The following is a 72,089-nucleotide window of genomic DNA, read 5'->3' as shown; positions in this document are numbered from 1 at the left end:
TTTTGACACTTTTTTGTTACCATTTTACACAGAGGAAGGCTGGGATCTGCGGGTCCCCTTGTTAAAGGGGCTTCCAGATTCCGATAAGCCCTCCACCCACAGACCCCCACAACCACCAGGCAAGGGTTGTGGGGATGAGGTCCTTGTCCCCATCAACATGGGGACAAGGTGCTTTGGGGAGCTACCCCAAAGCACCCTCCCCATGATAAGGGCATGTGGCCTGGTACGTTCAGGAGGGGGTGCTCCATCATCATCCCCTCTTTTCCTGTGGCCTGCCAGGTTGCGTGCTCGGATAAGGGTCTGGTATGAATTTTTGGGGGACCCCCACGCCTTTTTTTATTATTTTGGCGCAGGGGTTCCCCTTAAAATCCATACCAGACCTGAAGGGTCTGGTATGGATTTTGAGGGGGACGCCCACACCATTTAAAAAAAAAACTTTGGCACGGGGTTCCCCTTAATATCCATACCAGACCTGAAGGGCCTTTGGGGGGACCCCCACGCAATTTAAAAAAAAAAATTTGGTTCGGGGTTCCCCTTAATATTCTTACTAGACCCAAGGGCCTGGTAATGGACTGTAGGGGAATCCCATGCCATTTTTTGCAATGACTTTTATGTGTATTGCCGGGACTGATAATTCATTATAGCCGAGTACTTTTAAATGACTTTTTTTTCCTTTAGAAATGTCATTTTGCTCTCGGACTGTTCTAAAAACGGGAAACATGCGTTACTTTACAGGCATACTATAGACACCCCCCAGGTATGACATTTAAAGGAATATTTCACTTTTATTGTTTCACTTTAAGCATTATTAAAATCACTGCTCCCAAAAAAAGGCCATTTTTAAAACTTTTTTTGCATTAATACATGTCTCCTGGAGCAGGACCCAGGTCCCCAAACACTTTTTATGACAATACCATGCATATAAGCCTTTAAAATGATCACTTTTGATTTCTCCTACAGACTTTTAAAGGGTGTTCCGCTGCTTTCAAATTTGCCCTGAACACCCCAAATTGTTCGCTATTCGGTGAACAGGTGAACACCTGATGTTTGAGTCGAACTTATAGTGGTTGTATAGTTAAATTTTTAACTTTAAAAAAAAAATATCTCCTAAACCTATACGGTTTAGGAGATATTGCTCTTGCAATGAGCCACTGACTGCATCGACGCATGTGCACAGGGGATTCTTGGCTGGAAGCCCGGCAGATGCCGGACCTTGCCGGAAAGAAGTCTCCAGCGCGCATGCGTGGGAGTGACGACATCGCGGCTCCAGCCACTCACAGCGCTGGAGCCGCTATACCTGGAAGACACGCTGAGGCAACAGGTGAGATACCGACGCCTCATTCTAAGGTAAGTATTTCATAATGAGCTAGTATGCAGTGTATACTAGCTCATTATGCCTTTTGCCTTACAGGGGTATAAAAAACAAAAAAGTGTCAGCGGGTTTACTACCGCTTTATGTTCGACTCGACCATTGGGCTCATCCCTATAGATGACGTGCAGGCAATGAAATACTGATAAAAAAACACTGTACCATCTGCAAGTATGTGAATTTTGGGGGCGCTATTGGGGTGCTTAAATAATTTGTGGGGGTGCTTCATCACCCACAAGCACCCACCTGGTGCTGCCCCTGCACCCCATCAGTGCAACCTCATCAGTGCCCATCGGTGCAGCTTATCAGTGCCGCTTCATCAGTGCCCATCTGTGCCGCCTCATCAGTGCCTATTAGTGCACATCAATGCAGCCTTATCAGTGTTCATCAGCACAGCCTCATCAGTGCCCATCAGTGCAGCCTCATTAGTGCAGTCTTATCAATTCACTTCAGTGCAGCCTCATCAGTGTCCACCAGTGCAGCCTTATCAGTGCACTTCAGTGCAGCATCATTAGTGCCCAGCGGTGTAGCCTATCAGTGCCCATCAGTGCAGCTTCATCAGTGAAGAAGAAAAATTACTTATGTGCAAAATGGTATGACAGGAACTAAGAAAAACATTTTATTTTTTTCAAAAATGTTGGTCTTTTTTCATTTGTTAAGCAAAAAATAAAAAGTCCAATGGTAATTACATATCACCAAAAGAAAGCTATATCTGTCTCATAAAAAAGATAAAAATGTCATATTGGTACAATGTTTCATGACTGCGCAATTGTCATTCAAAGTACAACAGCACTGAAAGCTGAAAATTGGCCTGGCCCAGGAAGAGGGTGAAAGTGCCTGGTATTGAAGTAGCTAAAGAATGCATAATTGCTTAGAAGGCCCAAGCATGTGAGCTGATAGCGCTAAGCAAGGGCTTATAGAATCATCCTAATTACATCTTTCTTCCACTGAGGGATAGTGAAAGCAACAAACTGTACACATAATAATACGGAGTCCATACAATAATAGGTAACATTTTGTTACCCATCTATTATATTTAAGATTTAATATTTCAAAGATATGATGTGGGTTAAATGAGAGTTCTTTGACCAAGAGTGAAAGCTTTAACATAATAACAACATTTATTGGTGAGTAGTTGAAAGTCTATCTATTACACAGCCATCTATCTATAGTCTACACCAAGGAAGAAAATATTAGGTTAAAATAAAAGAATACAGAGTATATTCCTCGATAGATCAAATACAAACAGCAAACAGACATATAACAAGCAGGTATACCTTAAGTGCTGGGAGCTGACCTGATATTTACCAGTAGTGATGTGTGTGGGTCCACGTCAGACTCATGACTCCTTTTTTTCCCTGTGTGTACTTTACACTAATATAGGCCCATCTCTCATTGACTTGAACAGGGCCCCCCTGATTGGTGGTACAATTTTACCCCTCTCCTCCCTCCGGGCATATCTCCTCCAAGATTGGACAATTTCCCCTTCCCTTTAATTTAGCATAGCTCAGCTCTTCACTAGCACCTCTTCTCTTGGGAAGATAATTAGTTAGAAGTGAAATTAATTAAAGAGAAGGTCATCACCTTCTCTTGAATGGGGCACTTAACTATGCATGATCATAGCCGGGGCAAATTGTCCATTCCTGAACAAATCAAAGAAATATTGTCAGCATATCAAACACTCTTTGAAGTGGATAAAGGGTTGGTTAACACAGGGGACTACAAGGCCTTTATCTATCCGTCAAGTCTCCACTACAGTATTTAACTCAGATAGTATCTCTTCCTTGCATTTGAATTTACAACGGGTAAATAGCAGAGCATCTCCCATAACACACACAAACCTAACATTCCTGCAGATCAAAAGGAACTGTTGAATGAATTAGGTTCTCAATCTACACACACACACACACACAAATATTCACAGTTGCTAATGGAGATTACTCATAACCTCCTCATAAAGCAACAATTTTTAATATCAATTTTTTTGTCATATAGTTCATATACTAAAGCAAGTTGTATTTTTTTTTTTTTTTTTGCTTTGGTACTTATTGTTCATTGTTTTATTTTGCAAGCATAGTTCACATCAGCTGACAGCTGTTTGGTAAACAGATTGATGTCTATCAAGTTAAACCCTGGTGGAGTACAGTAAGGAACAGGAGAAGCTGTATATAGAAAGAAAAATCAGCAGGTTGCTATGGAAATGTTTCACAGCTGGATTTCTCAATACATTGTGGTTACTGCACTAAATACTTAAATATATAGAAGCATTTTAATCATGGACGTGATTAAGCAAGAGTATCTGTAATTTTTCCCTTTCCTTGGTATTTTATTCAATAATGACGTTTATTAATAAAATCAAAATCCATCATTACAAGGTATACATAGCCATATTATAGCAGAACATTACTTTAAGAGAAATGAAACAGGTAACAGCATCATTACCGAGTAGGATTTACATTTTAATACTTTAACTACAAAATGTAATTTGTAACTAAAAACATATTACTGCAACAATAACCAGCAGTTGTTGAAGTTAATTTACATGTATACAACCGTTTAAAATAAAATACACTCACTGTACACATTCTTGTGATGGTTGTTTGTGTAGTGGGGGCCATAATTACAAAAACAACTTTGATAAAAAAAAGGGTCTGCTCCTTACAATTAGGATAATGAGATAGGAATTTGCTGCTTACAAGAGTTAAAACAAGAAAACTAGGCCATCTGTATTTTGTCAAATTTTGCAGGCCAGCCAATAGCTTCATGGGCTAATCTATAGAGATTTTCCTGGCAAAGAAGAGACGTACTGTAGCATAAGGAATGTCTTCTTAGCACACCCAAGGTCTATATCACCAATTATACCTAGTAGAGACTTTGGACTACATGTATTGGGGATATCAACGTTTTGAAAAATAAAATCAGTAATTTGAGAATAATTTTGTTCCATCCCCAAACCATATGAAAAATAATTCTCTCTGCACCTTGGCACATGTGAAAAAAAGGGTGGTATCATTTTCCCATTTTAAACACGTTTACAGTTGTGAAATAAATTCTGTGAAAATATTGCAATTGAAATAGCATGTAATTTGTGTATTTAACAGTACTTAAACAGGAGTTTAACCTAGAGGGTTTTCCCTTTAGTAAAGTACCATCAAATCTGGTGACCAACTTCAAATGAGAGGGCTGAAGTAACAAATGTTTCAGTGGTTGAAAGGATATATCTCACTGTTACCCGCATACTATATTTGAGATTTAATATCGCTCAGATATGATTTGGGTTAATCGAGAGTTGTTTGACCATGAGTGAAAGCTTTAACACAATAACAAAATTTTATTGGTATATGGTAAAGTAGGCCTAGACTAATACTGTACACAGCAATCTATCTAATTGTGAAGGAAAAGGGTAAAAAATAATGGATTACATGAAGGAATACAGAGTATATTCCTTAAAACTTTAATCTACAAACAGTAGGACAGAAAATACATAAGACCAACATATTTAGATACAATGGAGATTTCCAATATTTACCATTCCCATAGAGGTTCCATTCATGTGACTGCTCTGCCATAGAGTGTGCATTTCCCTCCCATCTAGACTGTGAATATCATTACAGGATGATGCCTCATTGGTTGACATGGCGTGACACTGATTGGTGGGCTTCCCTATTCCTGATTCAGGATTGGCTACATCTCCAATCCCTATACTTTTCATAAGCCCCCTTTAATGCAAATCTTTGGCACCGCCTATTTTGAGTGGGAGACTTAACTTGTAGGTACATGACCTTCAGGAAAGTTAAGTATTGATGACGGTCAACCCTCATTACATATCTAAACATGGGATCCTTTGAAGTGAGTATATGTAGAACAGTGAGGTTTGGGTCCCATTGTTTGTATATACAAGCTTAGGCACCGAATTGTCTGTCTAACAGACACTTCTATGAAGTTATGTTGCATGCCCTCGCATAGATACAAGCTAAATGAAATATATTCATAATTACAATATTTTACAGCTATTAATGGAGATTTCACAAAAACTCAAAAGGCAACATCACAATCCAAATTGGGCCACAGCATCATGCCGCTGCAATTGGCAGGTATACAACACTGCCAACTCTGGCTGCAGTGCAGTAAAGAATTTGAAAAAGTCATCTAACTATAGCTGATGTACATGTTTTAAGCTAAGCCTACATTAGCCCACTGAGGGCCACATGGAATAGATATAAAATATGTGAGTTCAGGGTTACACCACACAAGATTATTTGAAGAGACAGCATAAGTTGTCTGCGGTGAAAGTTTGAGAAATGATTTATAAATGTTCATGGAAGTAGCCAAAATAGTAGTGGCCTCAGAGATGCAGAGAGTTTTCTTGTGAGTAGGTTTGGGTAGGGTTTCAGAGAAGGAGACCACAGCTGCATTTTGTGGCTTTGGCAGCATTATTTAACTGTGGAAGTAGCCACCAATGCACATAATGCACACAGTTGTTATATTTAAGCTTGTCCAGATTCCATGTCCCACACAGCATAGACTCCATATCTCTGAAGTGCAGGATTTTTGGTGTGAAGAGGTCAGGATACAGTTTCTGGGGTCCGAGTTTACATAGGGATCCATGTGCTTGCTGTATAGGTAACAAAGCAGATAACCGATTATCTCCTATTTTAGATTTAATCCAATTTTTAATGAAGATCTCAGGGTTGTGGCCCTCAGAGTATTCTGGAAGACCCATTAAGTAAAGATTAGTTCTGTACAGGCAATTGTCCTGATGCTTCTGAAATATCCAACAATAAGCAGAGAGAGGGTTAACTGTTTTAATCTCACTTATTATTTGCTCAGCATTAGACAATCTGTGCCTCATTTTCTGCATGCCCTGTTTAATCATGGATACATTTTTTCTGACAGAGGCAATCTAGCCATTAGCATAAGGTTTGAAATTGATAGATAGTAATCATAACTTCACTTAGGGTCAATTCTGCATTCTCCTTTGTGAAGCCAACCACCTGCTCCCTCTAACCACTGCTACTAAATTTTAAGGGGTAGGAGATATTGGGTCAGGGGTGCTGCCAATGTGGTACCCACCACCCCATGGTCTTTTTTCAGCTTGTGCTGTGTGCCACATGCTGCTGTGGAGCCACCACCATCTCGCTTGGAGTCCAAGGAAACCTTAGAAGATTTAAACGTTGTCCATTTTTTCACCATGGTGAGGAACTTGTGGGATTTAGGAAGAGCCTTAAGGTGCCAGAGCGGCAGTAACTTACACTGATTTCACAGGATGTGTGTTAAAAATCAGCAATATAGATGGAGCTCTCAGAGAAAGCTCCTTACATCACAGATTAGTACATAAGAAAACATTACTAGTGGTGGGAGAATCAGGAATTGTACAGTATGCTTCTTTGCAAATTGGACAAGTTTCATGGCATACATTTAGACAAATTACAACATTGTCAGTTCACAATTTTCCTGGCTTTTTTATTTGCTAACGATGCAATAAGCGCGAGTTATATATGTACTCCTGGTCTAAATTTGTCCAGTCATTGTGAATATTACACTAAGATAAACTAAACAGAAAAAAAATGTTAATTGACTTACTCATTGTGTTGAATAAGGTAAAGTGCTATGTTTTACCCCAGTAGTGATTCCTCATGGGACTTGTAAGCAGAGAGTTATGTGCTAAATAACATCGGTTTTGTCCCTTATGCCATTTGTACTTAAGCACAGTTTTTCAACTACTGTATAACAAATCCCAGTAATAAGGCTGAATGTTACTGAGCAGAATATAAAATATTCAATATAGTAGTCGATAAACAGCATGGTGGGGGCTCACTCATCTCAAGTAATACAGTAGTAAAGCCTAATAATGCCACAGCAAACAGGCAATGATTTATTTTGCATTGAATATTAGTCCTTTAGAATAAATATGTTTTACACTAAAAGGGTTTTACAATAAAATGTGATTTTATATACATATATTTATGTATAATATATATTTTTTTCAGTATTGTAAACCACTAATTCTAAGACAAGGTTTATCTATGCTGATTGAGGATAATAATCCAGAGGCAAACATTTATGTCAGTAGAACAAAATGAATACAGTATGAGAAACATTGAATTAGATATTTATGGGCAGCACAGTGGTGTAGTGGATAGCACTCTCGCCTAGCAGTAAAAAGGGTCGCTGGTTTGAATCCCAACCATGACACTACCTGCCTGGAGTTTGCATGTTCTCCCTGTGCCTGCGTGGGTTTCCTCCGGGTACTCCGGTTTCCTCCCACACTCTAAAGACATGCTGTTAGGTTAATTGGCTTCTGTCCAAAATTGGCCCTGGTGTATGGGTGTGAGTTGGGGACCTTGGATTGTGGACCCCTTGGGGGTGGGGACCGGTGTGGGTGTGTGTGGAGCACTGCGTAGACTGATGGCGCTACATCATGGGTACCTTAAATATATAAAAGAAAATAATAATATATAGTTAATGGGCATCTTGATGGGACGCAGTATGCGGGAATGGGGGCAATTGTGGGTGCTCACTCAGGTTGAACTGGATGGACTGGTGTCTTTATTCAACCTTACTAACTATGTAACTATGATACAGTAAATAGTACTACTGTAATTAAGAGTACTACATTTCAAACTTACATTGCCAGGCAAACTAGCTAAATTCTGCAGGCTAGTTAGGTAGTACAAAGGTAAATGTCAAGGCAATATCATCCTAAAAAACTACAAACCAGTAATTAAATGTCAGTAAGAAAATGTACATAATGCGTTTGCAGATTCTAACAAGATTACTTAATAGCCTTCTTGACATACAGTATATATATATATAGATATATAGATCTATCTATATATATCTATATATAGATAGATCTATATATATTTATATAGATCTATATATACACAGTGGGGACGGAAAGTATTCAGACCCCCTTACATTTTTCACTCTTTGTTATATTGCAGCCATTTGCTAAAATCATTTAAGTTCATTTTTTTCCTCATTAATATTAGTACACACAGCAATTAGTACACACAGCACCCCATATTGAAAGAAAAACACAGAATTGTTGACATTTTTGCAGATTTATTAAAAAAGAAAAACTGAAATAACACATGGTCCTAAGTATTCAGACTCTTTGCTGTGACACTCATATATTTAACTCAGGTGCTGTCCATTTCTTCTGATCATCCTTGAATTGGTTCTACACCTTCATTTGAGTCCAGCTGTGTTTGATTATACTGATTGGACTTGATTAGGAAAGCCACACACCTGTCTATATAAGACCTTACAGCTCACAGTGCATGTCAGAGCAAATGAGAATCATGAGGTCAAAGGAACTACCTGAAGAGCTCAGAGACAGAATTGTGACAATGCACAGATCTGGCCAAGGTTATAAAAAAATTTCTGCTGCACTTAAGGTTCCTAAGAGCAAAGTGGCCTCCATAATCCTTAAATGGAAGACGTTTGGGACTACCAGAACCCTCCCTGAGCTCCAAAGATGCAGTCGGGAGATGGGAGAAAGTTGTAAAAAGTCAACCATCACTGCAGCCCTCCACCAGTCGGGGCTATATGGCAGAGTGGCCTGACGGAAGCCTCTCCTCAGTACAAGACACATGAAAGACGCATGGAGTTTGCTAAAAAAACACCTGAAGGACTCCAAGATGGTGAGAAATAAGATTCTTTGGTTTGATGAGACCAAGATAGAACTTTTTGGCCTTAATTCTAAGCGGTATGTGTGGAGAAAACCAGGCACTGCTCATCACCTCTCCAACACAGTCCCAACAGTGAAGCAGGGTGGTGGCAGCATCATGCTGTGGGGGTCATGCAGTGAGAGACTTTCCACTCTTTGGTTTTCCATGGTGTCTTTCAAACATTGTTAGCCCTTTTGTGATAGCAATAAAGTTAGATGAAAAAAATAAATAAATAAATACATAAAGTCTAATAAAAAATAATAAAATAAATATAAATGATTTCCTGCCAAGGCCAATTTTCAGCTTTCAGCGCTGTCACTCTTTGAATGAAAATTGCGCGGTCATGCTAAACTATACCCAAATTACATTTTTATTAATTTTTTCACACTAATAGAGCTTTCTTTTGGTGGTATTTAATCACTGCTGGGTTTTTTTATTTTTTTCTAAATAAATGCTGAAAATTTTGAAAAACTGTTGCATAGTTTGTTCTACAATTTTAAAAACAGGTAATTTTTCTCCTTTATTCATGTGCACTGATGAGGCAGCACAGATGGATGGGCACTGATAGGCTGCACTTATAGGCACTGATAGGTGACACTGAAGGGCACTGATAGGTGGCAATAAAAGGTGGCACTGATAGGCACTGATGGGCACTGCTAAGTGATACTGATAAGCAGCACTGATAGGTGGCACTGATGATGCACTGATGGGCACTGATTGGCAGCACTGATAGGTGGCACTGGTGGGCATTGATAGGTGGCACTGGTGGGTTCTGCATTCTGTTTTAGGGATGAGCTTCGAGTTCGAGTCGAACTCATGTTCGACTCAAACATTGGCTGTTCGCCAGTTCGCCGAACAGCGAACAATTTGGGGTGTTCGCGGCAAATTCGAAAGCCGCGGAACATCCTTTAAAAGTCTATGGGAGAAATCAAAAGTGCTCATTTTAAAGGCTTATATGCATGATATTGTCATAAAAAGTGTTTGGGGACCTGGGCCCTGTCCCAGGGAACATGGATCAATGCAAAAAAAAGTTTTTTAAAAACGGCCATTTTTTCGGGAGCAGTGATTTTAATAATGCTTAAAGTGAAACAATAAAAGTGTAATATTCCTTTAAATTTCATACCTGGGGGGTGTCTATAGTATGCCTGTAAAGGGGCGCATGTTTCCCATGTTTAGAACAGTCTGACAGCAAAATGACATTTCAAAGGAAAAAAAGTCATTTAAAACTACTTGCGGCTATTGAATTGCCGGTCCGACAATACACATAAAAGTTCATTGATAAAAACGGCATGGGAATTCCCCACAGGGGAACCCCGCACCAAAATTTAACAAAAAATGATGTGGGGGGTTCCCCTAAATTCCATACCAGGCCCTTCAGGTCTGGTATGGATATTAAGGGGAACCCCGACAAAATTTTTTAAAAAATGGCGTGGGGTCCCCCTCAAAATCTATACCAGACCCTGCAGGTCTGGTATGGATTTTAAGGGGAACCCCGCACCAAAATTTAAAAAAAATGACATGGGGTCCCCCCAAAAATCCATATCAGACCTATATCCGAGCGCACAACCTGGCAGGCCGCAGGAAAAGAGGGAGTTGAGAGAGCGGCCCCCCCTCCTGAACCGTACCAGGCCACATGCCCTCAACATTGGGAGGATGCTTTGGGGTAGCCCCCCAAAGCACCTTGTCCCCATGTTGCTGGGGACAAGGGCCTCATCCCCACAACCCTTGCCCGGTGGTTGTGGGGGTCTGCGGGCGGGGGGCTTATCGGAATCTGGAAGCCCCCTTTAACAAGGGGACCCCCTGATCCCAGGCCTCCCCCCTGTGTGAAATGGTAAGGGGGTACAAAAGTACCCCTATCATTTCACAAAAAAAGTGTCAAAAATGTTACAAATCACAAGAGACAGTTTTTGACAATTCCTTTATTTAAATGCTTCTTCTTTCTTCTATCTTCTATCTTCTATCTTCTATCTTCCTTCAGTTTCTTCCACCATCTTCTTTTTCTTCTGGTTCTTCTTGTTCTTCTGGTTCTTCTTGTTCTTCTGGTTCTTCTGGTTCTTCCTCATGCGCAGAGCAGCCCGAGGAAGGGAAGAAGATGCCGCGGAGGAAGATGCCGGACGAGAACACCAGAGGAAGAACCAGAAAAACTAGAAGAAGAAGAAGATGGAGGAAGAAACCGAAGGAAGAAAGAAGATAGAAGAAAGAAGAAGCATTTAAATAAAGGAATTGTCAAAAACTGTCTCTTGCCTTTTTAACATTTTTGACATTTTTTTGTGAAATGGTAGGGGTACTTTTGTACCCTCTTACCATTTCACACAGGGGGGAGGGCCGGGATCTGGGGGTCCCCTTGTTAAAGGGGGCTTCCAGATTCCAATAGGCCCCCCACCCGCAGACCCCCACAAACACCGGGCAAGGGTTGTGGGGATAAGGCCCTTGTCCCCACAACATGGGGACAAGGTGTTTTGGGGGGCTACCCCAAAGCACCCTCCCAATGTTGAGGGCATGTGACCTGGTACGGTTCAGGGTGGGCGCTCTCTCATCTCCCCCTCTTTTCCTGTGGCCTGCCAGGTTGCGTGCTCGGATAAGGGTCTGGTATGGATTTTTGGGGGGACCCCACACCATTTTTGTTTTTAAATTTTGGTGCGGGGTTCCCCTTAAAAACCATACCAGACCTGAAGGGTCTGGTATAGATTTTGAGGGGGACCCCACGCCATTTTTAAAAAAAAATTTGGCCAAGGTTCCCCTGTGCGGAATTGCCATGCCGTTTTTATCAATTAACTTGTATGTGTATTGTCGGACCGTCAATTCATTAATAGCCGCGAGTAGTTTTAAATGACTTTTTTTTCTTTGAAATGTCATTTTGCTGTCAGACTGTTCTAAACAAGGGAAACATGCGCCCTTTTACAGGCATACTATAGACACCCCCCAGGTACGAAATTTAAAGGGATATTACACTTTAATTGTTTCACTTTAAGCATTATTAAAATCACTGCTCCCGAAAAAATGTCCGTTTTAAAATTTTTTTTTGCATTGATCCATGTCCCCTGGAGCAGGACCCAGGTCCCCAAACACTTTTTATGACAATAACTTGCATATAAGCCTTTAAAATTAGCACTTTTGATTATTCATGTTCGTGTCCCATAGACTTTAACGGTGTTCGCGTGTTCGAACAAATTTTTTGCCTGTTCGCAAGTTCTGGTGCGAACCGAACAGGGCTGTGTTCGGCTCATCCCTATTCTGTTTACATCACATGATCAGCTGTCATTGGCTGACAGCTGATCACTTGGTAATATGATACAAATACATAAAGAAGAGGGGGGGCTCTTCATTTCACTATTAAATGACAGAACTTCAGTTTGTTGTAGAGGCTCCAACATTTTGCATTTGAAGGTGCAGGGCTTATAGAGCATATGTTTATATTGACTTGAGGAGAAGTCAAGGTCCCATATAAATCATTGGCCTAAAATCTGAATGGCCTCCATAGGTACCCAGGGATTGACTCAGAGACTAATATCGATACTTTTAGGCATCATAATGTGTCTATACCTCAGCATTTTTGTTACGAAACAAAATTTTAGGCCAGATCAGGTTCATTTTAAATATACATGAGCAAATGACAAAAATTATTAGGATGAAAGAAAGAAAGACTCATAACAAAAAAAATCTGTCCATCACTAGTATAATTTTCAGAAAAATATAATCTATTCAGTATATTTCTAGCCTGTGATTTTGCATTGGCCAGAGTACACAAAGGTTGTAACTCCCGTCTGGTATTTATCACTCTTTTTCCCCCTGCTGGGCAGACCCCATACTCATCACTCCAGTGACAGTAGTTCAGTAACAGTAGTCCTCAAGACCAGGAATGAAGGCAAGTCTTTATAACAGGAACAATGACAGCGATAAAACCTGAAGAATAAAGAAGAATACAAACGCCACACACAAATATATTTTAAATTAGCCAGTGTATTACAGGGACTCAAGGGTTACCCCTTCATTAGAAATATTATTGTGCATACTGTATATTAATACAAATATGACATAAAATAGAAAGAATATGCAGTTAAAAAGTATGCCATATAATGTGAAGTAAATCATAGGAGAGTAATAAAAATTGATATGCTAAATTATCATTGACATTAGTGAAAAATACAATCATGTAAAAACATAGTGGAATTAATATTAATAAACTTTTGTATAAAAAAATATAGCTGATATGTACCGAAATGTGTGTGACAATAAACCCCTTACGCCGCTACTATCATATATACCTGAGATGTCCCTGAGGAAGACATGTGGCCCTATGTCAACACGCATAGAGGAGGGGCAAGGACGGTGAAGGCACTCGGGCTCTAACGAGCTTTTATCAGCCAGTCGAGAGATAGTGGATGTGTAGCTTTGCGGGATATACATACTGCCGGTTTTGTTTGCTACAGTTTGGTGAGCTGGAAGCATCTATAATATGTGAGTACCCTGTACAGTTTTTAATTAAACAATCGCAAGTTTTAAAAACAATTCAAGTACTATTGGAGTCTTTTTCTTTATACACCTTGATGCTGACTACTGAAGAGGTGATGGTTGGAGGAGTGAAGGAGCCAGCTGATCTGAATTAACCCTATTGAGCCCTGGAGTGGCTCACAAGCGCTTTTTGACCCAGCTTAGTTGAGGAGTCACACTCCCAGAGGTGAGCCTACACCTATTGGGGGGAGCATGTGTGAGGTGATCTAACAGTGGTTGAATGCATTGATATTGTCTTGTGTGATCCATTAATTCATTAAGCCATATATGGGAGATCTGCACTGCACTTATAAATTAACTTTTTAGCACTTAATTATTGCATGGAATTTATTTTAAGTGTATATATTGTATTTTGTTTTGTGCACATGAGCATGCACCATTTATATTGTGAATTGCTGACATAGTGTGGCACCTTGTAATACAATTGTAGTCAATTTGCACATGTTTATGGGTATGTGATTAGTGCTAGTAGTTGGTGTGTATAACCTTTGAATATTTTTTGCTTATATTGGTGAACACGCATGGTAGCTCGCAAGGCTTCTTTTTGGATATCAGATATACCTGCCCCTCTGACAATTGCAAGAATTGCTAACTTACCTTACTGCCCCTAAGTATCTGGAGATAATATTTAACTGAATTCACTTGCCTAGAATATAACTGTTCCAGGCAAAAATAAAATTATCAAAAACCTTCTGCATTGGGGACAATAGCAGTGTTCTGGAAACATTGGCGTAGACTTGAATACAAATTAGACTCTTGTAGGCTGTTCATTTGCAACAATCAAACCTGATTAACAAAATGGCTAAAATCACCTCTGGCAAAAACATACTGTCTGTTCTTTAGTTCAGCATTATTCTAATTCTTAATATAAAGCTGTAAGTAAGAAATCAATAAAGCAAAATCACTACAGCTTATGCACGTTCTGCAGTGGTCCCCATACTGTACCTAAAAGTGCCAGAAATATAACATATTGATTAGAATTAAGTAAAAAATAGTTTTAGGAAAACCCACTGGACCATGTAGTACTGCTGGATGTATACTTTTCGTTTGCTAGGCTCATAAATAGTAATACTGCCTGTCTGCTAGGAAACTTCGGTTCGGTTTGCACCAGAACTTGCGGACAGACAAAAAATTTGTGCGAACATGTGAACACCGTTAAAGTCTATGGAACACGAACGTGAAAACTCAGAAGTGCTCACTTTAAAGACTTATATGCAAGTTATTGCCATAAAAAGTGTTTGGGGACCTGGGTCCTGCCCCAGGGGACATGTATCAATGTAAAAAAAAAGTTTTAAAAACAGACGTTTTTTCAGGAGCAGTGATTTTAATAATGCTTAAAGTGAAACAATAAAAATTAAATATTCTTTTAAATATTGTGCCTGGGGGGATCTCCTTAGTCTGCCTGTAAAGTAGTGCATCTTTGTGATGTGTTTTATTATGCCACAGCAAAATGACATTTCTAAAGGAAAAAATGTCATTTAAAACTGCTTGCGGCTGTAATGTATTGCCAGATCCCGGAAATATAGATAAAAGTCATTGGCGCGAGTCTCCCCCAGTCCATTACCAGGCCCTTTGGGTCTGGTATGAATATTAAGGGGAACCCCTCTCCAAAATGTAAAAAAATAATGGCTTGGGGATCCTCCCAAAATCTATACCAGGCAATTTAGGTCTGGCATGGATATTAAGGGGAACCCCGTGCCAAAATTTTAAAACAAAATGGCATGGGGTCCCCCCCAAAATCCACACCAGGCCTTTCAGGTCTGGTATGGATTTTAAGAGGAACCCCGCACCAAAATTTTTTAAAAAATGGCGTGGGGGTCCCCCCAAAATCAATACCAGACCCTTATCTGAGCACACAATCTGGCAGGCTTCAGGAAAAAAGGGGGGGTGAGAGAGCACCCCCCTCCTGAACAGTACCAGGCCACATGCCCTCAACATGGAGATGGTGCTTTGGGGTTCTCATACCCGCAACCCTTGCCCGGTGGCTGTGGGGGGTCTGTGGGTGGGGGGCTTATCGGAATCTGGAAGCCCCCTTTAACTAGGGGGCCCCCAGATCCCCCCCATATGAATGGGTATCGGGTACATTGTACCCCTACTCATTCTCCAAAAAATTGTCAAAAAAGTAAAAAGGACAGGAGACAGTTTTGGACAAGTCCTTTATTAAAAAAAAGCGTCATGCGATGTCCATTCATCTTCAATCATCTTCAATCTTCAATCCCCGTGACTGCTGTCTTTTTGCTTTGACAGCTCTTATATCAATCCCCGGTGATGTAACCGATTGACCCCTCCCCCTTCTAATGTCACATGACATCAGAGGAGGTGGGGTTACCTGTTTATGTCACCAGGTGGCCCCACTCTCAGCTATATAACAGCTGTCATCGTGAAAAGGCTGCAGTCGTGGGGACATGCAGTCGTGGGGACATAAGTTCCTTGAGCGCTAAAAGCTGTTAGCCATATACGTGGGTGTACAGACCCTGGAGGATTAGAATGGGCTAGAACCCAGTGCAGCTGCCAACTACTAGAAGAATGGATAACAAAAGGCAAAAACAAAGAAGCAGCGCTCTATGGGTAAAGAATAAGTACTTATAGACCTTTGGCTAAGTAAAAAGTAAGTTTATTGCACTTCTGAGAAATAAACAGTAACTGTCAATAATAAAAACTTACAGAGGTTGCAAAGGCAGTCATAAAATCATATAGCCAATATAGATACTTATATAAAAGAATGTTATTAAAAAGAATGGTACCACTATAACATCCGGGTGGGGAAGGGTCAACATCAACTAATCAGCTTGTGGGTTGGACATGGAGAGAGATGTGGTAATCCACGTGGATAACGATAGGAGCCCGGTAATTGGAGGGGGATGGTTGTTTCACAACCGTTTACCTCTAGCTGGTGGTCAGACTCTGCTGGTGTCCAGGATAGAAACCGCAATGGTGGAGGACCCTTATGGAAAGCAGTACACTCTGTAGCTGGTCGCGGGTGTGAACTCTGCTGAGCTGCAGGCAGTGTAGTATGGTGTCCACCACTGAGGAATGGACCAGGAGAGGCGAACAAGCTGGCTGGGGCCGGGCGCACTGGATGACGTCAGTGCCATGCTGGAAACAAAGGGAAACAGGAAGCCCGTCTTTTGTGGTGGACCGTAAGCTCTGGGTTGCCACGGCTTACATGTTTTGCGCGCATGCGCTTTTTCAAAGTCACAGAGTGAGCGACAACAACAGAATTTAAGCACATTGAAGGGGATGGGGAGGGGGTGGAGCTAACAAGCATGAACTGTGATGTTAACCCCTCACTCGACCCTAAAACTTAAGGTAAAAAGTGCAGAATGCATATAAATCTACATAATTCACAAATAAAAATAATAGTAGTAAGCTGATATATACATATATAAAAAAAGTATATAAGAAAACTGAATCAATAAATTGGGTGAGTACAAATGAATAAAAATATTAATCATAATGGCCAACAATTAAAATAAAAATAAAAAAACAAATGTACATGGTAATTATAATCAATAATACAAAAATAATGAATAATTAATTAATGAATACAAAAAAGTGTATATATATATATATATATATATATATATATATATATATATATATATATATACTGTATTTGTGGGAGGAGTCTGAGAGGGCTATTTAAGCTTCCTCCTCTGTCAGGCCAGGGCTCGTCGGCATTACTGGGTGGACGCACGTCACTTCCGGCCTCTTCACAGAGCGACGGTCAGCCGCAGAATGGTGTCGGTTCCTCTCCCAGGGACCACTCAGTCCCCCCACTGTCATCCCTGGGTTCCACCAGCATTGTGGGGGCCGCCCAGTCTGTCCCCCTTACAGTCCCATGCTCCATCCAGCATCATGGGGGGGCCGCCCGCCCGCTTCTCCCGGCGCTCCTGGGGGGGTCAGTCCATCCATCCTCCACCCACCCACTTTCCCCACGGCCCTATATGGTCAGCGTGCAGCCCGCCCGCTGCTCCCAGCGCTCATGCCGGGGGGAGCCGTCCTTCCCCCCACAGCTCCATGTGGCCAGCGTACAGCCCGCCCTCTTCTCCCAGCGCTCATGCAGGGGGGGCATCCTTCTATCCTCCTTCACAGCTCCATGTGGCCAGCGTGCAGCCCGCCCGCTTCTCCTGGCACTCATGCTGGGGGGAGTGGGGGGCGTCCTTCCATCCTCCTCCACAGCTGCATGCAGCCCGCGTTTCTCCTTGCGCTCATGCCAGGGGGAGGGGGGGCATCCTTCCATCCTCCTTCACAGCTGCGTGTGGCCAGCGTGTAGCCCGCCCGCTTCTCCCGGCGCTCATGCTGGGGGGAGCGGGGGGCCTCCTTCCATCGTCCTTCACAGCTGCATGTGGCCAGCATGTGGCCAGCATGCAGCTCGCGCTTTTCCCGGCGCTCATGCCGGGGGGAGGGGGGGTCCTTTTCATTCTCCTTCACAGCTGCATGCAGCCCGCGCTTCTCCCGGCGCTCATGGGGGGGGTGTCGCGTTGTGTCCGTTCATCCATCTTTCACTCACCCACTTCCCCGGTGCTTGGTTTGGCCAGGGTGCCGCCTGCCCCGTTCTCATGGTGTGGGGGGTGTCATCTGTCCATCCTCCACCTTCGCTGGGCTCAATCCCGCATGGTCGGGGGGGCGCCGCTCACTTCTCCCTCATCCCTGTTGTTTCCTGCCAGCGCTGGGGGGCCAGCCTTCCGCTTCTCCTGGGGGAAGCGGGGGGCATCTGTTCATCCATCTTTCACCCACCCACTTGCCACTCACCCGCCAGTTCACCTCCCTGGAACTCACACCGTGCATCATGGAGGAATCGCCTGCACGCTTCCCGGTTCTCATGGGGGGGCGCTCACCCGCCTGCTCACCTCCCGGTACTCATGTGAGGCTTCATGGGGGGGAGATCCCCACACGCCTCCCGGACATCCACCGCTTCAGTCACAAGTGTTTCTATATGACGTTTCAGCCCCAGGATTCTATCATTGCATTACGGCCCCAGGATTTCTGTCATAGCGTTTCGGCCCCAGGTTTCCAACACAGCGTTTCTATCTAGGCATTTAGTGTCAGCGTTTTGCTATCATAGCGCTCCTGGCGTAGCGTTCCTGTCATAGTGTTTTCTGCCTCAGCAGTTCTGTCGCAGCATTCTCCCCCAGCATTTCTGTCAGGGTGTTCCGCCCCAGTATTTCTGTCATGGCGTTTCTGTCCCAGCATTTCTGTCGTCACGTTCGGCTCTGCATTTCTGTCATGGCATTTCTGCCCCAGCGTTTCTGTTGTCATGTTCAGCCCTGCATTTCTGTCAGCATTTATACCTCAGCATTTCTGTCGTAACGTTCAGCATTTCTGTCTTAGCGTTCTGCCCTAGCATTCCTGCCATAGTGTTCTGCCCCAGCATTTCCATCATAAGCGCGCTGCCCTGGCATTTCTGTCTCAGCGTTTTTGTCTTAGCGTTTCTACCCCAGGATTTCTGTCATAGCGTTCTGCCCCAACATTTCTGTCATAGTATTCTGCCCTTGCATTTCTGTCACAGCGTTCTGCCCCAGCATTTCTGTCACAGCGTTCTGCCCCAACATTTCTGTCACAGTATTCTGCCCTTGCATTTCTGTCACAGCGTTCTGCCCCAGCATTTCTGTCACAACGTTCTGCCCCTGCATTTTTGTCACAGCGTTCTGCCCCAGCATTTCTGTCACAACGTTCTGCCCCATCATTTTGGTCACAGTGTTCGGCCCCAGCATTTCGGTCATAGCATTCAGCCCCAACATTTCTGTCACACGTTCTGCCCCAGCGTTTCTGTTATAACGTTCGGCCCCAGCATTTCTGTCATAGCGTTCTGCCCCAGCATTTATGTCATAGCATTCTGCCCCTGCATTTCTGTCATAGCGTTTGGCCCCAGCATTTCTGTCACAATGTTCTGCCCCAGCATTTCTGTCATAGCGTTCTGCCCCAGCATTGCTGTCATAGCGTTCTGCCCCAACATTGCTGTCATAGCGTTCTGCCCCAGCATTGCTGTCATAGCGTTCTGCCCCTGCATTTCTGTCATAGCGTTCTGCCCCAGCATATCTGTCTCAGCGCACAGTCTCGGCATTTCTGTCAAGGCGTTTCTGCCCCAGGTTTTCTGTCACAGCATTTCTGCCCCAGGATTTCTGTCACAGCATTGCTGCCCAAGATTTCTGTCATAGCATTTCTACCAAGGTTTTCTGTCATAGCGTTTCTGCCCAGGATTTCTGTCACAGCGTTCTGCCCAGGATTTCTGTTATAGCGTTTCTGCCCTGGATTTCTGTCATGGCATCCTTCTATCATGATGGCATTCTGCCCCAGCATTTCTGGCTTGGCGTTCAGTCTCAGCTTTTCTATCTTAGTGTTTCTGCCTTAGCGTTCTGTCATAGCGTTTCTGCCCCAGGATTTCTGTCATGGCATTTCTGCCTCTGCATTTCCACCCCAGGATTTCTGTCTTTGTTTTTCTACCTCAGCATTTCTGTCATGGCGTTCTGTCATGGCTTTCTGTCATGGCGTTCTGTCATAGAGTTTTTGCCCCAGGATTTCTGTCATTGCATTTCTGCCCCAGGATTTCAGTCTCAGCATTTGTCAATACGCTCTGCCCAGGGTTTCGGTTCTCATGTTCCTGCCTCAGCTTTCAGTTTCAGCATTTCAGTCGTAGGGTTTTCTGTCAACATTGCTGTCAGTGCGCTTCTGCCCCAAGATTTCTGTCATAGCGTTTCTACCTCAGTGTTCAGTCTCAGCCTTCCTGTCACAGCGTTTCTCAGAGGGGCGTTGTTGTTCAGTCATGGCATACTCCGGTAGCGTTTTTTTATCTTCGTTGTTTGTCATGTCTCATCGTATCTTTGTTCATGTTTGTACCTGGGTCAGTTAGCTAGGGCTCACATGTCAGGATCTGTCACATCTACAGATCCATACGGGCTGAGGTTTCTTTGTTAATGATTGTTGACCACAATCTTCTCGCCCGTATAACATACATCATACGATGCACGTTCATTCACCACACCTGTACGATTACCCACCATGGTCTGTGGGTACTCCAGCCCTGAGTTTTCAGTTAATTACCTGTCTCTGCGGGCAGGTTACTCGGGCTCACTCACTACTTACACGAGGGGGGGTCCGGCATCAGCTTCATTCACGCGCAGTGGTCTTGACATTTCTGCTCAGGTTCTCATACTTGGGTAGGCACAGAGGGGGATTGCTGTTCTCATGTATTGTTGCCTGTCATTTCTCTTGTTCATGTTCTCAGGTTGGGCTGCATTGGCATTCATCATCCCCTTGTTGGTCCTTAAGTGGTAGGTTTGGGCAAACGTCCTCATGATTCTGGATTCTACTCTCGGGCCTGATATCTTGTCTAGGATGTGGCCTGGAAGACTGCTCAGGGACATCAGTCCAGTCATCTTTTCCGTTCCCCAGCCGGTTTCAGGTAGGGGGGTTTCAGTCACTTTGGGTATGACTGTTTCATGCCATAGGACTTATTTCCCCGGTGTGGAGTCTGGCGCTCCTTCCTCGGTTCAGGATTCAGACTCAGTTGCCAGGTCACAGGCTGCAGCACAACCCGTTCGTATCAGGTGGGACCAGTATTCTGTGTCTGCCATGGTTTCTCCATGTTGTCAATGCTTATTGCCATAGGGCTTGGGCCTCATCCACCTACTCCATCACATCCTTCAGGTATTTAGCATTTTGAACTCCTGCCAGTTGTCCTTTGACACTCACCCTGCACTTTCCCATACCAGTATGGGTATGCCTTGGGGGGAGGGTTTCACGGAGCACTTCCCAGGTGTTCGGTTGAAGTTTTGATCTTCTCGGCTATCATTTTGCAGGGGCTCCTCGGGACAGCCATGACTCCCCTTCCCCCACGCATCCTCTCATTCACAGCAGTTCATTTTCATGTCTGGGTCATCTCGGGCTTCAGGCTCTGTACAATCATTCACAGGACATTTAGTTGGGTTCTGGGTAGCTTCACAGGTTCTATAGGGGGTTCTGTCTCATCACCAAGTCAGGAGTCGGGGGTTTCTCCTGTCATAGCGGACACTTATCAGATATATACTGTTGCCATCCGGGCACGCGCTACTCTACTTGATGGATTGTTACCTTCCCTTCTTCACCTAAATTTGTGTCTTTTTTGCCCTCTTTGCAGGCATACTGACCAGTCAGGCCAAGGCACACCTCAGGCCTTGGTACTTAGGAGTATCACTTTCTAACTCGAAGACTCTGACTATAAGTACAAAGGCTGGCCGGAGGCTAGCCTGAATTTGTGGGAGGAGTCTGAGAGGGCTATTTAAGCCTCCTCCTCTGTCAGGCCAGGGCTCGTTGGCGTTCCTGGGTTCCCACCCACCCGTTTCCCCCGATCTTCATACATACTCATAATATTTTTTCTCACATTCAGGGTTTGCCCTCTTTTCAGGCATACTGACCAGTCAGGCCAAGGCACACCTCAGGCCTTGGTGCTTAGGAGTATCACTTTCTAACTCGAAGACTCTGACTACAAATATATATATATATATATATAGAAAGGCCAGTATGGTGGCCTGAAATTATGAGAGGAGCCCGGGGGGTATTTAAGCAGTATTTCAGTGCGCGGTAATACACGGCACTAGGCTGACTCTTCCAGCTCACCTCATGGTCTTCAGTCTGTGCATTCTATTGCAAGTACATTGCGGCTTCTCCGTTCGTGGTCTTCATCGGCGGTTCCCGCTGAGTGTTGCAGGTAGGATTCAAACCTTTTTGGAACATGTGCAATCTTGCGATTCGTTATGCTTCCTATCCTGCATCCATTTTGTTGAAAAAACCTGCCGTCGAGTTGTTGTTGCTCATGTCCCGACATCATTTGGCCCAGGTGTAGTATGTTTGTAGGTTCTTCTGCCTTGTTTGTAATCCCATCTGCAAACATACGGTTGTTGCCCAATATCACTTGACATAGGATTCATTGTCCATGGGGTTGCCGTCTCATCCATTTGGAGATGAGCATGTATTGCTTGTACAGGTTCTGTGGCTGATTGAGGTAGTAATTAGACCCACCTGGTGCCTTTCCTGCACCTTGATTAGCCTGGGGGGTTGGGTGGTTGGTTGTGTTTGGTTTCAGAGCTAGGGGTGGCATACACTTTACAAGCTCCTACCGAATCGTTGGTTATCATGTTCCCCTTCATACACGTCCCTTATCTAAAGTTGGCCCTTGCCTCAGCTTACGGCTTCATAGTTCTTACTATATCATTCGCATGTAATAGTACTTACTACCTAGCTCTGTTCCTCATTCAAGCCCAGTCGCTCCTGCGACGTAACGACTCATGGTAGCCTTCCTATCGCGACCATTCGTATCTAGCTGACTAGGCGATACAAACTATACGAATAGCACGTAAAGCGTAAAGCCACTTAGGAATCAGGTTGCATCACCGTCGCAGGGTTCCGAACCTGCGTCCCACACACCACACCTCCTACTAAACCCCCACTTCACCTACTGACCCCCTACACCTCCTACGGAACACTCATTTCACCTAACTGACGCCCTACACCTCCTACTGGATACCAAGCACTCACCAAACAGCCGATCCAAATCTAGTCGCAGCATGGCTCTATGATTCGGATCCTCGGCAAATTAAGCCCCTTCAACCACCTTCATCGTCAGTCGATCCGAGTCTAGTCATATCATCGGCGCAACGATTTGGATCCGACACACAAGCCCCCTGGTCACCTTACATCCACAGCCGATCCTAGGCTAGTCGCATGATTGGCGCAATGATTCAGATCCTCGGCAATACAAACTTCACCAACCGATCAGAGACCAGTCGCATCACCAGCTCAACTATTCCGATCCTTCACAAAACAAACCCCACCAGTGCTCACAACCCAGCCCGGTTCGAACTGGTCGCATCGCTGATACGAATGCAGTGACACTTAAATCTATTGACTTTTTGGTAATACCCAGTACTACCTTATTTTTGTCCCTTCTCTGTCGCTTTCCCCTTTTAGGTCAGTAGAGCTCCAGTTGGTCCATCCTGCACCAGGTTTGGACAGTATTTCCCTTAGAAAAAAAAACATTCTTGAGGGCTTGCATCTTCACCAGGGGGCAAGCTACTGCCCCGAACAGCTCTTTGCAACCCCCCCTTCTCAAAACAAACTTCCTATGTCACCTTACTACAGGTTCCCATTCAACCCATTTCTCCACTCCAACCAAGACTTCACAACTAGGGCATAAAGTCAGGTGCGTAGCTCAAAGGGATCCCCCCTTTCTCTTAAACACTCTTTTCACTACATATTTTTACTTCACATACACAATTCGACTTGCTTCTGAAGCGTTACTAACTGTCACATACTTCTGTGCACTTCACTCTGTTTTCGAAGCAAGATCCTTCACCACACAGACAAGGTCGCCTAACGTCCAGCTTGCTGGCAGTGCAAGCGTTAGCAGACCGAACATACATCAATTAACTACAGATTGCAACATTCCTACTTAGAATACCAGACTTCAGCTCCCCGCCCCAGTCCGCCCTGGGGGGCTCTGGTTCATTAGCCTGTGCCGGGCACCCGAGCTATCAGTCACCTAACCAGTCACCTCCTAGCTTACCTCGGTTGTCACACATTCTTTCTAAAGTCACACTCAACAGCATTCGCATGCAAACTAGCTGTCACTATGGCTGTCGTTCCTTGTCCTGTTCTTCTTGTTTTCCTTCTGCCTTTCCATCTTATCTATCCAAACACATCTATCCCCTCCTACCTTTGCAACTTACCTTAAACATATGCATTTCCCCTCCTTGCTTTTAGCTGATGCCATGTTGCAGGCCGACAGCGATGACTTCGCCTCCGCCCTGCCGTCACCCTTTGCGTGCTCAGCAAGTGGCAGGTCACAGTCTCACAGAGCTTGGACCATTAAAAAAAAACAAAAAAAAAACAAGCTTACAGCAGAACTGCGTCACAGGAGTATTTCCTACCCTGCCACAGCTAGGAAAGCCAAGCTTTTAGGCTGCTGTTTCTACCGCCAGTGGCAGCCCTACCAGGCACCCAGGCATCACTGCAGTCTATTTTCTTAGTGGCTACTCAGCTGCACTCCTTGGTGACCACACTGTCAACAGCAGTCACCGACATCCAAGCCAGAGTGGGAGCCCTGGAGGTACGCCTAGCTGCGCCCCTACCAGCTCCAGTCTCCACCGTGATTCCCGTGCCTTCACCTACAGGTACACCTAACATCGGTACCACTGTCTTCTCTGTGCACCTTGTCCCAGCAGGGCATCAGGAAGGACATCTTGGATGGAAATGACGTTAACTTAGCATCCCTCCTCATAGCAGTACACGACTTGGCCGAAAACAAGTCATACTCGTGGGGAGACATCTCCATCGTCCTGAAGGCCAAAGACCCTAGACTTAATCGCAAGCTCACTGTCACAGAGTTTTTGATGGCCTTGGGGAAAGTCAGAGATGTGCTATGCAGGGCAACCCCAACAGGAGGGAAGAACCGGACCCGTATCTGCATGCAGTAGTGGATCTAGGTCACAAGTATGCAGGGTGCTCATTCTAATGCCCTGTACACACGATCGGCTTTCCGATGGAAAATGTGCGATCAGAGCTTGTTGTCAGAAATTCCGACCGTGTGTAGGCTCCATCACACATTTTCCCTAGGAATTTCCGACACACAAAGTTTGAGAGCTTGCTATAAAATTTTCTGACAACAAAATCCGTTGTCGGAAATTCCGATCGTGTGTACAGAAATCCTTCGCACAAAGTGCCATGCATGCTCAGAATAAATTAAGAGACGAAAGCTATTGGCTACTGCCCCATTTATAGTCCCAATGTATGTGTTTTACGTCACCGCGTTCAGAACGATCGGTGTTTTCCGACAACTTTGTGCGAACGTGTGTATTCAAGATAAGTTTGAGCCAACATCCGTCGGAAAAAATCCATTGATTTTGTTGTCAGAATGTCCGATCAATGTCCGACCGTGTGTACAGGGCATATGACTGTCACCGCTCATTTTCAACTAAGGCAACAGCCAGACTCGGGATTATCCTTTATCTCGCACCTCTTAGTGTTTCTCTCCCAGGTACAAGACCCTGACTAAATCCTTAAATTAGACGTGCCAGCAATAGCAGATCTGCCCATGTGGGATGAACTTCTCATGAACTGGAATGGCATGTCAATGTTCATTCCATCAGCATCTCCCTCTTCATCTCAGGTAGTCATGGACACCGCAGCCTCCACAGGTCCTCACAGCAATTTTTGGCCATCTTTGGTTTGCAGGGCCATGGCCATCAGAAATCCTCTTGATTCCCGGGTTCAGTTAGTCCTCCTCTTTGTTCGAACTCTACCCCATTGTTGCAGCAGCTCAAGTCTGGGGCAGCAACTGGGCAGGACAAACAGTGACGTTTGCCACAGACAACCAAGCCACAGCTAGTATTATAAATAAAGGCAGGTCCAAGTCGCTGGCCATCATGGCCTACCTGCGCAGTCTGGTGCAACTATCCCCACAGCACCAATTTAATGTCATCTGTGTCTACATCCCAGGCAAATGCAATACTCTGGCCGACGCTCTACCCATTTTACCTTTGCGTCATTCTTTTTGCAGGAACCTGGAACCGACCCGACCATGTCTCTTATCCCACATTGGTCATAGCTAACTTCGGATTGAAACAACACCTTCACAATGCTATCTGCCTTATTAATCTATCATTATCTCACAACACCCTGAAGGCCTACCCTACTGCCTGGAAGATCTAACAGCCTCAAACCTTGGGACAGTATCAGGAGATCTCCATCACATCCTGGCCTTCATATCATGGTGCCACACACAGTTGGCATTGTCACACAATACCATTAGACTCTACTTAACTGGCATCCAGCATTTCATCTCCTTACAAGATCCTACCAAACCATCTTTGTTCGCCTCCCATGCGGTCAAGACCATCCTGCTATTCACAGGCAACAACCCCAAATCAGTAGTAAACGCCTACCCGTGACCAGCGCCATATTCCGAGACATGTCTACCATCCTGTCACGTTCCCCTTTGGGTTAATTTCCAGCCTGGTCATTCAAGCAGCCATCTACCTGGCTTTCTACGGTTTCTTACATCCCAGTGTATTTACAGTCACCAGCCCCAGTTGTAAGATGTTACGTAGATGCCACCTGACATGCCACCAGAGTTACTTCATCCCACACTTCATGGTGTCCAAAACAGTCTGGTCCTTGGGTAGATATCAAACTTTCAGACTCACAATGCCTGGTGCCCCGTGGCCATTCTAGACCAGTTATTAGCTCATCTGTCCGACCTCTCAGAGGACAGACACTATTACTGTTCCCTACTAGCCCTCTAAGTAGCAACCAGTTCACTAGACATGTCAGGATTCTTTTGCGCAACATAGGCCTTGACACAGGCCAATTTTCAGGAAATTCTTTCGCATTGCAGTAGCATCAGCAGCCTCATGAAACGGGGTCCCAGACCATGTCCTCAAGGAAGATGGGCAGGTGGAAATCCACTTGCTTCGCTCGATACATCCCAATCCGCAAGCAGAAAAGTCACGAGCCTTCAGCAAGCTTGCCTTGTAGTATGTCAGTAAACTTAAATAAATAATTACCTCCCTAACCAAGTCTTTTGTGCCCTTCTCTGGGTATACCGTCCAGCAGACCAGGGCTTACTGTCCAGCAGACCAGGGCACACTTCAGTCTACTTGAACAATATCTTGTAAAAAAATTCTCTGGATAAAATTAATACATGATTCCGTTCCATAGTGGTAACAGTGGATTGTCAAAATTGAAAATGTACTTTTGGTGAGAGAGAAAGAAACTGCATGTATAGATACACGTATTTTCATTGATATAATTCCATCACGTGTAGGTATACTTGCATATGGTTATCATCTCTATTAGTGTGATGCTATCAATGTTGCCAAGGGACTCGAAATAGGAAATTAACAAAGCATCCGGTATGGTGTCACATAATACTAAGAATGTCAAGTTCTTCATTGAGGCCCTCAGGCGAGAGGGAACCCAACAAATAAATCCAAAAAGTTTCCCTCTCATTATCGGTAAGTGTAGGGATGGCCTCAATCGCCAAAACCTCCAGGCATCTAAAATCTTTATTGTTGTTGTACCTGGAGGAAGTGTCGTGGGATGCTGTGTTTATCAAAACCCTTTTTAATGAACCTGCGGTGCTCACCTACTCTCGTGCGAAGGGTACGTATCGTGCGACCTACATACAGGAGATTGCATGGGCACCGCAGGACATAGATGACAAATTCAGTCGAACATGTAATAAATTGTTTGATCTGAAAAGAAGTGCCTTTATTGGTGACAATCTTCGAACATTCATAAGAGATGGAATGGCAAGTTAGACAACCTTATTTTCGACATGTAAAAATACCTGTCCTATTGTCAAATAGGCCCTGATATCGAGCTGAGGTCTTTTGTTGGATTTTTCTAATGCCGTGTACACACGGGTGGACTTTTCAGCATCAAACGTCCAACGGTCTTTCCGACGGACTTCCGACGGACTTCTGATGGACTTCCAAACGAACGGACTTCTGAACGGACTTGTCCACGTATGAACGGATTAAAGTCTGTTCTAAAGTCCGTTGAAAGTCCATTCATTTTGAACGTGATGATGTACGACAGGACTAGAAAAGGAAGTCAATCTCACCGCTTTTATCGGCAAAATTGACACCTTGTGAGCGCCGAGCTGGCTCACTCACCAGGAAAGGAAAAATGTTTTTTCCTTTCCCAATGAGTGACAAGCATTGCTGACATAAAGGCCGGGTTCACACGGGTGCGGGGATCCGACTTGGATCCCCGCCAATACCAGGCATTGTGTTTGGTATGAATCTTGAGGGGGAACTCCATGCCAAATTTTAAATTAAAAACCAGCATGGGATCCCCTCCAAGAGCATACCAGGCCCTTAGGTCTGGTATGGATTTTAAGGGGAACCCCTACGCCGAAAAAACGCAGCCCGGTCAGGAAAGGGGGTAAGAATGAGCGAGCGCCCCAGGCTGCATGCCCTCAACATGGGGGGGTGGGTGCTTTGGGGAAGGGGGTGCCCTGCAGCCCCCCACCCCAAAGCACCTTGTCCCCATGTTGATGAGGACAAGGGTCCCTTCCCAACAACCCTGGTCGTTGGTTGTTAGGGTCTGTGAGCGGGGGGCTTATTGGAATCTGGGAGCCCCCTTTAATAAGGGGGCCCCCCAGATCCCAGCCCCCCACCCTATGTGAATGAGTATGGGGTACATCGTACCTCTACCCATTCACCTGGGGGAAAAAGTGTCAATAAAAAAACACACTAGACAGGTTTTTAAAGTAATTTATTAGGCAGCTCCGGGGGTCTCTTCCGACTTTGGGGGTCTCTCCTGCTTCTTCTCCCACTCTCCGGCCTTTTCTCCCACTCTCCGGTTCTTCTCCCACTCTCCGGTTCTTCTGCCGCTCTCCAGTTCTTCTGCCAGGCTCCTCCACTATCTTCTGCTCTTTTGCTGCTCTTTTGCTAGCGGTGGCCTGGTCTTCTCCGTCGTCTTCTTCCCTCTTCTCTTCTTCCGATGTTGACACGATGCTTTCTCTCGCTGTAATGCCATGTGAGCTGTGCGCAACAACTTATATAGGCATGGGGTGTGGTCACCGGGTGATGTCACCCAGTGACCCCACCCCTTAGGACATCACAGTCCCGAGGCATGATGGGACTGTGATGTCATAAGGGGCAGGGTCATCGGGTGACATCACCCAGCGACCCCGCCGGAGAGCGGGAGAAGAACCGGAGAGCGGGAGAAGAAGCAGGAGAGACCCCCAAAGTCAGACAAGACCCCCAAAGCTGCCTAATAAATTACTTTAAAAACCTGTCTAGTGTGTTTTTTTATTGACACTTTTTTCCCCCAGGTGAATGGGTAGGGGTACGATGTACCCCATACTCATTCACATAGGGGGGGACAGGGCGCCCCCTTCCTCAAAGCACCCACCCGCCATGTTGAGGACATGTGGCCTGGTACGGTTCAGGAGGGGTGGCGCTCGCTTGTCCCCACCCCCTTTCCTAACCGTCCGGGCTGCGTGCTCGGAAAAGGGTCTAGTATGGATTTTGGGAGGACCCCCATGCTGTTTTTTCGGGGTAGGGGTTCCCCTTAAAATCTATACCAGACCTAAGGGACATTGTCGCTTCCTTCTTGCTCTCACTGCAATAGGAAAATGTGTTTTTCCTATTGCAGCGAGCGCAAGATGTACAATACCCTGTCGCCAAAAACCAGCGTGATGGGATCACGCTGGAAACATTCTCACGGGCAGGTGCTATAGCTGCCCTTGCATCGTATTTGGTCCGTCGAACCAGCATACAGACAAACAGTTTTCCCGAAAGGAACTGGTTCCGGCGGGAAGATTTGAAACATGTTTTAAATCTAAAGTCCGTCTGATTTTGATTTTCGACCGAAAAGGTCTGTCGGAAGTCCGATGAAGCCCACACACGGTCAGATCGTCCGACAGATTCGTTCCAGCGGACAAGTTCAGTCGAAAAGTCCGCCCGTGTGTACACAGCATTACTTGCTCAGCGCAATAATATTTTTTATGGTGCAAGATTTTCTAAAAGTTATTTGAGGCTTGGGGGGGGAGCAGGGGAGCCAAATGTTGGTCCAGCTTTAAGATGCTATAATGTTTGTAAATCATTTTTGAAATAGCCCTATATTTGGTGTTAAAAGTCAACACAAATCTAGCTGTATTTTCCATTTCTTTGGTAATGTTCTCTTTGTTTTTTAGTTGTTTGTTCATATTCAAAAGGAAAGCATTCAGGACCAGATCTCTATGGTACTCCTTTACTTTAAAATTTCTCTGCATATGTTCACCCTGTATCTTATAGTCTTCCATTTTCGTACAATTTCTTCTTAGTCTATGAAATTGACCATTGGGAATATTTTTCTTCCAGCTTGGGTGATGGCAGCTTTCGAAATTGAGGTATGAATTACCATATGTAGGTTTTTTGTGATTGCTGGTGATGATATTCTGCTGATCATGAGATAAAACCAGATCAAGAAAAACTAGTTCTTTCAGATCTAACACATGTGTGAACGATAAACCCAGTATGTTGTTATTACAACTGTCAACAAAGGAGGAAAACACGTCTGGGCCACCACTCCAAATGAGCAAAACATTGTGAAGCTGTTGGTACTGGCAACAATCGGGCTATCTGGAGGGTCCACCAAGGATTTGTGCACCTTGGGGAGGTGTTAAAAATAGGAGGTGCTGCACACTTTCGGAGGCAAAAACTGCTTCTCTTTCTTGTTTAGCACACTCTCACTACAGGCTGCTTCAACCAGGGTGATAAGCTCCAACTGGTATTGGGGAAGGGGGTCAGAGAGACGTTTTTATATAAGTATCAGTATCGGCTAATAGCTGATGGGCCTCTCAGAGGTAGTCTGATTTGTTTTGAACAACCAGGCTGTCTCCTTTGTCTACCTGTCTTACTGTAATGTCTTTATTAGATGTTAAGTCTTTAAGGGCTTGGCGTTCAGCATGGCTCTAATGGTGCTGTTGGATCCATAAGTAAAAGATCGATGCCAGAAGATCTTGTTTCTAAAATGATGGGAGATGGGATTTGAACCAATATCGGTTGTGGTGGAATATTAGTAGCAGATGTACCGGAGACAAGAATCGAGCCTGGTTCCTGCTCCAAAGGCCGAATTGGGCTAGAGCGATATCCATGTGTATGTATATTTTTTGGTTTATGTTTATTATTCTTATGTTTACTGTTATTCTTATTTTTGTCTTTATTTTTCTTGTTGTTATTATCGGATCTTGTGCAGAACATTTCCACTCAAAGACTTGTCCAGTCTTGTAATCCACACTGTCTCTTTCTAATTTCTTAGTTTTTTTTGGAAATCATATTATCCTCGTCTTTCTTGATATTACTGTCTTGGACCTGTGTCCATTTGGAAAAAAGACATGCTGAACTTCCTCTCTCTTTGTTGGACCAAAATTTTGATCCATTTGGTTGTATAAAACTCTGAGATCATATGCCACTCTTTGGTGAGGTCCTCATCCAAAAAACTGCATTGTTTCTTGATATGAAGACCCCTGGGGGTGATCCCACCATTGGGCATTCTCATATTGTTTAGAATCCATCCTGCAATCGAAAGAATGCCTTTCTCATCTGAATCTCGAAAAGCCTCAGTGTGGGGAGGTATATTGATATCTGGTGTTGAAATATTGGTAATGACATCATTGGAATTGGGAATACCAAATAGGTCAATGAAAAATACAGCTAGATTTGTGTCGACTTTTAACACCACATATAGGGCTATTTCAAAAATGATTTACAAACATTATAACATCTTAAAGCTGGACCAACATTTGGCTCCCCTGCTCCCTCCCAAGCCTCAAATAACTTTTAGAAAATCTTGCACCATAAAAAATATTATTGCCCCGAGCAAGTTAGAAAAATCCAACAAAAGACCTCTGCTTGATATCAGGGCCTATTTTGAATAGGACAGTGTCGAAAAAGAGGTTGTCTGACTTACCATTCCATCTCTCATCGATGTTCGAAGATTATCACCAATAAAGGCACTTCTTTTCAGATCAAACAATTTATCACATTTTCAATTTGTCATCTATGTCCTGCGGTGCCCATGCAATCTCCTGTATGTGGGTCGTATGATACATACCCTTCGCAGGAGAGTAGGTGAGCACCGCAGGTTCATTAAAAAGGGTTTTGATAAACACAGCATCCCACGCCACTTCCTCCAGGCACATAATAAAGATTTTAGATGCCTGGAGGTTTTGGCGATTGAGGCCATCCCTAAGGGTACACTTACCGATAATGAGAGGTTTTCTCTCTTGGGCAGGAGGGAAACTTTTTGGATTCATTTGTTGGGGTCCCTCTCACCTGAGGGCCTCAATGAAGAACTTGACATTCTTAGTATTATGTGACACCATACCGGATGCTTTGTTAATTTCCTATTTCAAGTCCTTTGGCAATATTGATAGCATCACACTAATAGAGCTGTCTTAATGATAACTATATGCCTACACGTTATGGAATTATATCACTAAAAATATGTGTATCTATACATGCAGTTTCTTTCTCTCTCACCAAATGTACATTTTCAGTTTTGACACTCCTCTGTCACCACTATGGAACGTAATCATGTATTAATTTTATCCGGAGAATTTTTTACATGATATTGTTCAGTGTCTCATTGTCCATAGTAATTGTTATCAATTATTTTGATTTCATTTATTTACATTTGGTTTTATTTTATTTATTTATTATTATTTTCTTTATTATTTATTTTTATTCATTAATTAATTCATTATTTTTGTATTTTTGACATATTTCATTTCATTATATCGTTTATAATTACCATTTACATTTGTTTTTTATTTTTATTTTAATTGTTGGCCATTATTATTAATATTTGTATTATTTTGTCCCCACCCAGTTTATTAATTCAGTTTTCATATATACTTTTATATATATGTATATATCAGCTTACTACTATTATATTTATTTGTGGATTAAGTAAATTTATATGCATTCTGCACTTTTTACCTTAAGTTCTAGGGTCGAGTGAAGGGTTAACATCACCAACCTGAAAGGGCTGGTATGGATTTTGGGGGGACCCCCGCACCATTTTTTTTAAATTTAGGCGCAGGGTTACCCTTAAAATCCATACTTGACCTGAAGGGCCTGGTATGGATTTTGGGGGGCCACGCTTTTTTTTCCCCTTAAACACTTCAATACACTATATTATATATACTACACTGCCTGAATATAGATTCTACACTGAATATCTAATCTACACTAAATGCAGAGTATATACTAGGCTGTATATATATCAGCAGAGCGTGCTGTGATTGGCCAAAGCATGCAGGTCAGGTGCATTCTTTGGTCAATCATCATAAAGCAATGTACTGCGAACTCGCAGTGCATTATGGGGCGTTCCACAACACTCAAATTTCCCGCAAACGCCCCATATTGTTCGCTGTTCGGCGAATATCGAGCTCATCCCTACTGTCTGCACTGCAACTAATTGATAAACATGATTACCAGATTTGTCTTATCAAACTTTCTAAACAAGACTAGACTAAAATGTGCACAGTCTGCCATGGCAAACTTTGCAAACTCATATAAGCCAAATAGAGCTTTCTGTATGGCTATTAATAGATTAAGCAAAATTTGTAATGTGCAATGAAAAGCAAAAATAGCAAAAAAAGAAATTATATTACATTAGGAAAAGTAAATATGAACTTGGCAAATTAGCTAAAATATATACAGTAACAGTATTGTGACTCTCGCTAAAAATAAAATGCACAAAGCTCATCGCAAAAACTGTCAAAAAATCTCATTAGTACATTGATAATGTGAATATGTATAGGAAGAAATAAACGTAATAAAATAACATATTTTCTTTATAAGGGAAAAGTGATTTCTGCCTAACAGCAACTGAAGATGCATAAAGTAAAACTTCATAAATCTGCCTGACAATACTGCTTAGCATTAGCAACAATACTTTCTGCTTTAGCTGATAGTAGTCAGCCTAATGTACCAGCCTAGTATGACAAGATTCATAAACATCTGTTCAAGTATTATTTTTAAAACTTTAATATCAATTAATCAACTTTTAGGCCTACAAAAAAATATCTGACTATACTGCAAAGTCTGTAGTATTGGGGTACACGTTTGCAGCAAATGCATGCACTGATGACAGTCCTTTGAGCCTTATGCCTGCCATACATGGCTTAAAGCAGAACTAAACCCATCTTTCATTTTTCTGAATTTGTCAAGCTGGGTGTTGTTGATCCTGTTTAGAATGGAGGGAGGGTCTATCCACACTTAGGAGAGAAAAATCTATGATTAATCTTAGTGAATGGAAGCCTTACCTCTGGGGTGCATGGCAATTCAAAGGAATGTGGGTTTTTTTTTTTTTTTTGCATGTTGGTATTGTTTAAGATTAACCACTTATCTATCGGGCACTTTCACCCCCTTCCTGCCCAAGCCATTTTTCAGCTTTCAGCGCTGCCACACTTTGAATGATAATTGCGTGGTCATACAACACTGTAACCATGTAAAATTTTTATCATTTTCTTCACACAAATTGAGCTTTCTTTTGGTGGTGTTTAATCACTGCTGGGATTTTTTTTTCCTAAAAAAAAAAAAAGACCGAAAATGTTGAAAAAAAAAGTTTTTCTTAAATTTTGTAAATAAGTAATTTTTCTCCTTGATGTGCGCTGGTGAGGTGGCACTGATGGGCACAAAGAGGCTGAACTGATGGGCACTAATGAGGTGGCACTTATGGGCACTGATTAGGTGGCACTAATATTCTGCACTTATGGGCACTGATAGGTGGCACTGATGAGAACTGATAAGCAGCACTGATGAGTGGCATTGGTGGGCATTGATAGGTGGCACTGGTGGGCACTGATAAGTGGTACTGATGGGCCCTGGTAGCCTGCACTGGTGGGCACTGATAGGTGGCATGGATAAGCGGCATGGATAAGAGGCACTGATGGGTGGCACTATAGGGCACTAATGGGTGGCACTGATGGGCATTGATGAGCTTTACTGATGGACATCACTGATAGGTGGCACTGAAAGCCAGCACTGACTGGCATCACTAATGGGCACTGATTTCTGGCTGTGGTGGGCACTGATTGTTGGCACTGGTGGGCATTGATTGCTGGTACTGGTTGGCACTGGTTGCTGGCACTGGTTAGCATAGGTTGCTGGCACTGGGGGCCCTCTAATGTAATCAGGGCACTCATTATCAGTGCCCTGATTACATCTCTCAGTGTCTCCTGCGTGGAAATGCGGCTGATCAGCTCTACTCACCACACACTCTGTCAGTGTGAGGCGAGGAGAGCTGATTACTGTCACTTCCTTGTTTACATGTGACCCAGCTGGATCACATGATTGGACACAGCCAATCACATGATTAAAGAGTGTGAGCGGCTCATTACAGAGATTGGGGTCACGCCATGTCCTAGCAACACGGCGCGACAGTGATCGCCATGCTGCGCATGAGCGGCCGTTCGGGTTCACCGTCATATGAGGTCCACCCAGAACGAGAGCTGCACCGTCTTGCCATCATTTGATGGTGGGTGGGCAGCAAGTGGTTAAAGATGAATTAAACTGAATGTGAACACTACAAATTGAAAATGCTATTTAATTCATGTTTAATATTCAAAGCAAACTCACCTGTCCATCCATGTCTCCATGCTTTAGTTTGTTAAGAAATCACAAACCCCCCCACCCTAGCATTTCTAGCCATGGCCATCTTCAGTAAGAACAGATGTTTCATGTAGCATTTACTTCTTGGAATCTATCTGCCCTTAGCTCAGACATGCAACCAGGAGGGTGTGTTTAGCTGAGAAAAACGCTCTTCCCCTCCTCCACATGAAGGCAAAAAAATGCCCATGAAGACTCCTGGGATGTATGGTATTATTTTAGCCTAGGTCAAGGAATGTAAAAAAGTGTAAAACAAGTAAATATAATATACTTTCTTATCAATTTACGAATTCTAGTAGCATAAGGATAAAGAGTAGTTAATGGTGATTGAGAGAGTTTAGTTCCACTTTAAATGTGGCCTGACTGAGCTTGTGTGAGGACAGATTGTTGAGAGGCATGGATATTGACCTGATTTTTCTAAATTCAGCTTCTCTGTGTGCCCGTATACTATTAATGTACCTCTGTTGCAGAAAAGAAAAAGCTTTATTCTAGGTTAGACTTTAACTCAGCCTCTAGTTTTTTCTATGGAAAACTCCTTCATGACTTCCTGGTTTCCATCCTTTAGGACAGGAAAACTGTTAGTGGAATGAGGGAGTACTTCATCAGCTAAACTAATTAAAACACACCCTGCACCAGGCTTCCCCCTTTCAAAAATGCACCATAAAATGTGCGCTCCCACTACACTAGGTATGCATGGGTAAGAAAGTGTAATTGTAAGTAATGAAGTGAGATTTGTGTCTTTACACCCTCACTGAGCTGGAGCTGGATGACAAGAACAATGACAGCTGACAGTCTCCCCCACCCCACATGTACTTAAATAAAGCTGGCCATACACTATGCAATCTGACTGTACAATCTTTGTACAATTTTCTTTAGATTTACCAAAACTATGTAATAGGAGAACCCACCTGAACAATCTATTGAATTTGTATCAAATCCAGCAGGCCCTTGCACTACATAATTAATGGTAGATCTAAAGGAGGTGTTATAAACAAATTGGACAGTGTGTGGTCACCTTAAAGGAAGGTAGGTGGAAAGTACCTTTCTGTGGTCCAGGGTAAAACATTCCCGATTCTGATGCATTAAGGCATGTTGCATATTGCATGATGGAATATGATGTTTCCTGGATGATGATACAGGAAATCAAGGCTCAGAATGAATGTTTTTACATTTTGAACAGAGAGATCCAGATTCAAAGCTGCCATGGACTAGGCAAGTGAGAGATGAGCACATTGGGGTGGCTGGGGCAGAACAGTTAGTAGAAAAGGCTTCTATTTATTGTGAAAAGTGAAATTCTGCCTGAAAAGGTGAACTTAGCCTTTAAAGACTCCAGCCATCTGTTGAGTTTTCTGTTTGACCTTTCAAAGTTTTAGCGGTTGGCACTGCTTTATTGGTGGTGTTGCCTTATCAGCTTTTATGTTGCTGTCTATTGTTTACCCTCAAGTGAGTCTAACATTATCACATTTAGACTATTATTCATGTTGTGTGCTTATAGTATGCATGTGACAGGCACAGGTTCTGTTTGAAGTGGTATATGGTTCTCTGTTAAATAGAGTAGCTAAATAAAGCCATTGCCTTACACTTTACAATTTAACCACTTGCTGGCTGCTCTATAGCTAAATGACAGCTACAGTGTGAATGGCTAGATCTGGGAGACCGTCTGGAGGACACTGCTTTTCAGAGTTTCATATATTTTTTTCATAAATTTTTGTATATTGTACATACAAAAAAATAAAAAAAAAACGCAAAAAAAAAAAAACCTGGAGCAAACACACACCCAGAAAGAAAAAAAAAAGGCGGAGGAGCGCAACCATCATAAGAGTACCATGATCAAGAAATAATCGCTCTGTTATCCATTCAAAGAGAGAGGGCAGCCGAGGGGAAATCCACTTAAAGAGGGGCTCTAGTTCCCCCCCCCCCAAAAAAAATTAAAGTCAGCAGCTACAAATACTTTTAATATAAGGAAACTTATCCAGTGACACTTATCGGCTTCGGGTGCAGGCACCAGCATTTTAGGTAAGGGAAACACAATCCGACTTCACAATCGGCTTCCTACTGCACATGTATGAGCTGAGCTGAGCTGAGCTTTCTGAATGGTCCTTTTCTCTTCTGGGACCTGTGTGTGTCCCAGAAGGCTGTGGGGGGGAAGGAAGAGGGGGCCGAACACCCTTATAGATCCCCTCCTCCCCAAAAAGTGCCAAATGTGGCAGAGGAGGGGAGGGGAGGATACAAACAAGCAGAACTTCCTCTTTTGGGTGAAGTTCCGCTTCAAGAACAATTAATCTACGAGCTATAAATAATGCTTTTAATACAGTGAGCCCTAGATTCAGATCAGTTAAAGATAGGCAATGCATTTCTAGTGTAAATTCAACAAACTATCTATGGAGAGCACTGAGCATGTGCTTTTAATGATAACAGAGTTATGTTAAATAAATACATACATTAATAAATAAATATAAAAGTGGACTGGTATTTTCATGGCAAGTGACCCTGCCATGTTGACACCTATAAACATGACTTTCACTGCTGAAAGAGAGGTGAATTGCTTGAGGTCCCCCAAAAAAGAGGTGCCCATCTCAAGGCACTGGTGCCAAATGCTTATAGGCAATGGGCATTTTAAAACTCTCAGGAGAGGGTATTAGCAATGGATGTGTGTGTGGGGGGGGGGGATTATAAGTTACAATGACTTGACTACAAGGAAATAAAAAATAAACTAAACCAAAAAACCCTCACTAACCATGGAGAGCAAGTAGATGGCACCTTTCCTTGGAAACTTCTCCTGGACACCGAAGGAGCCAAAGAATACGGTGTTTGTCAGCATCTTGCATCGATACCTTAAGACAGATGTCTCATTTTTTGAGGGAGCTCTCTCAAATCACCTCCTTTTTTTTTTTTTTTGCTGGAAATCATCTTGACTCATAAAGCATGACTCCAATCTTCAGTACTGGAGAACATATAAGATTGTCTGAATATGACATAGAGGCACAAATTTGTTGTGCGTTTGCCATAGAGTTACTACCCTGCATGCCTGGTGTGCAAGGATGGCACATTCTGGTGGGAGGGCACAGATTTCTTTAAAATAACTCCTACTAAATCCAAAGCAAATGCTGAAATTTACAGGTTATACAAAAAGTTGTTTTAACAATTGCGTAAATGTAAATTTGGGTGGCTGTCAAATGTTACATTTGTCAGATGTACATTCCTAGAAGTATAAATAGAGTCAATGTGAAACAATCATCTGTGAATGTGCCAGAGAATGTTTATATCTATAAATAGAGAACTCCCTATTTCACCCCTAGGACCCAAGGACTAATTGGACAGGTGTAATATAACTTAAACTATAGGCAGTTAGAAGAGAGGATACCAGTGTATAGGCATAAATCATGTGCCACCACAGGAGTCCTGATAGATATACAGTAGCATCCTTACCAAAGTATTCAAATTGGGCAGTCTCGTTTGTCAACTCTGGGAAATGGCAAAGAAACTATTCCCTCATCTCCTCTCTATCTATATACATGTAGCAATGTGACGTCCGCCCCCTCATACAGGGCTGATGAGCATCACCAGGGAGACAATATGGCAGTCCCACCTATCAGCCCTTCCACGCCACCCAAACCTCCTGTTAAACTGCTGCTTGTTCTGGGTTTGCCCCCCCAATACTTCCGGTGCTCCGGAGGCCAAATGGGTGTGATAACATCACGCACCTCAAGATTGCTAAGTCAATCTTCAGAGAGAGTGGGTGGCTACCAGGGCAGGACTTAGGGTGGTGGGGGCCCCTGGGCTTGAGTCACTTTCGAGCCCTACCCTTCTATACATATGCAGAGCTCTATAAAACAGAAATAGAAAAGGACAAGGTGCGCCAGACTCAGTGCAGTATTAAAGAACTTCTGGTTAATAGAACAAGACAAAACAGCCAAATGGCTACTCACAAAAGTAGATAATATATAAGCGTATAAGTGGGGCATACTGTACTGGTATTCATCCTGGGTCAACGATTAATAAAAGCAATAAAAATGGATAAAATGATAATTACCGTATTTATCGGCGTATAACATGTTCCAGCGTATAACACGCATCCCAAGTTTAGAGGTTTAGCTGCTCTTGGCAGCTTTCAGCTGCTCTCGGTGGCTTTTGGCCACTCTCGGTGGCTTTCGGGAACGGGTGGGGCCTATTGGCTGCGGCCCATGGGCTTGAGCCCCATTAAGCCCAATGGAAAGTCTGGCCCTGGTCACGGCATCCTCTGCACCCCCTCAAAAGATTTTAGCACCAGCTGCCACTGATTGAATCAATGATGGAACATTTTAAGTATTCCTATGATAACTTGGGAAGCCCTATAGACAGGACATTTTAGTAGCTTGAAATGGATGGGAACTATAGCTGGCTTCTGTGTTCTCTACCTATAGAAGCCCCCTTTCCCATAAGGCAAGCAGGTCTACAGGTACGCAGTTGCCCCTAGGACTTATACACAATGCTTTAGTGCCTGGCTACCATGCAGGGGCAGTAGTGAACTGAGAACAGCAAACAGGTACTTGAAGTTGACAAACAGGCAGAGTGGTTGAATGACAGTCCAGGTACAAGGTAGACAAGGTTCAGAATAGTCAGGGTAAAATCCATAGTCAAAAGGCAGGCAGAGTTCTGAGTGTGTTCTATATCCATTCCGAGTTCATCAACAAGGGCATCCAAACTAGCAGACAGGACAGACAAACAGGGAGCTTGAAACATGTATTATAAATGCTATCACAAGCATGAGACTGCAGGCTTGGCTGACTTAAATCAGGTTTTGTCTCCACCTAGAGATTGGCTGCATCAATCACCTTGCAGGTGGACAGGCAGACAGGCAAACCAGGATGCAGGAGCACTATGGATGTAGTATGGATTGTATAACAACTTGGTGTTTTAGTCAGCATAAGAAAGCATGCTTAATAATCTCATTATATTGTAAATATGGTATACCCTCTTCTCCCCAGGGGAAGGAGTTTTCTCCAAAATACATTAGGTATGTTCTGGTCTAATATTGAAGTGGATTAAGTTGAACAACATGGCAGATAATAATGGTTAACCATGGACATTGGAATATCTTGAATATATTACGTTGTTGTGCTGTGTATGTATATGCCTTTAAAACCAAAATTCACTTTAAGCATTATTAAAATCACTGCTCCTGAAAAAACGACCGTTTTTAAAACTTTTTTTTTGCATTGATCCATGTCCCCTGGGGCAGGACCTAGGTCCCCAAACACTTTTTATGACAATAACTTGCATATAAGCCTTTAAAATTAGCACTTTTGATTTCTCCCATAGACTTTTAAAGGGTGTTAAATTTTTAAATTTTAAAGGGTGTTCCGCGGCATTCGAGTCCCATAGACTTTAACGGTGTTTGCGTGTTCGAACAAATTTTTTGCCTGTTCGCATGTTCTGGTGCGAACCGAACAGGGGGGTGTTCAGCTCATCCCTAATAGTGACTTTTATCCTAAGCTTTGTACATTGCCTATAAAGTCACTAAGGGGGAAAAATACATTCTACTTATTAAATGTAATTTTTTCTGTGGAAAAGCTAGTTTGTCTGGAAAACTTTAAATTATATTTGATGGGTATGATGATGCACTTAATTTCCACAATCTGGTATTAGAATACAAATATCTGTTGCATGTATTACATATCTTGTTCCATTATGCATGTACAGACTGTTGAAGTGATAACAGTACATAATGGGTAATGTCTAAATTTTGCTGGTAGTCACCTTATTTGTCTCCAGTGGTTTACAGTCATCTATAACTGACAATGGACAATTCACAGCCATAAACTGACATCATGATTACTGGCCAAAAATGTACTTTATGAATCAGGCACAACGGGTGCTTCAAATGTCTGCAAACAAAATACATAATACATGCTGTTTGCAGAATGAAAAGCACTTTTGTACCTTAAAGCCCAAATAAAGAATCAGAAATGCGGTAAGACAGAAAGTGTACAGACTTTCACTTTAAATTAAGCAGTCTGCTGGGTGTTTGAGTACCAGCCACACAAAACCAAACACTATCAGTAATTCACACATCCCGTCCCGTTCTCTAAGATCCCTTTCACACTGCAGCAGCGCCAAAACGCTGGTCGTGTTTGCAGCGCTTTAGCAGCATTTTAACAGGACTTTGCAGGCACTAGCGAGTGCTAGCGGGGCGTGACCTTTCAAAGTGCTTTTAAGGCACTTTGGAAGCTCTGCCCATTCATTTCAATGGGCAGGGGCGTTTTGGGAGCACTATTTATAGCGCTCCCAAGACACCCCAAAGATTTTGCTTGCAGGACTTTTCCTAACGTCCCGCAAGTGCACCGCCTGAGTGTGAAAGCACTCATTGCAAAGAATGGGAGGCAGTTTTCAGGCCCTTTTTAGAGGCTATTTCTAGCTCTGAAAACTGCCTCAGTGTGAAAGATACAAGTCTGTGTGAAAAAACTTGTGCTGAGGGCAGTGGCAGCCCGTAATGCAGGGCACAGGGGCACCGCCCCCCTAGTCCATGCGTTCGGCCTCCTAATCTACATGCGGGGCCCCGGATGTATGGATTCCAATGTTTTGGTTTTAGAAGCACGTGATTAGAGCTAGAGTCTCTAATAGGCTTCAAAAAATGTGGGCTTGTTGCGCAGAGCACTGCGCCCGAGCCCACCCAGTTGTGTGAAAATAGCGAATTAATATTCACTATTGTCTTCCTGATTCTCCTCCCGGCCAATCAGGAAGTGGGTCCTGGGACCCATCACCCGATTGGCTGAGAGGAGAAGCGATCCTGTTGACCGCCGAGGAGGAGGAGGGAGGAGACGCAGGGGAAGCCACTGTAAATCACCAGGAGGAGGAGACACCTCACGCCGCCTAGAGGAAGTGCTGCCAATGACCTAGTTGGGGTAAGTGCAGGGCTGGTGACTGATGGACCGACTAACCGGGGGGGATGGGGTGTGGCCATGGGTGGATTGTTTGCTGACCCCCCAAAAAATATACCCCCAGCTGCCGCCACTGGCTGAGGGGAGGCCCTATTACTCAGCTCTGCTAACACAGAACAATAGAGAGAACACAAAAATCACTATTTTCACTCAAAGAAAAAAAAATTTGAAGGCATTTCCAAACAAAAATCAGCCATACATCAAAACATGCAGGGGTATAGATATACAAAGAGGATCAAGAGATATTAATAAGGCTTTAAATATAAAATTTGTGAAAAATATAACATATTTGTGATTTTGTGTGTTTCTTTTTTTAATCCTGGTTTAGTTTTACAATTGTAATTATTTGTTATAAATAGGCATATGTCAACAGTAGCTCTACAGTAGCATAGAGCCTGATTGTAAACCAGTATTGTCTTTCTTGATAAAGCCCAACTCTGGGAAAGTTAGAAAGTCTCCTTTGTAATGGGGCTGTACCCACACTGAAAGGGCTACTGCTTGTTTAGGTCTAGAAGGTATAGAAAGAGAATTTACTTGCCTGAACCTTCCCTCTTCCATGCTGCTAGACTAGCCCCCACAGTATCTTCTCCCTCTTGCTTCAGTGGTCTAAGGTTCTGATGTTATCAAGACTGATGCAGGGTCCTGAGCCCTTTATTGGATGTGATAATTCAGAGGGGCAATCTACCGATGGAGCATGTGGGGGCAGGGGATCGAGTAGGTAAAAGTGCTTTTCCTCTTCCCCAGAATAAATGAGCAGTTAACTTTTGTAGTGCATTTGCAGCCCAACTGCAAGGGAGAATTTTCAGATTTCCCGGAGTTAAGCTTTAACCACTTGACCTCCGGAAGATTTACGACCAGGCCATTTTGCGATACGGCACTGCGTTATTTTAACCACTTCCTGCCCAGGCCAATTTTCAGCTTTTAGCGCTGTCACAATCTGAATGACAATTGTGCAGTCATGCATCACTGTACCCAAAATTTTCTTTTATCATTTTGTTCCCACAAATAGAGCTTTCTTTTGGTGGTATTTGATCACCTATTTCGGCACCAATGGGCACCAATGAGGTGGCACCAATGAGGTGGCACTGATGAGGTGGCACTGATGGGCACTGATGATGAGCTCTGATAGGCGGCACTGATGGGCACTGATAGGTGGCACTGATGGGCACTGATAAGTTGCACTGGTATGCGGCACTGATGGGCACTCATAGGCGGCACTGATGGGCACTCATAGGCAACACTGATGGGCACTCATAGGTGTCACTGATGGGTACTTATGGGTGGCACTGAGGGGTACTTATGGGTGGCACTGAGGGGTACTTATGGGTGGCACTGATAGGTGGCTTGGATGGGCACTGATGGTCACTGATAGGTGGGCACTGATGGGCATGGATGGGCACTGATAGGTGGCCCTGAGGGCCACTGATGGGTGGCACTGATTACACTGGTGGGTGGCATTGCGGGGCATCACTGATTTTATTAGTTCTATAATGGTGCCAGTCAGTGCCCATTTGTGGGCACTGATTGGCATATGTTGGGCATAAGTTGGCACATGTGGATGGCAATGGGGGATGTACCTGGCCATCCACATGTTAGGGGCTTCCATGGTGGTCCTGACGGCTTCCCTGGTGGTCCAGTGTGGGCATCAGAGGGTGGGATGTGCTGATAAACAATCAGCACAAACCCCCCTTGTCAGGAGAGGCACCGATCAGCTCTCCTCTCCTCGCTTCTGTTAGACGCGAGTGAGGAAAAGCCGATCAATGGCTCTTCCTGTTTACATTGTGATCAGCCGTGATTGGACATGGCTGATCACATGGTAAAGAGCCTCCTTCGGAGACTGACACATCGCACCACCGATCGCTGCGATGCGCGCCCCCACGGGGGGCATGGCGGTTGTTATCCTGCTGGATGTCATATGACGCCAAGTCATGATAACTGAACCACCGCCCGGCCATCATTCTGCTATAGGCCGGGCGGGAAGTGGTTAACTGACAATAACGGCAATAATGTACCCAAAAAAAATTGATGGTTTTTTTTTTCGCAAAAATAGAGCTTTCTTTTGGTGGTGTTTGATCACTACTGTATTTTTCTCTTTTTTTTGCACTATCAACAAAAAAAGACTGACATTTTGAAAAAAAATCTAATAATAATCTAAAAATATTTTTTACTTTCTACTATAAAACACTTCTAATACAAAAATCTAATTTCTTCATAAATATATGCCAATATGTATTCCGCTACATGTTTTTGGCAAAAAAAAAAAATCACAATAAGCTAGTATTGATTGGTTTACGCGAATGCTATAGTGTCTACAAACTATGAGATATATTTATATAATTTTTGTTTATTTCTTTTTATACAAGTAATCAGCGGCGATCAGCGATTTATATCGGGACTGCAATATTGCGGCGGGCTATCGGACACTAACTCACTCTTTTGACAATTTGCGGGAACCAGTTACACTAATACAGTGATCAGTGCTAAAAATATTAACTGTCACTGTTACTAATGACACTGGTTGTGAAGGGGTTAAACATCTAGGGCAGTCAAAGGGTTATCTGTGTGCCTAGCCAGTGTTTTTGTGTGTGCTGCTCTGCCCCCTGCAGGCAGGATCACGTATATATATATATATATATATATATATATATATATATACAGTATATGTGATCCTGCATACAGCTGTCGCCCTATAGCAGTGAAAATGCTATAGGGCGGTCAGCAAGTGGTTAAGGTAGATGTAAACCCTAGCTGCATAATATTTCTAGTGTGCAAACTCACCATGTATTATAAATATTTGCCAGTGTTTTTTTTTATTTAGAAAATGATGCCTTTACCCTTTTACAGCATTTTCTGCATCTCAGGGCTGCTAAAACCATGCACCCTGTTTTTCAGCCACTTTCTGTCTACATGCACTCACTCCAGCAATGGTTGCATGCCATGCTTTAGCTTGGGCTTCCTGATGGTGACAACAGTGGACCTCAACATCAGGAAGAACATATGACTTTAATGGAAAGCAGGAGGACAGGTAGAGAGCCTTAGTTACCTTATAACAGGAAGTGCCTTAACAAGGACCTTCATAGTAGGATTACCAAGTAATTTATTGAAAGTTGTTGAATTAAACATATTAAAAATTCATTCCAAAATTATAATAACATGTTTAGGATTTTAAGATATTTCAGTAATCGGGATAACATCTACTTTTTTTTTTGTCATAAAATATGAAGGAGAAATGCTAAAGGAATAAATGGTAAACACGATTTATCAACTAAAGTATTGGTCAGCAAATAATCACTTTCTGACATTGCATCTTTCCTGTAGAACATTAGTGATCAGCACAATCTTCCTGGCAAACTGCCTTATAAATTAGCATAAAAATAACATTCTCATTTTCTTTCATATTTTTAACAGTACATGTGGATGTCATTATAGCACAAACACTGACTTGCTAAATAATTTGCATTCATATTATGGAAAACATATATCAACCAATTCTTTTCAAATATGCACACATACAGAATTTTTAAAATGTTGAAGTGTAATAGATTGAACCTGAAAAGAAAACAACCATAAATTCATCATTGTCTTGGCAGGCTAGAGGCAACAATACCCATCTGCTGCAAACCTAAAAATGTAATGGTACCAAGCAGAATTAGGGTAGAATATCTGATATACGTTTATCAGAAATGAGAGAAGAAACAAAAAGGTAATATTTTAATGAATTAAACTAACAAACTGATTATACGATAATATCTCTCTCTCTCTCTCTCTCTCTCTCTCTCTCTCTCTCTCTCTCTCTCTCTATATATATATATTTAGGATTCTATTCTAGATATTCTCTTTGAAAATCTCTCTCTCTCTCTCTGTGTATATATATATATATATATATATATATATATATATATATATATATATATATATATATACATGTATATACTGTATCTCACAAAAGTGAGTACACCCCTCACATTTTTGTAAATATTTTATTATATCTTTTCAAGTGACAACACTGAAGAAATTAAGTCTAAATTTGCTGTCCCCTCAAAATAACTCAACACACAGCCATTATTGTCTGTGTCATGTGATTCATTAGTGTTACAAGGTCTCAGGTGTAAATGAGGAGCAGGTTTGGTGTTATCGGTCTCATTCTCTCATACTAGTCACTGGAAGTTCAACATGGCACCTCAATGCGAAGAACTAACTGAGGATCTGAAAAAAAGGATTGTTGCTCTACATAAAGATGGTCTAGGCTATAAGAAGATTGCCAAAACCCTGAAAGTGAGCTGCAGCATGGTGGCCAAGACCATACAGCGGTTTAACAGGACAGGTTCCACTCAGAACAGGTCTTGCCATGGTCGACCAAAGAAGTTGAGTGCACATACTGAGCGTCATATCCAGAGGTTGTCTTTGGGAAATAGACATATGAGTGCTGCCAGCATTGCTGCAGAGGTTGAATGGGTGGGGGTCAGCCTGTCAGTGCTCAGACCATAAGCCCCACACTGCATCAAATTGGCCTGCATGGCTGTCATCCCAGAAGGAAGCCTCTTCTAAAGATGATGGACAAGAAAGCCTGCAAACAGTTTGCTGAAGACAAGCAGACTAAGGACATGGATTACTGGAACCATGTCCTATGGTCTGATGAGACCAAGATAAACTTAATTGGCTCAGATGGTGTCAAGGAGTACAAAGACAAGTGTGTCTGCCTACAGTCAAGCATGGTGGTGGGAGTGTCATGGTCTGGGGCTGCATGAGTGCTGCCATCACTGGGGAGCTACAGTTCATTGAGGGAACCATGAATACCACTGTGACATACTGAAGCAGAGCATTAACCTCCCTTCGGAGACTGGGCCGCAGAGCAGTATTCCAACATGATAATGACCCCATACGCACCTCCAAGACGACCACTGCGTTGCTAAAGAAGCTGAGGGTAAAGGCGGTGGACTGGCCAAGCATGTCTCCAGACCTAAACCCTAGTGAGCATCTGTGGGGCATCCTCAAATGGAAAGTGGAGGAGCGCAAGGTCTCTAACATCCACCAGCTCCGTGATGTCATCATGGAGGAGTGGAAGAGGACTCCAGTGGCAGCCTTTGAAGCTCTGGTCAACTCCATGCCCAAGAGGGTTAAGGCAGTGCTGGAAAATAATGGTGGCCACAAAAAATATTGACACTTCGGGCCCAATTTGGACATTTTCACTTAGGGGTGTACTCACTTTTGTTCCTAGCTGTTTAGACATTAATGGCTGTGTGTTGAGTTATTTTGAGGGGACAGAAAATTTACACTGTTATACAAACTGTACACTCACTACTCACTTTTGTGAGATACTATATATACATAAATATATATATAAATAAATATATATATATATATATATATATATATATATATATATATATGTTTAGATATCAATATATATCTATATATAGATATATATAGCTCTATATATAGATACAGATATATATCTATCTATAGATATAGTCTATATCTATAGATAGATATATATTGATGTATATCTATTTATATATAGATGTATATTTATATATATGTATATCAATAAATATTTGCAGCTTGTTCTAGTAATTTGTTGTAGAACTATTTTATGTTGCAAAAGAATTTCTATTAGATCTACATTTCTCTTCTGGAAAACGTTGGTGAAAATTTACATCAAAAAGAAGAATATGGAAGAAGTTAATGTCTTGGATGAATTGATTGTGATTATATTAAAGTAGAAAATTTCCTCTTACCACCTGTTCCTCTGAAAACTCAAACATTTTGTATTTCCCATAACTTTCTGTACTGAAGACAGTGGTCTTCAGCATCAAAAATGATGTTGAATCTCCCTATCAGGGAAACAGTCAGTAATAAAAACCTGACAGAGGTCCTAATGCTAAATACATACATGAAATAAAGATGAAATTTTATCATGCAGTTCTGAGATTTAAACAAATCTGCTGCACTACACAGTCCTTTTTGGCAGTTAAGTAACACTTGCATTAGTCCCCCCCCCCCTTCCTGGATAATCAAAGATTCAACAAACTGATGAGTTCATCTTTTTATCACTTGGCTCTTTCCTCCTATCAGCATGTTCCTTGGCGGATTGGCTCCTTGTGCTGGTTCTCCCTTCCCCAATTTGAGCTATGTTGTACTGGGACTGAAAGAGGCTGATACCAAGTCAAACCCAGGTACTTAAACTATTTGCATTTTAACCCCTTCATGACTTTGTTCATATCTGGTATATACAGAGTCTGAAGAGGTTAAACAAGCTCATGTCTGCAAAAAAACAAAAGCCTGACAGGTGTCTTAAGCATTCCCCTCTTTATCCAAAAGAAACTGTTTCCTTTATTTAAGTGAAAGCCGTCATATAAAAAAGAATAATGTATTATAATTTTAGTCAATCTTTATTCACTGTAAGGCCTCATGCACACTACACATTTTTTTCTGCTGCTCCAAGGGGTGTTTGGCATTTCTTTCTGCCTCTAATAGCCCCTGCATGTTAGCCTACCGTATGTGTCCATGTACACATAGGCATTTAGAACAGTTCAGAGGCATAGATTGTTTAGAGGCAGAGAAAAACCCCACTGCCAGTGCATCCAAGAGCAACAGAGTTTTGGCAGTAAAAAAGTTTGATGCACCTAAAATAAAATATTATTCTGACCAATTAAATTAATCAATTCTCAAGCACTTGATGCACCTAAATGCACCTAAACAAATTTCATGAGTTTACAAGTGTCAAGCATTTTTTCAGCCAAAACAGAATGGAGTCTAGGGAGTTAGCAAATCATCCAGTGTGCATGAGGCCTTAAAAATATATTTATTGCAGAATATTTTTAATCCACATACGATACCATGAGTCGTGGGAATTCATGATGATTCATGTAGAAGAACTAGGAGTTTTCTAATATTTCACTTGCTTGAATATTTGTATACAAATCTGTCAGATTTGTGGAGAATCATGCAATTTGGAAATTCAGACCATCATGATTCATGAACCCTATGCTCCTCTGCAGTCTAGACAAGCAGTCATGCATATATGCAGGCGCTTCAAATAATTGGAAGTTTTCTTGTTTGCCATTTTATTGGAAACTGCCGCCATTTACATGGAAATTGACTTGCTCATCATCAGTGTATGTTCTTGACAACAGCACCTTTCTACTGTATATACAAAATGTACCACTAGATGGAGCATGCTTGCAGTTCAGGTCTATTTCATTAACCTGAAGTGAGCCTAGAACGAGGAAGAAAAAAATAACATAACGGTTCCTGGCATCATTTAATCACCCAGATTGCATGCTTACTCTCTGTACTGAGAGAATGGATATGATCATTTCATTTTATATATTTTTTTTTAAATAATGTCATCATACTTGCAACTTTTGATTGTATCAATTTAATACCTTCATAGTGAATACTATGAATGTATACCTTCAATCTTACATTATCTAAATCTTGGTTTATCTGAAATTTAATGTGGCTAATGTACAAATTAATTTGTCTTTAAATAAAACAGAAATACTTGGTTCAGAACTGTAATAATGTTATCCACACTCTGCTTGAACTAAACCCAGGCATTTTCGGCTCATCGCTAAAGATAAATGGACTGTTCACTTTGCTAAGGAATTTTCTCTTGTTCTTAGGGAATGAGGTGAAGCTAACTGTTGAAATGCTGTTTTTTGTATTTTTTTTGCACATGATTGGGTTGACTTTTTTTGCTAAGTGAAATATCCCCACATTCACTAAGCTCTGGAAAATCCCCCTTTTTGCAATTTTCCTTGCAAAGTGAACGACCTATTTTCCTTTAGTAAATCAACCCTACTGCTAATAGTCAAGCCAAACCCCAAAACAATTCTAAAATAAGTTGCAAGCTAAACACATAAGTGGAAAATTTAACTTTTGGTGGGTTCTTTTTTAATCAGTGTAACAAAATGTCTTTGGCCCCTGTCATGGTGACATAAAAAGGCAACACTTGTATTTTTTTGGGAGTTGTAAGCCTCAAAGTTAGCATACCAACATGGAAAAATTATTCAAAACATTACATTTCAAAATGGCTTGCATAACAATAATATAGTGTACTGTATATCAGTCTTAATAAATGTAAACTTTTTTTTTTAATATGGGATACAGTTTTGATCCAGAAGCAAAAAAAAATTCTACACAAACCTAAATTCCTGTGAGTGATATTACAGTAGTTACATATTTACATACTGTAGATGACCTTTAAAGCTGGTGTAAACCTTAAAGCGTATGTTACCCCAACACTTCATATTTCTGATATGTGCCAGTTGTATCATGTACTGTATGAAAATGTATCCTGTTCTCTTTGTACTGCTTCCTTTATGTGAAGTATGAACCACACAGGAGAATACACTGTGGTCAGTTCTCTAGCTATGCTGGGAACTCCATGTACTCTCCTCCAATGATCAGACTTGTCCTGACATGCCTCGGCTGCACAGCCATTCACTGGGAAGCTCAGTGTGCTGCTGCTTCTCCTCCTCCCCCAGCTCCTATGCAGCTTAGAACAGAGAAAATGTGATCACCTACTGTATAAAAAGGGGAAAAAGGTATTTCTAATGTTTTTTTTTTATATCTATACAAAAATGTTTTGTCATTCATTTCTATTTTAAACTGAAAAGATTGTTTTACAAGGTCATTGTTTACAATCACTTTAAGCCCCCTTTAGCCACTGTTGTTGTTATTATCGCTCCCCAAATGTTACCATATAAGTAAAAAAAAAAGTTTTCTGATACCTGGAGCTCTGGTGGGCTGGGAGGCATGGCTACTGTGATGTCACAGGCTGACTATGCTGGACTACTGGAATATTGTGCACCAGCACAGTGTCTTGTATTTGGATTGCGGGCTTATGTACAGCTGACAACTCTGCCAGAGTAATCGATCCCTGTGACTACTGTGGTTGATAAAATGTATGTTTGGTTCCTCCCATATGGTATTACTACCCTCACGTTGTAAAATGCTGCACAAATTGTTGGAGCTATATAAATCTTGTAAAATAATAATAGGTACACAAAGCATGTCAAATTAGACTCTAAATGATGAGTTGAAGCTTTTAAAATTAACTCAAGGAGATTTACATACAGCTTAATTTCACTGTCTGGATCTGTAGCAAAGAGACATGAACTTAGATTTTAGGAAGTACTATCTTTACTTATGATCAGGAGCTGAATTTAATCAATTAATGTGTATGTCTTGGCAAATTAACAATAAAAACAAATTCACAACATCACTGCAAAAAATCTGAATTTCTCATGTGCAACTACAAAAAAAAAACTACATGATGATCCAGTATCCTTCTAACTTAATGTTTGAGCTGAGTTGTCAGATCAAACAGTACATTAGGAGCATATTGGATTTCTGGCCCATGAACAGGTATATTTCTGTACTTGCAGTTTTTTTTTATATTGGGAAATGTTCATTTGTTCATGTTCAACTTTGCTGAATATGTTTTTTTTTGCCTAAACATGTACTTGAAGGAAATATTTTACACACTAGGGAGGTTTTGTGGAGGATTACCAGTCTTAGTTTTCACAAAAAGGTAAGAAATATGCAGTCTAAAAGCAACATGAAGCATAACTTTATACTTCTTTGAAATAAGAGATGCCAATAGAGTTTATAACGTGTGTAGCACACCCCCGTAGGGACTGCTGATGAACTTCGGTGTGCACAGCCATGCACACCGAATTTTTACAAGCACCCAGAGACAGAGAACAGTCTGTGACTTTGTTATTTATTAGAGGGTTAATTACTTGGATAGGGATGGGAGGTTTTGGGATGCCCACTTGACTTCAGCAAAACTTCAGGGGCATTTTCCTATGTACAATCTATATACAGGTTATATACAGCCTCATAGCTCCCAACTGCCCCTGATTTTGAGGGACGTTGCCTGATTTGGAACAAAGTCCCTCTGTCCTTCTTTCCTCCTCATTTGTCCCTCATTTTGGTCTGATCTGTATAGTTGTATATAAAATGCACTTTTTATCTTTCAGAAAGTGTTTCCCACTGCTAAACCTTTCATCCAATTTCTAAATTGTTGCATTTGTGCAAAAGCCAGTATAAAGGAATAGTAGGGGTAAAAAAAAGCACTTGTGGATTTAACTCATCATTTTTTTTTGTATAATTCTTCTTTAAGGGGGGTTTCCTATGCCTACATACTATTGCTAATAGGTGTCCCTCGTTCCCATCTCAAAAAGTTGGGAGGCATGCAGTCTCCTTCACTTGCCTTCTGCACACACTTGCTTGCTTCAGCTGAATCACCGTAGAATAATCAGATTTTAGCAATGGCCTTTTACAGGCAGGAACTCGTAGCCTCTTGTTGTGCAGCAAAAATGTTTATAACTTCTCCTCCATTGCTAACATATTATCCAGTCCATATCAGTATATATTATATATATATATATATATATATATATGGATAAATCTATATCTATATATAGATCTGTCTATATATATATATGGATAAATCTATATCTATATATAGATCTGTCTATATATAAATATAGATCTATCTATATATAGATACATATATATATATACAGTATATAGTATGTGCAAAAGGTTTATATGTGTGAAAAAATGCTGTAAATTAAGATGCCTTTCAGAAATAGAAATGTTATTAGTTTATTTTTATCAATTAACAAAATGGAAAGTAAATAAACAGAACAGAACTCCAAATCAATTCAATATTTGACGTGACCACCCTTTGGCTTCAAAACAGCATGAATTCTTATCGGTACACTTTCAGAGAGCTTTTAAAGGAACTTGGCAGGTAGGTTGTTCCAAACATCTTGGAGAACTAACCACAGATATTCTGAGGATGTAGGCTGCCTCAAATCCTTCTGTCTCGTCATATAATCCCAGGCAGAGTCGATGATGTTGAGATCAGGACTCTGTGGGTCCCAACACTTCCAGGACTCCTTGTTTTACTGAAGCAGTCTAAAGATAGTTCTTAATGACATTGGCTGTATGTTTTGGGTCATTGTCCTGCTGCAGAATACATTTGGGGCCAATCACATGCCTCCCTAAAGGTATAGAAAAATACACATCTGCCTATATTGAGGACACCACTGACCTAACCAAATCTCCAACTCCATTTGCCGAAACTCAGCCTCAAACTTGCAAGGACCCTCCATAATGTTTCACTGTTGCCTGCAGACGCTCAAAATTCTCATCATTGCACCACTCTCTAGTCCTTCAGCAAACAAGCTGCCTCCTGCTCCAGCCAAATACAGTATTTAAAATGTTGACTCATCATTTCAGAGCACATGCTGCATCTTTTCTGCACCCCAGTTCCTATGTTTTTATGCATAGTTGAGTCGCTTAGCCTTGTTTCCATGTCAGAGTTATAGCTTCTTATATTCTTGGCTGCAATTCTTCCATGAAGACCACTTCTGTCCAGATTTATCAAGAGAGTAGATGAGTGTACCTGGGTCCAACTGGTTTCCACCAGTTCAATGCCGATGGCACTGTTGGACATCTTCTGATTTTGAAGGCAAGTAAAAATTATTTGACTTTCATCTGCGGCATTAAGTCTCCTTGGATAACCACTGCATCCTCAATGCTGCTTGTTTCTTTGTGCTTCTTCAAAAGAGCTTGAACAGCACATCTTTGCCTGGGAGAGACCTTGGTGATGCAGTATAACTACCTTGTATCGTATTGCTGTGCTCAGTCTTGCCATGGTGTATGACCTGTGACATGAAACTGTCTTCCACAACCACACCTTAGTAGCAGAGTTTGACAGCTCCTCACCTAGTTTTAAGCCTCCTACACAGCTGTTTCTATTTCAGTTACATAGTTACATAGTTAGTTAGGTTGAATAAAGACACTAGTCCATCTAGCTCAACCTGTGTGGGTGTGTCTGTGCTCCAGAACTGGACGACATACTCCAGATGTGTCCAAACTAGAGCTTTATAAAGTGGCAGGATTATAGGTTTATCTCTTGAGTAATTACCCTTTTTTATGCATGCTAATATTCTGCTAGCTTTGCTTGCTGTAGCTTGGCATTGCATGTTGCTGAGTCATCTACTGGCATTTACTAGGACCCTCTGATCTTTTTCCATCCTGGATTCCCCCAGAGGTTCAGCCCCTGGTCAGTAACTTGCGTTAGTATTTTAAACCCCTGGTGCATTACTTTACATGTTTAAACATTAAACCTCCTTTGCCATGTATTTGCCCACCCCATTATTTTACTGAGGCCTTCTTGTAAAGTTTCTATATCCTGCTGTGAAGTTATTGCTCTGCTTAGTTTTGTATCACCAGTAAACACTGAAATTGAGCTATTTATCCCATCCTCTATATAAATAAAATAAACAGATTTGGTTCTAGGACAGAGCCCTGGGGTACCCCCACTTACCACTCCAGACCAGTCTGAGTACATACTGTTTATCACTATCCTTTGGATGTGTTCCTGTAACCAATTTTCTATCCATGCACAAACCTTCTGGTCTATGCTACAGACCTCAGTTTTTCAAATTAAGCTTTTGTGGGGGACTGTATCAAATGCTGTTGCAAAATCCAGGTATACCACATCCACAGGCCTTCCCTTATCTAGATGGCAGCTCACTTAGAATAAAATGTTAACAGGTTGGTTTAGCAAGAATGACCTTTTATAAAACCATGTTGATTACTACTATTCATACTGAATTCATCAGCAAAATCTTGGATATAGTCACTTATTATCCCCACCAATAGTTTACATACTATCAGTGTTAGACTGACTGGCCTGTAGGTTGTAGTTATGTATAGAATATCTACCCTTTTTTGAATATTGGTACCATGCTGGCCCTTCGCCAATCTGCTGGTACCATTCCTGTCAATATGCTGTCCATAAAATTTAGGAATAGCAGTCTGGCTTTTATATATAAATGGGTGGAGCTGCGCTAATCCTGAATACAAAAACCAATGTGGCTTAGGTGGTAATCATAACTTGTATCATCAGAAAAATAATAATAATATAAATAATATTGAGACTGGTTAAGTGACTACTAGAGAGTGGTGCATATCACTAATCTGGATATAAATAACATAAACTGTGACACAGATTAATATAATAAACCACTCATATTGGAGAGTAAATGACCGTAATATATAGCTGACTCAAAGTCAGTATCTGGAAAACAATCCTAAATAAAGTGCAGAGTGGTTGAAGCTGTGTGCATCCACAGCTCAAAAGTGACAATGTGTACAGTGCAAACAATGTGTGCAATGTGAAAACCTCTAAACATTGATGTAGTAATTTGCTATACTTTAGTAGGTGTATGGGGTAAATCCGCGCAATGAATTGAATGTTTTAGTTATGGATATGGCTGCTGCCTCTACACATACAATACCACCTAAGTGGAAAGTATTAAAAAATGGTAAAAAAGCAGGAGTAGTATGGCGCTGCCCTTATGGAGACAAATTTTTTTTTTTTTTCTTTCTTTGTAGTGAATGTATTGCCTAGTATCCTTATAGAATTGCTTCTAAAACCTGTATATGTTAAAAAATTGAATAAAACTGACTGGTGGTGAATATTTCTATTCAAAATGAAAATACAACAACTGGTGCTCCAATTGTTCAACAAAGGTGCATTGTGCCCTTTAAGTTAAGTAATAAAGTAGTTGTGGATATAGATGTAATATCATCTAGGTGGAAAGTGTTAAAAAAAAAAAAGAAAAAAAAAAAAAGGAAAACAGGAATAGTATGGCGCTGCCCTTATGGAGACAAAAAAAAAAAAAAACACCTCTCTTTAACCACTTCCCTACCCGCCCATAGTCATATGACGTCCACAGATGGGATCTCCCATCCTGGGTGGACGTCATATGACGTCCTGGGATTCCCGGCCATCTAGGGGGCGCGTGCGCGCTGCCGGGAGTGCGCGCACCCGCCGCATTCCTCGGGACCCGGTGCGTGTGCCTGGCGGCCGCGATGTCCGCCGGGCACCCGCGATTGCCCGTTAACCGGGCCGGCATGTGGATCTGTGTGTGTAAACACACAGATCCACAGCCTGTCAGCTCTGAGGAGAGCGATCTGTGTTCCCAGAACGGAGGAACACAGATCGGTCTCCTCCCCTAGTGCGTCCCCTCCCCCTTCAGTTAGAATCATTCCCTAGGAAACATACTTAACCCCTCCCCGCCCCCTAGTGGTTAACCCCTTCACTGCCTGTCACATTTACACAGTAATCAATGCAATTTTATAGCATTGATCGCTGTATAAATGTGATTGGTCCCAAAAATGTGTCAAAAGTGTCCGATGTGTCCGCCATAATGTCGCAGTCACCAAAAAAAATCGCGATCGCCGCTAAAAAAAATAAAAAAATATATTTTTTTAAAAAATGCCATAAATCTATCCTGTATTTTGTAGACGCTATAACTTTTGCGCAAACCAATCAATATACGGTTATTGCGACTTTTTTTACCAAAAAATATGTAGAAGAATACGTATCGGCCAAAACTGAGGAAAAAATGTGTTTTTTTAAAAAAAAATTGGAATATTTATTATAGATAAAAGTAAAAAATATTGTGTTTTTTTCAAAATTGTCGCTCTTCTTTTGTTTATAGCGCAAAAAATAAAAACCGCAGAGGCGATCAAATACCACCAAAAAAAAGCTCTATTTGTGGTGAAAAAAAGAACGTCAATTTCTTTTGGGTACAACATCGCACGACCGCGCAATTGACGTTTAAAGTGCGACAGCGCTGAAAACTAAAAATTGGCCTGGGAAGGAAGGGGGTGAAATTGCCCGGTATTGAACCGGTTAAAATGACTTTATAATTCCTAAAGTGTGTGTGCCAAAAATGAATAAATATGTGACTGGTGCCAAGTCCTTACTGGTAGCCTCCCTGGCGGTATTCCCGAGTGTGGCTCGGGGTTAAAATTCAGTACCATTAGCGGTAACCCCGAGCCACACTCGGGATCGCATTGCAGGATCCTGGGGCGGTGTTACTTACCTTGTCCCCGGGATCCTGCGATGTCCCCCGCAGTGTCCAAGGGCTCCGTCCTCCTCCGAAGCCTCTCCATGCCAGGCTCCGTTCCCTGCGTGCGTCGCGACGCACGGGGGCGGAGCCTGGCGGCAAATTCAAAAAACTGTCAAAATCATAACACATACAGTACTGTAATCTTACAGATTACAGTACTGTATGAAATGATTTCACATCCCTTTTGTCCCCAGTGCTCTGGCCCATGCCCTGCATGCAGTTTTACATGATATACACTGTTCTTTCTGCCTGGAAACTGGAGATTGTCCATAGCAACCAAAAAGTGTCCCTTTACGTCAAAAGTGGCTTTAGACCAGCTAGAAAACAGCGATAATAAATTAGAACACTTGCAGAATTGAGCGATAGTGAATTGTGGGGAAATTTATTTTATTACTATTTTTTTAAATTTTTTTTAATTATTTATTTTTATTTATTATATTATAATTTATGTTTTTGTGTTTCAAACTTTATCATACCCGGGATATCTACTAGACTCTGGTTTGGACAGATTTAAGTGTGTTATTGTTAAGATTTACAGACCTACAATATAAAACGCCAAATTTCCATGCAAAATAATTGTACCGCTTTCAGCACCTAAAATCCGAAATAATCATACCGCCAGGGAGGTTAAAGGTACAATTGCAACATAAGGTGCTTCAATTATTCAACAAAAGTGCATAGTGCAGCATCACTAAAGTGACCAGTGTTAAATCATACAAATCCATACAACATTGTGCAAAATATCCATCATAAATAGTGACTCTTGTGCTGTGACCAGTATTGGTTGGATAGGAAAAGTTCCGTTTATGAAAAAAACAAGTTCTTTTTGGAGTATTTTGTAGTGTTCAATCCTTGAGGGTCAAATATCTGTAGGAAAGCTTCTTATCCAGGTGCTGGTTTCTTTAATTAGTGCCTTGTCTGCATGCTCTGACAATGCTTGCACTCACCGGATTCTCCTTTCCCCTGCAGGGGTATGCGCGGTCACAGTGTCTGCCACTGTGCAGCAATCAAGGATATCCCCCAAACTTTACTTGCGTATTGTGGTGTAGTAATTACATGTAAAGGAAAGAAGGTATGCCCATCACGTAAAACCATAGGAGAACTTTTATTAAAACTTAATAGACAAATGTACTCACATTTCAAATGAACAAATCAAGCATGCCAAAAGTTAGCGAATTCCCTTTGTTAGAGGTGCTGCAAGACGTTCGTAACCCGCCCTACGCACGTTTCGTTGTCAGACTTCTACTGGGGCGTTCATCTTGCTGTACCTCCTGAGTTTAAATAGTGTGGCCAGTAATAAGTGCAATTGGATCGGCGGCCATTTTTGCTAGGATTTTGAAAACCGAAGCCTAATAGGACTGTACATTAGGTTGTTAGCAGCCATTTTCTTGTGGATATTACAGACCGTAATTACATGCTTTTGCCCCATTACCTTAAGGTAAGGGGCCATTACCCACTTGAGTGTCTGCACACGAAGAAGCACCTGATGTGATTCACTTTAGCACTTTAATTGCAACGTGCGCATGCTAGGACGTTGCTGTCACATATTTTAATTTCAAAAGGACTCTTTTGTTTTGTGAAAGTTTTTTCCATTTTTTTCACTGTTTTCAATTTTTCTTTTTTCATTTTTCATTTTTTGGGACACTTATCGTATCAATCTCTGATGATGTTTTGCACATTATGCACTTTATGTAAAGTATAGCAAATTACTACCTCAATGTTTAGAGGTTTTCACATTGCACACATTGTTTGCACTGTACACATTGTCACTTTTGAGCTGTGGATGCACACAGCTTCAACCACTCTGCACTTTATTTAGGATTGTTTTCCAGATACTGACTTTGAGTCAGCTATATATTACGGTCATTTACTCTCCAATATGAGTGGTTTATTATATTAATCTGTGTCACGGTTTATGTTATTTATATCCAGATTAGTGATATGCACCACTCTCTAGTAGTCACTTAACCAGTCTCAATATTATTTATATTATTTTTATTTTTCTGATGATACAAGTTATGACTACCACCTAAGCCACATTGGTTTTTGTATTCAGGATTAGCGCAGCACCACCCATTTATATATTCATTCAAAAGGACAGGTGTTTACCTAAATCGGCGCATGCAGCTTTTCCACCCCCAGCCGCCTCCATATCTGATAGCGCGGGAATAATTCCCCTAAACAGCAGTCTGGCTTTAACCTGACTGAGTTCTTTGAGGACTCTCGGGTGTAAGCCATCTGGCCTGGTAATTTAGTTTTCGGACACTGGCTTCTGCAAGCAACACGGGTACACTCTGTGATGCATTAGGCCTAATGTACACGGGACCCTGAGACAACCTCTTCTGAATGATTTTTTTGACAGCTTGAATCCAGCGTTTAAAAAAGCCCGCTAGCAATGTTTGCATGCTGCGTTTAGTCGGGTTTAGCCGGGATCCCAAGGGTGTGCTGTTCTGGCCATGCTTGTTCCGCTTCAGACATAGATTGCAAACAGCAACGGTGTGATCTACTGCACATGTGTCCAAAAAAAGCCCACACCAATGATATTTTGGAAGTCAGCAGGGAGTCAGCAGTGCCCTGCACCTGTGGAGTTTTGTGGTGTGATGCTATAGGATGGTTGCCATTAAGCTGGCCCCTGGAGGACATCCTGCCTCTTTGGAGTTGTGCCTCCTCCTCACTTTCCTCCTCTCTTCTCTCAGACACCCAAGTACAGTCAGTGACCTCATCTTCCCCTCCCTCCTCATCACTGGAGAAAACTTGGCAGTATGCTGCAGCTGGGGGAACATGACTGCTAGTTTCTTGTCCTTCTGTGGCACCCCCTCTCTCTAGGCTCTCGTTACTCCCTTTCTCAACCTGGAAACCAACATCAGAGCCTTCAAATTGCTGCGCATCCTCCATCAGCATGTAACCAACACTATGGTCGAATAATTCTGGTGACTCCTCGGTACATGATGGTGGGGCTATGATGGAAGTAGTAACTGTGGACAAGGAGCTGGTGGAATAGGTTGCTATGGCAGCTGTGTTGGAAGGCAAACTAGTATAAGCCTGGGCGACAGAGGATGACAAGGATGAGGACAGCTTAGTTATCCAATCCACCAACTCTTCCGCAAGTTGTGGCTCAATAACAAGGCCAGCATCAGAAAAAAAGGACAAGCATGACCCATCTGCAGAGGACATGATGGAGAATTTTTTTTCACACCACACTACACTGTATTATATACTGTATACCATCTGCATTGTATTATGTACTGTACATTGGCTGCACTGTATTATATGCTGTGTAATCTGCCTGAAGTGTAATATATACTGTATACCACCGAATGCACTATCTATATAGTCTACACTGAATGCAGAGTGTATATATATACATATATATATATATATATATATATATATATATATATATTAATACACCGCCTGACAATTATTATATACTGCACGCCATCAAATGCACAGTATATATAGTCTACAATGAATGCAGAGTATATATATATATATATATATATATATATATATATATATATATATATATACACATTATATTAATACACAGCCTGAAGTGTATTATATACTGTACACCGCCAATGCACTGTATATATATATATATATATATATATATATATATATATATTCTACACTGAATGCATATATATATATATATATATATATATATATATATATATATGTATTATATACAGTGCATTCGGTGGCAGGTCAGCTGCATGCTTTGGCCAATCATCAGATGTCAATGCACTGCAATATTGCAGTGCATTATGGGGTGTTCCGCGGCACTCAAATTTGACGTGAACACTCCGTAATGTTCACTATTCGGCGAACGGGTGAACACCCGATGTTCGAGCATCGGGCCCATCCCTAGCTACAGGCAAGGTTAGACAGATACTGATGGTAGGGCACTCAATTATTAGAAGGACAGATAGGGCAATCCGTCAAAAAGACTGTGATTGTGGAACGATATGTTGTGTACTGGCCACTCAGCAGGTTTGGCACATTGTGGAAGAGATGGACAGATTGTTGGGTGGGGTTGGGGAGGGCCCAGCAGTTATGGTTCACATTGTTACCAATGACAAAGTTAGATTTTAAAAATTATTATTATTAAAGATGGAGCATCTTAAAAAATTATTTCAGGGATCTAGGGGCTATATTGAAGAAAAGTACCTCCAAGTTGGTATTCTCAGAGATACTACCTGTATTTCGAGCCCCACTAGAGAGGCAGTAGGAGCTCAGAGAACTTAACAAGTGGATGAGAAACTGATGTAAGAAGGAGGGTTTCAGGTTCCTGGACAACTGGACTGACTATAGTAGGGACAGACTGCACCTTAATGGGGTAGACGATAGCTTAAAAGCTGGAGGGGCTTTTAAACTAGGTGGCAAGGGGGAAAGGATCAGTGGAAGTGATAGCCAGCACTGAGCGAAGGTAAGAGGGTGCTATAAACATAATACCAAAACCCTACAGCCACAGAACACCTGAAAAGCAAATAATGTGCACCCATACAAAACTGAGAGGCATGTACACAAATGCCAGAAGTCTAGCTAACAAAATTGAGGAAGTGGAGCTGCTGATTCATGAGGAGGATTTTGACTTTGTGGGAGTATCAGAAACTTGGTTTGACAGCTCTCACGACTGGCTGGCAACTATTCAGGGGTATTCCTTGTATTGGAGGGACATCGAGGGTAGAAGAGGGGGAGGGGTGTGTCTGTATATTAAGAATGGTTTACTGGTAAACCTGAGGGACAACATTGCAAATGGGGCAAGGGGGGAGGTGGAGTCCCTATGGGTGGAACTTCAAAGAGAAGAAACAAGTGGGAAAATAATAGTGGGGGTATGCTACAGGCACCTTAACCTGATGGATGAAGAGGAGTTTTATCTTCTGTCAGAGGTAGAAATGGCTGCAAGGCAATTTCTCCAAAGTAAGCTGCTCGCCAAAACTGTAGAAAGTCTACTGTGCAGATTTGTGTGATATAGATAGGGGCGCTGAAATTGTAATTGTGTTATACCGACATATAATTAGACAGTGAATAAAAATATCTAAATTAAAAAGTTCATAATCTTCAGTGCAACAATCAAATTACTTGTGATGTATTCAGATGAATAGTGTGGATTCCTCCACCGTTTTATAAAACATCCAAATGACACCCAATGTGCTCAAGTAATAAGACCTGCTCACCAGACCCTAATGGCCTGGTATCGACTGAGGAGGGGCCCATGCCATTTTTTCCTTGATTTTTATCTATATTACCGGGAGCCGGCAAAACATTACAGCCACAAGCAATTTTGAATTAAAATTTTCCCTTTAGAAATGTAATTTTGCTACGACACTGTAAAACACATCAGATAGATGCACCACTTTACAGCAGACTAAGGGTACCCCCCAGGCATGATATTTAAAGGAATATTTAATTTCATTGTTTCACTTTAAGCATTATTAAAATCATTGCTCCTGAAAAAACGGTTGTTTTAAAAACTTTTTTTGCATTGATACATGTTTCCTGGGGCAGTACCTGGGTCCCCATACACTTTTTATTGCAATAACTTGCATATAAGCTTTTAAAATGAGCACTTTTGATTTTTCATGTTCGTGGGTTTGCATGTTTGCACCAATTTTTTGCCTGTTCGCAAGTTGTGGTGCGAACCGAACAGAGAGGGTGTTCGGCCCATCCTTACCTGTAGCCTTAATGAACTGAATGTGTGTAGCGCTAAACTATAAACATTACCACAATTATTAAATGTGCAAACATTATGTGGAAAAAAACTTATAATACAAAAATTTAAACTGAATAATCATAAACACAATTGAATCAACAGGGCAAAAACGTATGTTACCAAAACCCCCCAAAAATGTACAGTATATAAAGATAATAAAATCCAAATAAAGTGAAAAAAAGTGCCCATGCAAGTGTAGAAAAAACATCTTTCCCTACATAAATATGGTTTCTCATAATAGTGTCTATAACTCCGTCCACCCCTTTTGTGCTCACAGTGACTACCAACCAATTAACCGCTTGCTGACCAGCTGCCACAGTTGTACTGCAGAATGGCACAGGCAGGCGAATCACCGTTATGTTACATCCATTCCTAAGGCGGCCACTAGGGGGGCACGTGCACGCGCGCTGCTCGCCCCCGGAGCCGATGCGAGTGCCCGTCGGGCATCGAGACTGCCGGGCACTTGCATCGGTTCCAGGGGTGAGCAGCGGGTGCACACACGCCCCTAGCGGCTGCCTTAGAAACTGACGTAACATAATGGCGATCGCTTGTAACACGGCAAGAACCGCAATCTCTGTGTGTAAACACAGAGATACCGGTTCTCTGAGGGGAGAAGTGACAGATAGTCTGTTCATATAAATTATGAACTGCGATCTGTCATCTCCCCTAGTCTGTCCCCTCCCCCCTTCAGGTAAAACACACATTAGGGAACACAATTAACCCCTTGATCAGCCCCTAGTGTTAACGCCTTCATTGCCAGTGACATTTTTACTGTAATCAATGCATTTTTATAGCATTGATCGCTGTATTAATGCCAATGGTCCCAAAAATTTGTCAAAATCGTCCGATGTGCCCGCCATTACTAGTAAAAAAAAAATAATAATAAAAATGCTATAAATCTATCCACTATTTTGTAGATGCTATAACTTTTGCGCAAACCAATCAATATACGCTTATTGCGATTTTTTTTTTTTATACCAAAAATATGTAGAAGAATACATATCGGCCTAAACTGAGAAAAAAATTGCTTTTTTTAAACAAAAGGGGGATATTTATTATAGCAAAAAGTACAAAATATTGTGTTTTTTTTCAAAATTGTCGCTCTTTTTTTGTTTATAGCGCAAAAAATAAAAACCACAGAGATGATCAAATACCATCAAAAGAAAACTCTATTTGTGGGAAAAAAAGGACGTAAATTTTGTTTGGGTACAACGTTGCACGGCCGCGCAATTGTCAGTTAAGACTACGCAGTGCTGAATCACAAAAAGTGCTCTGGTCAGGAAGGGGGTAAAATCTTTTGAGGCTGAAGTGGTTAGTCACCACAGATGCTCCGCCCCTCCAGGATTAATCTCACCTGAAGTAATGCGACCACCACCACTAAGTAGGGTAGGATACAGCTTTTTAGCCTCTCCAGGGCTACAATATGGCGTGTTCCAAGCCTCCTCTCCACTATTTCTTCACAGATGGTCCATGGTATCCACAATATAGATAGAGAAAAGCTGATAGTACTTATATCATTTAAAAAAGTTTATTAGTGAAAAACAGACACAGGGTACTCACATTCCCCTGGTGCTTCCAGCGCACCAGACTATGACAAACTTAAAAACTCTGTGGTAGGAAACATCTCTCTTCATAAAAGCCCCGCAGACACCCTCATTAGTACCCAGCTCCACGCTAGGATCCTGATATTGTTACCGTCTGTGCCCCTCCCCTACGCGTGCCGACACCTTGCCTGTATACTTGCCCCCTTCTTACCAGAGCAGTCATTCCCCTGGCAGCTAGGGGAGGGCATTTGCTCCAGGAATGCCACTCCTGAGCTGATATCCCCAAAATCATGCAACTTGGCATATTTATTGGGATGTACCAACTCAGGACTAGCCTCCCTAAGGCTCTTCCCTCTACCCCTCTTTCTAACTGTCACCCAGCTACCTAACTCTGGCTCCTGTACCTTCATATTCCCTCCCTCCTCTATACTGGCCTCCACCAGCACTTGCTGGGTAATGTCCAAGCTCTTTTCCTGGTTGTTGATGCTTTGCATTGTGCCACCTGATTCTCTAGATTCAGGATCTGAGCTTTCAGAAAAAACACTAGCTCACATCTCGCACAGCAGTAATCACCCTTGAACGGCTCATCAAGGAACACATAAATGGAGAAAGATGTGCACTGGGTCACAACACCACTCCTGTTGGACATTTTACCCGCTACCCCAAGAGGGATATTCTGGGAAAATTCAGGGTTTTTTTTCCCTATACAGGCGGTCCCCTAGTTATAAACATCCGACTTATAAATGACTCCTACTTACAAACGGAGGGAGACAACAGGAAGTGAGAGGAAATCTACCCCTAGGAAGGGAAATTCACCCCTGTAAGAGTTATTATGGGAAAAAGGTACCTTCACTGATGCTTTATCACAAACAACCCAACATTTTCAAAATCCAATTGTCATTGGGACAGAAAGTGAGGTGAAATCTTCTGAACAGGGGCACAGACAGCAAAACAAACATTACAGGGGTGTTAACCCTTCCCTATGCTATCCAAAAAGCTTGTAAATAATTTTTTTGGCTGGAACTACACTTAAAGCTACACTTAAAAAAATGTACCTGTTCCGACTTAAACAGATTCAACTTAAGAACAAACCTACAGACCGTTTATAACCTGGGGATCACCTCTATATATAATTTACTGTTAAACCTTCTTACTTAAACTTAATCTCCATCACTTCAAGTTACTCCTGATATTCCAAGTTACTCCCGAAACACTCCAAGTTACTCAGTTACTCCTGATATTTCAAGTTACTCCTGAAACACTCCAAGTTACTCCCAATACTCCCACTACTCCAAGGTACTTGCAGTATTACAATATGCTCCTAATTACTCCACTTACTACAGTTGATGATTGTGTTTCAACTTACAAATGAAATTGATGATCACAGGGTTGATTTACTAAAACTGTAGAGTGCAAAATCTGGTGCAGCTGGGCATGGTAGCCAATCAGCTTCTAACTTCAGCTTGTACAATTAAGGTTTGACAAAAAAACCTGGAAGCTGATTGTTTTTTTTTTTGTTTTTTTTTAATTCTTTATTTATGTTTTACAAATACAAAAACTAAAACCATACATTGAGATACAGCTTATAGAAAAACTTCTCCTATATCCCTATTCAAACTAATAACCCACCCCCGTCCCACCCCCGTCCTGCAGTTATTCTAATTGTACATACAGAAAACCAGATGTGCATTAGATTTGCTGATTTTTTCTATTCAGAGCTGCACCAGATTTTGCACTCTCAAAGTTTTAGTAAATCAACCCCCATTAGTACCTGCTTGGTATAATTGGTTAACTGCTTCCCTACCAGCCACAGTATACATACACATCGCTGTAGGGAAGCGGTTATACCGAGATCATAGTTGAGGCTACAACCATGATCCCGGTATCAGTTTTTAGTGGCAGAGATTATCTATCATGTAAAAGTAATTTGAGTGGCTGGGCAGCCACTGAAATACTTTTACAGGTGGTGGAAGGGGGTCCCAACCCCCTCTCGCCACTGCCGCTGCCTTTACCAGGCTCTCCCGAGCAATCAGGAAGTCCAGTAATGGTACGGCAGCATCCAGCTCCAGACTCACAGTGAGAGGAACTGAAGTTGTTCCTCCCACTGTGCGATGTCAGAACCTAGAAGCGACGACTATTTCCTCACACCATTCCTGGCTCTTTGTTTACTAATAATAAACCCCCATCTCTCCATAAAGAGTACCTGTAACTGCTATTGCTGTCACAAGGGATGTTTCCATTCCATTTGACAGCAATAAAAGTGATCAAAAAAAGTTTTTTAAAGAAACAATGTAAACAAAAAATAAATAAATAAAACATTTTTTTATATAAATATATATATATATATATATATATATATATTAAGGCATTCCTGTCCCCCCCTGCTCACATGCAGTGGTGAACTTGTCGATCCCGCATGCATTTGTGAACAGTGATTGCACTACACACATGTGAGGTATGTCAGAGTGAGAGCAATAATTCTAGCACCAGACCTCCTGTGTAAATCTAAACTGGTAACCTGCAAAGGCTTTTAAAGAGCCACCCATGAATAATTTAAAGTACTGTCGTTTGTTGCCATTCCATGAGCAATTTTCAAGTGTGACATGTTTAGTATCTACAGTATTTACATGGTGGAACACCATATTTTATATTTTACTAAAAATATGGTATTATATTGTGTCGGTGTGCACTAAAATTCATGAATGTGTATTTTTTTCAAAAAAACTGTGTTTGAAAAAATGCACAAATACTGTGTGACATAAAAAATTGCAACCTCCACCATTTTATTCTCTAGGGCCTTTGCTGAAAAAAATGTATGATGTTTGGGGGTTCTAAGTAATTTTCTACCAAAAAAAGATACATTTTACATGTAGGATAGAAGTGTCAGAATAGGCTTGGGAAGCAAATAGTCTGACTGTAATCCTACAAAATCAATATATAAGTGATTCTGTACTTCCGGGTATCTGGCGCGAGAGTGTGCCGCCGGCAGCTCGCTCCCGCTGTGATTCTACACAGCAGGAACTGATCAGCGAGTCCCACTGACCCGATGTCTGCCGGCAACCGTTGATCATTCAGTACACAGACAGAATGACGATCTGCCTATGTAAACAAGACAGATTGTCATTCTATCAGTACCAAAGGCATGGATCCTGGGTTCCTGCAAAGCAGGGACACGGATCTATGCCTTTCACTATTAAAAGCACATCCCAAACTGTACACAAACAAAGGCTAGGCACACAGTTAACCCCTTGATTGCCCTTAATGTTAACCCCTTCCCAGCCAATGTCATTAGTACAGTGACAGTGCATATTTTTAGCACTGATCACTGTATTAGTGTCACTGCTCCCCAAAAAAGTGTCAAAAGTGTTTAGTTAGTGTCCAATTTATCCGCCGCACTATCACAGTGCCGCTATAAGTCACTGATCGCCGCCACTAGTTGAAAAATATATAAATAAAAGTTCCATAAATATATGCCATAGTTTGTGGATGCTATGAATTTTGTGCAAAGCAATCAATATATGCTTATTGGGATTTTTTTTTCCCAAAAATATGTAGTAGAATACATATTGGCCTAAGATGATGAAGAAATTAGATTTTTACATATTTTTATTGGATATGCTTTATAGCAGAAAGTAAAAAATATTGTTTTTTTTTTTTTCAAAATTGTCGATCTTTTTTTGTTTATAGTGCAAGAAATAAAAACCACAGAGGTGATCAAATACCTCCAAACGAAAGGGGGGGGGGGGTAAATCTTCCGTAGCTGAAGTGGTTATGCAAGTGTACAAAATGTGCAAGTGTAAGAACCAATGCTGGTTTGAAGCCAAAGGGCAGTCAAACCAAATATCGATTTGTTTGTTCACTTTGCTTTTTGTAAATTGATAAAAATAAACAATTAAATATATATATTTTTCAAAGCATTCTTACGTTACAGCATTCACACCTGCCGAAAACTTTTGCACAGTACTATATATATATATATATATATATATATATATATATATAGTACTGTGCAAAAGTTTTCGGCATATATATATATATATATATATATATAGAAAGAGAGAGAAAGAGACAAAGAGAGAGGTCAGTGAGGAAAACACTGACAAACAGTAAGTTAATAAAATCAAAGAGAACCATGATGTACTGGATATCTCTTAGGTTTCTAAATAATCAATTAGTCTAGTCTTTCTTTCTGCATTAATGACTTTGCATTAAAATGTCTTGCTTAATCTGATTTAATTCTTTTCCGTTTTCAAAAGGCTGACTGGATAGTTGTAAACTGTTCTATTATTACTGATATAGAAGTCAGCACAATGTGGCTCTGCGTATTTAATTAAATATCATCTGTGTGAAATATTCTACATTTTTCCACCAGTATACCACATACTATGAATTGTATAAGTACGTGAGATAATTAAAGTAAGCTTCTGTTCTTCAAAAAGACATGCTTCTACAAGACAACACGATTGTGTGTGCATGCATGCATTTCCCGATGTTTTCAATGCATTCTTAATGCACTTATTTTAAAGAGTTTGTAAACCTCCAAAAAACAAGTCCCCAAAAAAAAACCTGCAAGACAAAGGCATAATGACCTAGTATGCATCTCATACTAGCTCATTATGTAATACTTACCTTGGAATGATGCCCTGAATCGGTGCCGGAACACTGCTGACAGGCCAGTTACTGCCGCGTTCACGGGCTCCGGTGCTGTGATTGGCTGGAGCCACGATGACAGCACTTGTGCGCATGTGCGCGGGAGCCGCTGATCACGGCACGGGTCCTGAAGAAATGGTACGAGCAGGCCGTTCCTTCAGTGCGCATGCGCCGATGACGTTGGCGGCAGCGTATATAATAAATATCTCCTAAACTTAATTAGAGACTTTACATCCTCTTTAAGTTACTTTTTAAAAATATTTTCTATAATTGTATGTGAAATGAGAAAGTGTCTATAAGCAAGCCCAAGCCATTCATTTAGAAGTGTCTGGCCTAATAAAGTAAAGCCCAGGGTTGTAAAATAAAGGCAGGCTGCCACTTGCAACTTAAAGAAGAACACTAGAGTAACAGCTAAATGCATGGTCAATACATATAGGTTTACTCCTTCACCTTCCAAGTGTTTTATTTGTTCAGCCATTGTTCCTGAGCCCAGGTGATATCCATGTTCTGGTTTAGTTTTACTATTTCCCGTTTTTTCTATTTACTGCTTCTTGAATCATTTCTTTGTGATTAGACAAAAGTGATGAAGCCGATAACTGGGGCTATTCACTTTGTAAGCAACACTTCACAAGGAAATGTGCTTCAGTTCTTAGTAAATGTGGTGAAGTTTCAGTTTGCAAATAATATTATATATATATATAATTTTGCTTGCAAATGATTGGATGATGGACATAAGCGGAGCTTCACCTTATTCACAAAGCTCATAGGAAAAATTCCTTGCAAAATTCAGCCTCCCCTTGCAAAGGAGACAGCCTATTTGCCTATAGTAAATCAACAACTCTGTGTAATGAACAGGTTGGAAGCACAGATGCATGAAGCATATCACAAGATTACAGAATTGAGATTGAGCTGTACAGAAAAACAAATAACTGGGCAAGTAACTCAGCAATTTAATTATACCTGTAATTAAACTATGCATTTATCTGTTTGCCAGCAGTTCTGTGTTAACACAATGATCTTCTTTGTAACAGTGTAAGCATATAACAAAGGGCAGTTTGTGTTTAATTATACATACTATACAGTACACTTGTTTGTTTCTTATAAAACCTTTGAAAATTAACAGCCACAAATATATGTCTTAGCTGCCATAAACTTTAATCGTACCCCCTGACATCTGACCTGAACTTGATAAGGTGCAAAACCTCAAAAAATAAAGTCTTATAAATTATAAGGAAGCAGAAAACAAAGATAAAAAAGGCTTATCTAAAATAAAGGATATTTAGCATGTTTGTCCTTTATTATCAGAAATGCTTTTGTACCCTTTGTATTCTATATAGAATTTTTATTTAGAGAAGCATCAACATCTCTGAGGCCCCTTTGGTGGCCAAACTCTTGCCATGGTTCATGAAGGCTTGTCCCTTCCTCTCTCAGTTTAATAATAGAAACTTTATTGTCAGGGATGTATTAACTAGCTAGCATGTTTAGTATTATATTAGTCAGTGTACTATATTTCTCTTGTAATGTATGTGTGTATTTTTTTGTGACTCAGTAGTGATGGAAGTGAACAAATGTGCAGCTACTGAAGTGCAGCCAACCCTTCCCTGGAATGCAATGATAATTTCAACTCATGCATTGAAAAGGTCATAGCTAAGAAAATGATAATTAGAGTTCTCTTCCTTTAGTAGCAACATCATTCTCAATTAGGTTGTGTCTGAAACATTATACTACTAAAAACTCCCGCTCTTTAACATAATAGAATATCTCGGTCAGACCTGCTCAAACACATAGTAAAATGTATTTCATTGCTACTCATGCTACATGTTACCTCTAAATATACAATTACTTTGTGAAGAATAGCTGACAAAATACAGTTATGTTAAGACAGAAGTACAAGAACTTTTTTAAAATAAGAATGTCTGTATTATGGAAAGACAAGTATGACAATTTGTGTAGCACCTACCAGGCCTGTGTCATGAATGGTATGTTTTTTATGCTTGCATTAGCATCAAATTACATACATTCCCAGATTAGGGGAGGCACACAAAGTTGTGAAAATGTCTATGAGCAGCCAGCATTAATAAACATTAATTTTGTATCTTTTTATAGCTTATAGTATCTTTTATAGTATGCTTTCGCGTGCATTTTTTTATTATGGCATATAGCATAAACAAGCAGCTCATTCAATCTATTCAAACTAGCAAAGTGGGGTTCTATGAGAGGAGATCTTTAATCACACACACGCATACACACATTCTGCTGTCAAATGAGAACATTTTATGTCTTCTTGAGGAACGTTAACGCAGGTGACTCTCATAGTAATGATCCAGTATTTCAAACTTGGTAATTCCTTTTCTGTAAGGTGCAAATTTAAAAACCTTGCAGGGGTGTCTGTTGTCTCAGTTGTGTCCAGGGATTATCTAGCATTGTCTGCACAGAGAGATTAATCATTGCCTAGCACAATATGTCTAATGTCAGTTGTGATTATGAATGATGTGAAAACGTATTTTACAATTATCTGACTGTCATAATTTCCTCAACTACAAGGAGTTGAGCATGAATCTCAAACTTGTGCAATGTTTGTATGTATAATTGCTATG

Source organism: Aquarana catesbeiana, linkage group LG02 (assembly GCF_042186555.1).
Source record: "Aquarana catesbeiana isolate 2022-GZ linkage group LG02, ASM4218655v1, whole genome shotgun sequence".
Taxonomy (NCBI): domain Eukaryota; kingdom Metazoa; phylum Chordata; class Amphibia; order Anura; family Ranidae; genus Aquarana; species Aquarana catesbeiana.
Note: the sequence above shows the minus strand (reverse complement) of the source record.